General features: G+C 35.3%; 1 long non-coding RNA gene across 1 annotated transcript; it reads right to left on the bottom strand.

The window, feature by feature from the left end:
• Window positions 1–24836: 24836 nt before the first annotated feature.
• On the bottom strand, window positions 24837–43231 carry LOC144581506 (uncharacterized). Its single transcript, XR_013532397.1, has 2 exons — window positions 43169–43231; window positions 24837–28630 (listed from the first exon to the last, which is right to left on the bottom strand). It is a non-coding gene; the product is annotated as an uncharacterized LOC144581506 (long non-coding RNA).
• Between the last annotated feature and the right edge of the window lie 28858 nt (window positions 43232–72089).

Genomic DNA, 72089 nt, shown 5'->3' with positions numbered 1-72089 from the left:
TTTCCATAAATCCTTTCTCATTTATTAATTAAAATTCTACTGTAGGAAAGAGCTTTCCTTTCTCCCTCATTCATTGATTTATTTCAGTATAGACTAATAGACATTTTTCATCATTTGAGTGATAATACATCACTATAATAAGTTTTTCCTCAAATGGCTCCAGATTTAGTCTTGGGATCTTCTTCAATTTAGCTTCTGTGTCTTTTCAACCAGGTCATGTTATTTTTTGAATGCTTCTCTTTTTTCCTGACTGCAAAATATTCCAGGTGTGTCTTTACTTTCCTGCCCCAGTCTTAAAACCAGTCATTTTTCCGAGGGGTCCTGGTTTGTTTTGTTAGAGAATAATGTTTGGTACCAAGATCTAGAAGCTAGGGTGCTCATTGCCAATGCTGCATTATTGCTTCTAGGCCATTTCAGAGGAAAGCACTAAAAAATACACATATATCTTCATTTGTCTGTATAAACATTAAAAGCCACGAGTCATGATTCTAATCCAACAATACAGGGTTCAATCTAGACTTTCCCTTTCCCTAGTGGAAATTCCTTTCTTCAAGGGATTAAAAAAAACTTGACTGTATTCATTTTTTACTTACTATGAATTACAAAAAATAACTTGACTGTATTCATTTTTCCCAATTCTAGAATACACATAATTTCAAATTTGCTAATCCATCCTTGTGTGGAAAACAAATTTACTAACTAGAGTACAATATTTGTATAAAAATCATATGTTTTATTACATAGACTCAAAATACTGTTTTCCAGTTACTTGGATTATCCTTTTTGTTCCGTACCCCCTTCACTCTGGTTATTGTAATGCAGTTGGGTTCATTTGTTACTGTTTCTATTTTATTTTGGATTCCACCCTCACTGTGGTGAATTTTGTTTTTTGTTTTTTTGAGCATGTAGAAACAATATTATGGTTCAAAATGTCAAGTTTATGGAAAATTGTACTTAAGAGATGTATCAATCCTTCTCATCTCCTCAGCCATACTCCTTACTCTTTCTTTTTTTTACCATATTCCCACTTATATCCTCTATTTAACAAATCTGTTAATTTCTGGCTTACTCATCCTATATTTTCTTTTTACACAAATAAGAAAATACATATATATTTCCACATGGACCCTCGTTTTATTTTTCTTAGAGAAAAGGATGCATACTACAACAACTTTTGCATCTTACATTTTCTTTTTACGGAATAAAATCGTAGAAATTATTACATGTCAGTTAACAGAAATAGTTCTCATTCTTTTTTGTAGCTGTATCTTACTCAATGTATGATACCTTATTTAGTCACTCTTCAAAGTTTGGGCATTTAAGTTGTTTATAGTACTTTACAATTATAAATAATGCTGAAATGAATGACCTTGTGGATAGACATTTTTTATATTTCTTGAAGTGGACTCTTAAAATGAGATTGTTAGGTCAAAAGATAAGTGCATATATAGTTTTATTATTACCAGATTTCTCTCCAGAAGACTGGTACAAATTTTTGTTCCCACAAGGGATATATAAAAATGCATATTTTCTCAACACCTTGCTAATAAACATGTTATACTTTTCAATTTTTAGTATCCTTAGAGCTGGTAAGAGATACTTCAGTGTTGTTTTAATATGTACTATTTTATGTATGAGTGCAAATATTTTTTCAATTAACGACTATATACATAAAATATATATCTGTGAATTATCTGTTTGTTTTTCCTCCACTTTTCTATTACATTTTAGTCTTTTGCTCAATTTAAAAAGCAGTTTTTTTTTCTTAATGTATCAGGGGAATTACTCCTTTGTTTGTGGTACATGTTGTACGTATTTTCTCCAATGTATCTCTTTCGGCTTTATTTATGATACTTTTTCTGCCATGCAACAAACTTTTATTTTTATGAAGTCAAATTTATTAACCTTTCTTTTATTGCATCTGATTTGGAGTCAGAGTTTAAAAGTCTTTTCCTACTCCAAGGTTAAAGAGGAATTCACCCATGTTTTCTTCCAATAATTGTATGGCTTAATTTTTTTACATTAAAATCTCTAATTTATTTGAAATTTAGTCTTTGAATGGTTTGAAGTATGGGTCTAATCATATTTATTTTTTTCCAAATGCTACCCACTAGTCACAGCATTGTTTACATAAAGGTTCATTTTTGTCTCTGTGATTTGAGATGCTACTTAATCATGCACTAAATTTGCATATGTACTTGAGTATATTTCTGAGCTTCCCTATTATTTTTCTACTAATGTATCTGTCTGTTCATGTGATAGTACTATGCTATTTAAAGTAGAGACTTATAGTATGATTTTGTATCTGACAATGCTAATTTCTCCCTTGCAGTTTTTATTTATTTTTGTTTTTCCTGGCTATTTTTGCATGTTTGCTTTTCTTTATGGAATTTTAGCATAAACTTATCTAACTCCAGAATAAAGCTTTTGGCATTTTTATTGGATTTTGCACCGTTTATACATTAACCTAGACTAATCCACTTTAGGATATTGAATCATCACATCCAAAAACCAGAGTATCTTTCCATTTGTTCAAGTTTTTGTGTCTTTCAAGAGAAGTATAAAGTTTTACTCATGTATGCTTTGTAAATTTCTTACTGAGTTTATTTCTAGGCATTTGATCTTCTTTGTCATAAATGAGTTTTCCTCTACCATGATGTCTTCTAACTAGACAGAATTTCAAACATCTTTATCAGTCCTTTCATGTATTATCTCATTTAATACTCACAACAACCTTGTGAGATACATTTTAGTCCAAATACTCACAGCTAGTAGTAGTTGCCAAGGCAGGAGTTCGGAGGCAGGCAATCTGATTTCAATGTGCTATACTCCCTACTTTCCACTGTTACTTGTTTAGGAGTCTATCTAGAAATCATGGACAACAATCTACTATTATTGTAGTAGTGCAAAGGAACACCCAAAAGCAAGGGATCAAATTTGCAAGTTTTAAGTTTTAACATGAAAACTCTGACCAGGTCTGGCAACTTAACTCCAGAAGAGAAGAGGTAACCTAAGGGGTAATAGCATATGGCTCCTTCTTGCTTCTGCTTCTAGCTCTACCCTTGAAAAAAAGGAAGAAGCAGAATAAAGATCACAACTCTCTGGGCACAGGAGAACATAGCATAATTTTTTGGATTGGGAGATGTTTGGGCAATGGGGGTGGATCCTTCATGAGTGGATTGGTGCTGTCCTCATGGGAGTAAGTGAGCTCTCCCTCTATTAATTCCCATGAGTGCTGGTTGTTAAAAAGAGTCTGGCATCTCCCCCATCTCTTTTTCGCTTTCTCTCTCACCACATGAGCTCTGCACACACTGGCTCCCCTTCACCTTCTGCCACGAGTGGAAACAGCCCAAGACTTTCACCAGATGCCCAATTGTCTAGCCAGCAGAATGATGAGTCAAATAAATCTTTTTTCTTTATAAATTACTCAGCCTAAGGTATTCCTTTATAGCAAAACTAAATGGACTAAGACTTCCCTAATGCTAGGGAGTTAAGCTATTCAAGATGGTATTTATGCTGCTTATTTCACTGCATCAAGTTAAGCACAAAGACTGCTTATGATGCTTGTATCTGTTTTATGTTGTTGTTGGGTTTCTTTGCCTCAACAAAATTGCATTTCACTTTTTGGTAGTGAATTTCAGAAGATCGTTCCCAACTTTGAGGAACACTTTCAACAGAGTCTTTGGTGATAGATTAAGGCCCTTTGATATAATAGATTCACTATTTGGAAGACTATAAAAAACAGACAACTACAATTATGATTGTCAAGGCAGTCAACCTTTCAGTCACCCAAACGCCACTGCAATATCCTGGGAAAAAAACCTGTAAGAGTATTCATTATAAATGACAGCATAAAGTGAGCTAAGTTTTCCTGGAAGAAGTATAATATGCTTTTTATTTGTGCATTTATCCAAAAGGGGAAAATGATCTTATCCTAGGTATAAAAATACTGAACAATCAGCCCAGGCAATACCAGGAAAGTTGAAGGAAAGGTTGAAAGGAAAGAAGGTATAGAGAAGCAAAGTAAAAGGTCCTCCACTGTTGACATCTAAACTGTTTACTTAATTGCTGGTATTAACTACAGCCAAGGCTCCCAGTAATAGCAGGGTTAAAACAAGCCGGAAACAAAGAAAAGTAATTTGGAAGAATGGATAAGAAGTCAGAGTTCCTCATGTAGTACTTTATCTTAGAGAAAAAGCTTTTACCTATATTTAATAAGTTGGTGGGAGGCAAGAGTCAACATGGAACAAATTATATATTTTCATTTCATGTTTGTTTTTCAGTGGTTTGAGACTTCTGGGATTTCAGACTTTCATAGCAGTAACTCAGCTCAGTATTATAGCATGTATCACCTTGGAAAAGCAATTGCAAAATGCTTGTTTGTATTCTCTTTGTGCATTGAGTGGGCTGGAATCATTCTCTTCAAACATCATTTACAACTCAGTGTAATGAGCACACGTAGTCAGTAAGGCTTTTAAAACTTAATGAGAAATAGAAAACTTTAGGGGGTTATTTCTCAAAATGCTCAGTGTCTACAACTAGGTCTGTGGCTTAAAAAAGAGCACTCTGGCCTTAGTGTAGATTTTATTTTCAGGAGAATGAACTGAGAAGCAAAGACATCCATCTTGTCTGGGACCTAATTAAGAAGGAGAAAACAGTGGAGGAAGGCAAGAAAAGAGTCATGAAAGGAGGAAGACAAGAAAAGCATAACATGGTTTTTGTATGAGTGTTTTGCAAAATGGGGAAAACGATCTTATCCTAGGTATAAAAATACCTTGCAATCAGCCCAGGCGATAGAGGGAAGCTGGAGGGAAGATTGAGAGGGAAGGATGTACAGACAAGAAAAGTAGGCCTTTTTCCCTGGATTATTCTTGTTTGGACCTTCAAATGAGGTGAGGAGGAGCGGAGTGTTGTTTGAGATGATTAATTGGGAGGCCAGAATTAAACTCACTACACAGACCAGGTTCAAGGAGAGGTGGAAATCCTACCTTTACTAATTTATTAAAGGAATGAAAGCACAAAATATCAAAAAGGACAATAAATTGGAAACCTGTTGCTCTTCTTGGCTCCATTGTGCATGATCTCTATGGTCTTGACAATTTAATGAACCTCTCTGAGACTCTGTCTTATGACCTTTGAAAGAAAAGATTTGGGTGAGAGGCCACTTCCACTCCTAAAACTTAAATATTAAATTCAGTTTCCTTAGAGGTACTGAAAGTTGAAATTTTTAAAACAATGTGAAAGAGAAGACAAATATTTGTGAATGTTAGGTACTTTTTGTCTGATTATGCTTAGAAAACTCCTCAAGTTTTATAATAACCTCACTGCCTTTATTTTATTTTTTCAATTTTCTTAGTCCTTAAATATATCTATATTAATGAAGTAAGGAATCATTCTTTTAATCTTTCAATTTCTGTTATTTCAGAGACTTACATTATATTGGGAAGGATAGGGAATTGGAAAACAGGGCTAAATACACAGTGAAAATCTATGTACCAAATTAACTAGTAGTTTCTGTATATATTATAATCTAATTAATCACTTAGCTATTTTAATAATTTGTAAAACATTGTTTACTTATAATATTACTCTATAAGGAGTTTTCTCTTCCAGAATAATTCCAATATATGTTTGCTAGTAAGATACAGACTCATAAAATCCCATGATATATAGTTATGTCATTCCATTCCTTAGGCATCAGAAAGTATAGGGTATGTTTGGTTCTACCTTTTGGGTTTAAATCGGTAATCCAACTATGTCCAAGATTCTATAATTTACCCTCTTGTGATAAAGTTAAACTTCAGTGTAAGAGCCATGTTAAAAAAGTTATTGGCACACTGAAACAAAACTGAATGGAGAAAAGTATACATATTTGAGGAATTCCATGCTGAACCTTCAAAATTAATCTCTTGGTGATTTTTCAGAAGACAAAGACCCTGAGTAGCTTTAGAGTTAGTGGCTTTGTTGCAGTTTCCTGAGCTCCTTAAATCCAAACCACAAGCCTCATAAAATTCCAATAACACCTTCAAGTGAAAGTTCAACATTTAATGATTGAAACTGTCAAAACTTTTCATGCCACAGCTAGCAGTAGAGTTGAAGAGAGCTGTCTCGTAAGATACCAAATTTTAGAGCTTAAAGGAAATCATTTAGCTCAATATTCTGAGTATAGAGATGAGGAAACATGCCCATGTGGTTTTTTTCAAGGCCACAAAACTCATTAATGGCAGTGTTTTAGTTAGAAGCTGGGGTTTTGTTTTGTTTTGTTTTTCACTTTTATGTCTAAGAGTACATGTGCAAGTTTGCTGCATAGGTAAACTTACATCATGGGGCTTTGTCGCATGCATTATTTCATCACCCAGGTATTAGGCCTAGTACCCATTAGTTACTTTTCCTGATCCTTTCCCTCCTCCACTCTCCATCCTCCAATAGGCCCCAGTGTGTGTTGTTCCTCTCTATGTTTCCACGTGTTCTCATCATTTAGCTCCTATTTATAAGTGAGAACATGCAGTATTTGATTTTCTGTAGAAGCCAGGTTTTTAAACTTCTACTTTTAAACTTCTAGTCTACTTTTACTGTACTGTTATTTCCATTTGTGTAACATTGCGTGAGAAAAATCATAACTAAAGCAAGCTGTGTTCTTTGGGGTAAAATCCCTTGCCTTTTCCATATGTCTCCATGCAGAGGCATCTCATTTGAACAACACTCTTTGCCTTTTTCTGCTTCACTTTCTCATTCCCTGGGGAAGAGGAGGATTTAACTGATTGGTGAGTCTGGGAGCAAGAATAGCTTGTATTTCCCTCCCTTATGTCAGGAGCCAGTGTGTGCTCAGGCAAAGCAGGCTAGAGATGAAGGCTGCTCCCCTGCAGGTAAGGCCTGCTCTTTTCAGAGCTGCCTGTGACAAGATAGTCAAGTTTCTTTTAGGCCACTTGGTCAACTGACTTCTAGCCTTTATCATTAATAAAGGTAATAATTTGACATCTCTTGACATTTCTCTCTAGCTCTACTGTATTTCAACCTGCATGGGAAAAGGAAAGTTATCAAGTAACCTAAAATTCCAATTATTTTAACCTAGGATAGTCCAGGCTTTCTTTCAGCATGTAGTATTTACCTTAAAACAGTAATGAATAGAATCTTTTAAAAATTATTTTTAAAGACACTATTCTGTAAGCAATATGTGAGAACCAAATTTATGTAAAACTTGGCCTCCAAAATAAAATAATTTGCTCTTTAAAAGAGGAAAGAATCCATTTACCAGTCCTTCACCCCTTTCTGTTCTGGTGCTCTGACTGTCTAGCAGATCTGGGCGTTATCCTGGTAATGCTGATTACCAGCTATGTAACTGTGGCCAAATAATAACTTTTCTCTCAGCCTCAGTTCCCACATCTGTAAGAGGGGATAATAATTTCAGTTGAGATAATTTTATGGCACTAAAATCTATAGGGGACAAATAATTTTCTTTTCAACTTCCATAGACTCTTACTTAGAAGTTTTCCCTGGTAGAAGAGGGGTGAGAGACAGGATACATTTTGTCTTTATAATTCTATATCCTGTTTTGAGGCAAATGGAGGGAGGGCAGAGAGCTTTTCTGTGTCAGCTTAGTCTTAATTGCCTTTGGCTCAACAATCCTTCAGATTTTGGGGTGGTATATTGTGGTCTCTCACAGCATACTATGAGATATTATTATAATAATATTATTTTAATATTATTGTTTTCATTATATTCAATTGCTATTTCCTTAAACAGTCTTCAGCATTCCTTCCACTCTGCTTACACTGCACTTGATATATCATTTTTTTGCAGTAATTTTCACAGTATACTTTAACTGTTTACATATTTATGTTATCAATGGTCTGTGAGTTTCCCAGGAAGAGCAATTACTGCATCTTATGTCTCTATATCCCAACTCCAATTAGAGGTTGGCATGTAACATAAGCTCAGTAAATGTTTTATGAATAATTATGAGAAAATTTAATAAATGAATGATTTATAATTTAAGTAATTATGTGGAAAGGAATATATAAATGTTGTAAGTAAATGTTATATGGGAGGGCTTATTTTCATATGGGTGGGCCAGGGAAATTATTGTGGAGATAGGATGAGACATGTTTGAAATTTTACCGATAGTTTTTTTACTTAAAAAAAAAAAAAAGCATCAAGCCAGGAGTGGTGGCTCATACCTGTAATCCCAGCACTTTGGGAGGCCAACATGGGTGGATCAGGAGGTCAGGAGTTCGAGACCATCCGGGCTAACATGGTAAAACCCCATCTCTACTAAAAATACAACAAATAAGCCAAGCGTGGTGGCACATGCCTGTAGTTGCAGCTACTCAGAATGCTAAGGCAGGAGAATTGCTTAAACCCAGTAAGCAGAGGTTGCACTGAGCTGAGATCATGCCACTGTACTCAGCCTAGGCAACAGAGCCACACTCCATCTCAAAAAATAAAAAACAAAAAAAGGATCAAAGAAATATACTAGTCTAAAAGGAGGGTATGTACAAAGTCCAGAATAACAAGCATGTCTAATCAGAACATGGGGTGCAACCTAGAATTGCTGGATCTTAGATATAGTGTTGGAAAAATGTGGGAGATGAAGAGGTAAGTTAGAAACAAAAGAGGGATTTACACACTCAAACGAGAAAATTATGCTTTATTTGATAAAAATAGAGAAATCACTGACAGATTTGAACAGAAGAGCTGTGACATTGCATTATGATTCAAGAATATTACTCTGGTGATGTGTCAAATGAATTGGAGTGGCAGAATGTTGAATTCGTAATACAAATGTTGAAGACGTACAAGCCTTAACTACAGAAGTGAAAATGAAAAGGAGAAGATGGATGCAATATATAGGATGGAAGAAAGAATATAATCTTCCTCAAAACTCAACAAAAAGCAGATCTTGAAAATCTCTCATTCCAAGTAATTTGACAGAAGAGTAACATGCAACTACTTCTAAGGTCTTAGACAAAAACCTTTGATAAGAACTTGGTGAATATTAATAATCAGCCTTCCCTAAAATAAAGATATAATATTTTAGGTTATCCTTAGCTCTTAGAAATCTGTTTTTTTAATTAGATATTTTATTACATTGACATCTTTTTCATCTCTTATATTCACACATTTTCCCCCTCTAGATTCCTGGGCTTAAACATGTAACTGCAGTATATACCCTGCAAACAGTTCTGCTGGTGAGTCACTAGTGCCCTTGCTGAGTATGTGTATTCCTACTAAAGCCTTAAAGATCAGGACTTTTACCAAATATTCTTGAAGCCCTCTTATTTGATTCATGTCCCTGCCTTTTCCCCTTCAACTAGAATTAACCTAGTGAAAAATAAAATAATATCTGAAATGTATGTGACATGTTTTCCCAAGGAGCTCACAGGTCTTTTCCAGCTACATCCTGCTGAGAGGGGAAATGGATGAAAACATCATCTCCACTTTGCATTTATGAAAACAGAAGCAGAAAGGAAAAATTTGCTCCAAAGATTCATGGCAAACCTGATATATAACCAGAAAAACAAAACAAAACAGCTTCTTCACTGTTGGACCACAGCTTACAGATTTTAGTAAGATAATGAAGATGATAACTGGGTTGGCTTAAGGGATGAAAAAGTCTCATTGCATTGACTGGGAAGTTATATCCTTGGAAGAAAAGGATCATGGTCATAAAGATAGCAGGTATGAAAAATGAGCATCTCCTCTGGAAAATCTCTAAAGGTAGCTGCCACCTATCATCAAAGACTAAATTCCCAGAATCAGATTTTCTCCTTGGTTTACAAAACAAGAACAAATGACTGTGTGTGTAACTCTGAAGGGCAACAATAATCCCATTGCAGTCATTGTCTTTCTAAAATGATGTATACATAGAAGTGAATGCACTCATTTTTACACTAGAATTTTTATATCATCTTCATGGGCTAGAATACGGAAAAAAAAATTATACACTATCCTTTCCAACAGTACAGCATGATATCATGAATTTAGAAAATAACCTGGACAATTAATCATTAAAAATATTGTCCTTTCCTTCAATTATGTGTTCAACTCTAACAAAGAAAAAATATATATTTACATAATCTGAGTGATTACAATTTTATTGAACCTGTATATTTTTATTGTGCCATTGTGATATTTAATTCCCAGATAGACACAAAAATGTAGACCGTACTCTCTTGCATTCTACGGGTGCCCAAATCTTGCTGCAATATATTGCCTTCTAAGCTAAAGGGGTCTTAAAACTTAAGAAAATGAAGAAATTAATAGAGAATTTACAGACCGACCAATTGATATCTGTATAGTTTAGTATATAGTGAACTTGAACAAGTTATACCTGTGAACTATAGTTGAAAAATAGTGGAGTTCTGATTTTAACTTCCTATTGTTCTTCACAAGAACTGAGGAAACTTTTGTTGAATGTGCCTCAGTCCTGTCCTAGATTTCTCTCCATTCCTTATCTAGCTTCTCTTCATCTTCTGGGAATTATGTTCTCCTTTAATTCCATACTGGTTGGAAATGACTCTTCCTATGAAGGCCAGTGTTATTCATTGTAGCTATTATTTATTATCAATCTAAAAGGATTCAAGGTCCACTGTACTTACATGGTTTCATCTATTTCTGTTATTGTACTTACATGGTTTCATCTATTTCTGTTATTGAGTTTGTATGATGATTTTCTTTCATCTAGTATAGTACAATAATGCCTGTATTGTATGTGAGACTGTCAACATCTTGTGTTTGTCTGTAGAATTAGTCTGTAACAGCTTAACTCCAACAGACTTTGGGTCTGCCTTGTTGACTTTGAGAGACAAAAATGAGTTTTATCAGACTCTACCTTCTGTCAGAAAGAGTGAATTACTTTCTCCCAACCCGTAAAGAAACAGGCCACTTCCCACACCTTCCTCATAACACCATCAGACAAAACCCCAGGCTACAGAAGCCTGTGATTTAGTTAGCCTAAACCCATAAATAGTTGGCTCCATACATATGCTTTGGGTTTCGTTCAACCTCAAACATTTTCCTCTAAAATAATTTATAAAATTGTTTACTAGGAAGGTATCTTCCTCCACTGTATGATAACTATTATTTATACTAAACTTTTTTGAGAGAAACAATCAGGTGAACATGTGTGCAATTTGTTAAACGAAATCAAGAATGATAAACTTAGAAGAGATTGTGTGAGCCTGCACTTACTTTTTACCCTAAGGCTATTTTTCAACATTTTATATTTAAAAAAATCCTCTATTTTATGATCACACATGGCAGACCAAATTAGAGCATATCTTCCTAAACCTTTAGAGAAATTGTTTTTGTTTGTCTTGAATGGCTGTTTTATTAGATGATGTCTAAAACTTTATCTGCTTATTATGGACATTTATTTAAAAACTTGAATTATAGACTGTGCTTATGTGTTATAATGCAATACCTATTTCAGATCAAATCTAGTTGTCTAGAATTACTGCTGCAAACAAATTACTAAAAAATAATAAACATTTATTCGGTGTTTATGGGTCAAGAAAAAGTGGCTTAGCTAAGTGGTTCTGTCTCAGGGCCTCTCATGAGGTTGCAGTCAGACAGACTATCAGCTGGGGTCAACTACTTCTAAGATGGCTCACCCAAGTGGCTGGCAAGTTGGCACTGGCAGTTAACAGGAGGCCTCAGTTCCTCACCACATATACTTCTCCATAGGGACACTTGAGTGTTTTCATTTCATGGTGCCTATTCCAGAGCAAGTGATATAAGAGAACATGGCAGAAGTGTCAATGTTTTTAATTACCCAGTCTTGGAAGTTCATCACTTTTATTATATTGCTTTGTACATAGAATGTAGAAGGGGATTCTACAAAGGCATGTATTTTGGAGTCTGATAAATATATATTTGACCCTTGAAACAACATAGGTTTGAACTTTGCAGGTCTACTTATATGCAGATTTTTTTCACCAAAAGTTATTCCCAAGCATGCCTCCCCTTCCACTGCCTCTTGCCTATTCTGCCTCTGCCATCTCTGATAAAGCAAGAGCATCTCCTTCCCTTCTTCCTCTTCCTCAGTCTATTCAACATGAAGACAGTGACAATGAAAACCTATATGATAACCCACTTCCACTTAATGAATAGTAAACATATTTTCTCTTCCTTATAATTTTCTTAACATTTTCTCTAGCTTACCTTCTTGTAAGAATATAATACATAATATATATAGCATTAAAATATATATTAATTTACTATTTATTTTATTGATAAGACTTCAGTTAACAGTAGCCTATTGGTAGTTCAGTTGTGCGGCAGTCAAAAGTTATGTGGGAATTTTGAATTGCACAGGAGTTAGGGCTTCCTAACCGCTACATTGTTCAACAGTCAACTGTCTCTCTCTCTCTCTGTATATATACACATACACATATACACCTGTGCATGCACACACACACACAGAGTCAGTTCTTTGTTTCCATGGATGCCACATTCATAGATTCAACCAACCCCAGACCAAAAATACTAGAAAAATAATAGATGCTTATATCTGTACTGAAGAGGTATAAACTTTTTTCTTCTCATTATTTCCTAAATAATATAGTATAATGGCTACTTACATAGCATCTACATTGTATTAGGTATTATAAGTAATGGAGAGAGAATTTAAACTATAGAGGAGGATGTTGTAGGTCATATGCAAATACTATATCATTTTATATGCCAGTACTATACCAGGTCCCTTATGGGACTTGAGCATTTGAGAATTTGGGTATCTGTGGGCAGTCCTAGAACCCAAAGTTCCAAAAGTTCAAGTTTTCAAAAAAAATTGTTTAAAGTATTATCTTTTCAAAGTTTCTGCCCTGTATCACTTCACTTCTTTTGGCTAAATATAGCCATTATGTTTAAAATTGAGTCATTCTACTTGTATTCTTTTTGCACCGTGATACATGGTTAACTTTGCTAAAAGTATTTTAATTGTGTAGATTTGAGGCTGAAGTTTAATTCAAATGACCACATAATTTCAACCTGGAATATCATTTGTCACTTTAATTAATTCTTTCAGCCTAAATCTTCACTACATTAAATAAATGCGGTAAACTAAGTAATTAATTCATGTTCCAAAGGTGACTTATTGATTTGCAAGGAATAGCTTAGGAACCAGGAGACTTGGACTCAGTGAAGTATTTTCTTTGTGCTCTGTGCTAATATTTTTCATACCAATCACCTGCAAATATTGTTAAAATACAGATTCTGAGCCAGTAGATCTGGAGGAAGCCCTGAGATTCTGCATTTCTAACAAGATCCAAGATTAATTCCACTGTTCCTTGGACCACATGTTAAGTGGCAATGTTCCATGCAATGGAGGTTCCTTTGAGATAATTATTGATATAACAATGTTGGCTTATGAAACAGATTTCAGAATACCTAGAGTTTCCTATCTTAGGTTAGTATATGTAAATCTAATGAAAAAATATTGTATTTTATACCTTTCATAAGAAATGTCAACTACTCTCTCCTTTTAAAAATTCTTTCCAAATAAAATATCTTTTTTTTTTTTTAAAGAAAGTGATTTCTTATTTCTAACCTCATCTATTTTTAAGAGAGAAGACAGACAATTTTATAGTGGTATATATGTCTTAGATCTTTAGTAACTATTTTTTTAAACTATAATTCACATATTTGGATTTAGCCCTGTTTCTTCTTTCAGGCTGAAATATATTAGAATATAAACATTTCAACATTCCTCCCATTATTCTATATTCGTTCTTTGAACCTTGTGTCTTTCTGCCTCTTTCCATGCCATGCCATGAGTTCGATTATTGTTGAGGCCATTTAGATATTTTCTAAATGTCTGAAATACTTCTTACTTTACTAACATCCTTTAATTCTCTCTACCTCCAACTTGGTCTTTATAAGCATAATTCTGTTTAGGGTTATTACTAGCAAAATATGTTATCTTTTAGAGAATTTTATTACCTTTAAACACAACTATAAGTCATTTTTTGAAGACCTGGTAAGTCAAGATTCTTGATTGTAACAACAAAATCTGACTGCCTGCCTATTAAGTTTATTGGAAAGATTTGAATAAATTGGAGGATCTGAAAAAGAGAAACAATTTGGTCTTTATAAAGCTGACTGACCATTAATTATCCCCATAACAATATGTTACCCGTTGAATAATCAGAGCTCTCAATTGGCAGAACTTAACTCATGTATGTGTCCACACTGCATCATGGCAAAGATAAACGCTGCTCCCACCCATCAAAACTACCTCCAACGGGGAAATGCCCTTGTAATAGAGAAATCAAGATGCTAATAGGAGGAAGGGGATCCATTTGACGTTGGATCAAACAATATATATAAAATGTCCGCTGTATTCAGAGTATGTAGAGCCTAAAAATGGCAATTTAACCCTGCAGTTTGCTCTCAGGTTCTCTTAGGTTTCCTCTCCACACTGGGAAAAGAACTGATGTACAGCACTGACCTCAGATACCTTATTCCTCTCAGTGTGTTGCCTTTCTGGGTTACACTTTCCCTGAGGACACAAAGGGAAAGTGAGTAGCTCAGACTAGAAAAGAAAGATGCTACTATCTATTCTTCTCCCATAAGAATCTATGTTACCGAAGAAGGGAATAATCTTCAAATCAACATTTTTAATATACAAGTCATAGAATACATTACTATTTTTGGAGAAATAGAGCTGACTCAAGGTTTAATGAAAATAGCTATTTATAGGCAAGTGTTACTAATATATGAGAAAAATATGGGGAAGAATTATATGGTGATTTTGAGACACTACCTGAGTATCTATCAAAGTCTTAAACTAATTTGAATTATAGACATTTTGTCTCACATATTGCAATAAGCTTGTCAAAAGTGAGGTTAAGGGCATAGTCTTCTATGAGACTATCCCCACTTCAGTTACCAGCCACAGGTTTGGGAGTCCCTAAACCATGCTTATTTTTTGACAAGATAATTACAAATTTGGGAGTTCTCCCTACCCTCTCAGTTTCAATGATTGGCTAGGATAAATCACAGAATTCAGGAAAATGCTACACATGTAACTATAATTTTGTTATAGCAAAAAGATATAAATCAGAACCAGCCAAAGGGACTGGCCACATAGGGCAAATTCTGGGAGGGTTTCAAATGTGAAGCTTCTCTGTCCTCAGGAATCATTGCTCTCCTGGTACATCAATGAAGCTCATCTAAGCTTCAGTGTCCAGGGTTTTTACTGGAGTTTCATTATGTAGGCAAAACTGATTAAATCATGGGCCATATAGCTGAACTCAACCTTCAGTCTTTCCCTTTCCAGAGGTTGGGCTGCTATCACATGGTTCAAAGTCCCAACCCTCTGTGGCATATTTGGACTTTAGTCCCCCATTCTGAGTCACCCATCACTAACAGTTACCATGTTAGTATTCAACTGTGGAGGAACCTACAAGGAGTCACCTCATTAGCATAAACTGTCAGGTGTGATCCTAGGGTCCACCATGGTAACAAAGACACTTGGAAAATTTCAAGGGTTTACACATCACACCCTAGGAACCAGGAACAAAGGCCAGCTAAATTCTTTACTACACATGTCTGTGACTAGTTTAACACTGTCAATATTTCTATGATTTAAACCATAGCTTGAATGCTCTGGAAGAGGAAAGAACTCCAGCAGAATAGTAGAGCTGGTCTCTGGGACTCCTGCATGGAAGCTTTTATTAACTATTAAGCCACATATTTGACATCTCTTAATAATGAAGAAAAATTGCTAAGATTACCAAAAACATCACTCTGTATATATAATTGAACAAGATAATGTTCTTTTCAGTTTTCTTCAAAATAAATATATGGATGGAAAATGCTACTCTGGTTCTTTAATATTTAGATAATGAAGAGCTAACATAAATGGTGGTAATTTGACAAGGAAGAAAAATCAAGAAAACAGCAATAGCCAGCTTAGACAATGAAGACTAGTTAACAGGAAGCTTTTCTCTTGCATGATGAAAAGTATCTCATATTAAAAATCCTGTCATGCTATGATGAGAGAAATTGAGTATAAATTTCTGGTATAATAACAAATATTTTAACCCTTTAATCTTTTTTAAAATCTGGAAGCAAGTCTAAAAATGGTAATTTTTGTTGTCACGCAATATAAATGTTCAATTTTCAAATTAACATTTTAGATCTAGTGCAAAATTCTCAGAACTGAAGGTTGCTCTGAACTCTGAAAAAGTGTATTCATTTTGTTCTAAAGTCACACTGTCACCTAGTGGTTTCTCACACTTAAAATCTGATCAAAAAAGCAAATGGATTATTTATATATCTTATTCTCCCACTTATCCAAAACAGCTAATGAAAGGCCTCTTTTGTCTTTATATCATCTGAAAGATGCTTTATATCTTTAAATTATTTATATGAGTTAGGATACCATTATAACCAACCCATAAATCATTTTTATTGAAACACATGCTTTCTTCTTTCAGACACTTGCTGAGTAGGACAAAGAGTAAATAATGAAGAGTGGTTTCAGTTACGGTAGATTATCTGGTGAATTTACTGGATTTTTCTAAATTTTATCAGAGTGGTTGTATTAATCAATTTCAGTCATAGTGCCAAAGTATTCTATTTGCTTTAACAAAATACTCAATGTGTAACTAATAACTGCTAAGTTCTGTTTTCTCATTCTTTGCTTTCAGTCCTCTTTTCCTTGCTCCTTTCTCCAAAGGGAATGAAATTACTTTTAGTCCCTTCTACATAGTAGATTCATGATAGTTTCTCTGGTTATTAGTGCACAAGAATCACAGGAAGCTTAAAATATGTGCTAGAAAGATGTGACTCAATATCTGTGTGTTACAGTGGACTGGACATAGGCGAAGTTATGAGGTCAGTGAAGATTGATGTTGGTGTCTTTCAGTTTAGCTGCAACTCATGTGTGGTGTCCTCAAAGTTCCTTCTGCCACATGGCTGAAATTTTTTCCACTTCAGTGTCCCTTTATTTCCCCTCTACTCTCAAGCACATGGAAGAGGACCAACACTGCATTTAATTTTCTAAATGGAGAAAGTGCTTAACTAGTTAAAGAACTAAGCAAAATGGGAAATTACTAGAGAAATACTAGCAGAAACAATGCAGACTTAACTGGGGACTTTAGGGAGCATACCATAACCTACCAGTGGTAAATTGGCAGAACATGAGACTTCACTAAAACACAGTCACAGGAAGTCTTGGCTAGAGCAATAAGGCAAGAGAAAAAAATACAGGGCATCTAAATTTGAAAGGAAAAAGTTAAATTATCTTTGTTTGCAAACAACATGATATTTTATTTAGAAAAACCTTTAAATTCACCAAAAAACTATTAAAACTGATAAGTGAATTCAGTAAAGTTGCAGGATTCAAAATCAACACACAAAAATTAGTAGCATTTATGTACACCAACAGTGAACAAATTGAAAAATCAAGGAACAAATCTATTTACCATAGCTACAAAAAATATAAAATACTCGGGAATTAATTTAACCAAAGAACTGAAACATTTCTACAAGGAAAACAGAAACACACACAAAAAAATGCAAAGATATCCTATACCCATGAATTGAACAATATTATTAAAATGTCAATACTATCCAACGTGATCTACGGATTTAATGCAATCCCTGTTAAAATACCAATGACACTTCACAGAAATAGATAAAACAATCCTAAAATTCATGTGGAACCACCAAAGAGCCCAAGAGCCAAAGCAATCCTGAGCAAAAAAAATGAAACTGGAGGGACCATGTTTTCTGTCTTCAAAATATACTGGGAAATCATACTAATCAAAACAGCATAGTACTGAAAAAAAAGCAGGTACACAGACCAATGAAACCAAATAGAGAACCCAGAAATAAATCCACACATGTATGGCCAACTCATTATTGACAAAGATGTCAAGAACATACATTAGGGGAAATGACAATCTCTTCAGGAGGAAAACTGAATAACAATGTGCAGAAGAATAAAGCTAGACCCCTATCTCTCACCAAATATAAAAATCAAGTCTAAATGCAATAAGCCTTGCATCTAAGACCAGAAACTTTCAAAGTACTAGAAGAAAGTACTGGGAAAATGCTTCAATGTATTGGTCTAGGCAAAGTCTTGTTGGATAAGACATCATAAGCACAAGCAACAGAAGGAAAAATACACCAATGGGATTACATTAAGCTAAAAAGCTTCTGACAACACGGGAAACAACAGAGTGAAAAGACAAACTATAGAATGGGAGAAGATATTTACAACCTATGCTTCTGACAAGGGCCTATTAAACAGCATGTATAGTGAATCAATAGCAAAAAAACCCAAAAATCTAATCAAAAGATGGCAAAATGTCTAAATAGACATTTCTCAAAAGAAGGCACAGAATGGTCAACAGGCTTAAGAAAAATGCTTAACATCAGCAATCAGGGAAATGCAAGTCAAAACAAAAATCAGATGTTATCTTACCTCAGTTAAACTCTTTTTTATAAGAAAGAAAAATTAATAGATGCTGGTGAGAATGTGGAAAAAGGGGAACTCTCAAAAAATGTTAGTGAAAATGTAAATTGGTATTATGACAATGAAGAACACTATGGGTCAGGCACAGTGGCTCATGCCTGTAATCCCAGCACTTTGGCAGGCCAAGGCGGGTGGATCATTTGAGGTCAGAAGTTTGAGACCAGCCTGGCCAACATGGTCAAACCCTGTGTCTACTAAAAGTACAAAAATTAGCCAGGTGTAGTGGCAGGCACAGTAATTCCAGCTACCATAGGAGGCTGAGAAGGAAAATCACTTGAACCCAGGAGGCAGGGCTTGCAGTGAGCCAAGATCACACCACTGTACTCCAGGCTGGTTGACAGAGCAAGACTCTATCTCAAAAAAAGAAAAAAAAAAAGAACAGTATGGAGGTTCCTCAGAAACTTACAAATAGAACTGTGTGATCCAGCAGTTTCACTGCTGGGCATATATCCCCCAAAAAGGAAATTTACATATTAAGGAGATATTTTAACTGTATCTTCATTGCAGTTCTACTAAATATAATGATATATGTAAATATAAATGATATATGTAACTTCATTGTAGTTGTACTAAATATAAAATAAATATATTTTGAGATATATTTTGAGTAAAAACTGTTCAATATGAACATGAATTAACGTCCCATTTTTAGTGCAGAACAATTCACAAAAGCCAAAATGTGGAATCAACCCGTGTTTCATCAACAGATACATGAATAAAGAAACTATGAAACATATACACAATGGAATATTACTCAGCTGTAAAAAGAATAAAATCCTGTCATTTGCCGTGACGTCGTCGGAACAGGAGCACATCATGTTAAGTGAAATAATCCAGGCACAAAATGACAAATATCACATGTTCTCATCATATGAGAGAACTAAAAATTGAGTCTCATGCAGATAGGGAGTAGATTGGTGATTACCAGAGGCTGAAAAGAGTAGGTAGGATGGAGTGAATGAAGACACATTAGTTTACAGGTACAAAAATACAGTTGGATAGAAGAAATAAGATTTCGTGTTCAATCATACAGTAGGGTGATCATAGTTAATGTGTGGTTCAAAATAGCTAGAAGAGAAGAATTGGAATATTCCTAACATAAGAAACAAATGTTTGAGGTGATTAATATCCTAGTTACTCTAATTTGATCATTACCCATTTTATGTGTGTATCAAAATATCACATGTGCCTTCAAAATAAGTACAACTATTATGGATCAGGGAAGAAACACAACTGCAATTGTTTCATGGTTATTAGTCCTTGCATATAAAAATTGTCATTATTTCATTGTTATAATTTCATGATTTCTACTTCCTCCTCTATAAACTTCTATACAAAAAGTTAGTTTGGATTTACGGGATATAAAAAATAGCAAATTATAACAAAAAATCAAAAGAAGAGTTCTTTCAAGATTCTTATATATAATTATATTTTTTTAAAAAGTGATCCTTAGCTATGTACCACAGCCCTACACTCACACCTATATAATCTTCTCTAAATGCCAGGCACTGTTCTAAAGGTCTTGCAAATACGAATGACTTAAGACAACTTTACTCACTTAAATAATATACCACAAATAATTATTACAAAAAAAGATAGAGCCTCACTCTGTTGCCCAAGCTGGGGAGCAGTGGCACAATTACAACTCACTGCAGCCTTGAACTCCCAGGCTCAGCCTCTTGAGTGGCTGGGACTACAGGCATGTGCTACCCCCAGCAAGTTTTTGTAATTTTTGTAGAGGCAGCACTTCACCATGTTGCCTAGGCTTCGAAATTTTATTAAAAGAACGCTAGAGCTTTGCCCCTGAATATTACAAGTACAGGTTGGGTTATCAATGTCATCATTATGATTAATATTATGGAAATCTTAATGTAAATCATGACCTTTGTCAAGTACTTAATCTCTGGTTCAGTCAAGATCCAGTCAAAAACCACAAAAATTATTTTAACAAAAAAATAATCAATGTAAATAATTTTGAACTAACTTTTATAAACTGAAAGCCAGAGAGGAAAACAATAATGTACCATGAAAATAGAATCTGCAGGAAGCAGCTACCATCCTTAGGGAACAAAGAAAAGATGTAGGAATTATCAAACTTTGTTGTTTGGTGGAGAACTCTTGCAGAGCTCAGACCTCTGAGTGTTACCAGCCAGTGCTAGCATCTCTAAGGGATACCATCAGGCTGACCCTTTAATGTGTTAGAGAATGGAAGCCTGGAATTGCTGCTGCCAGGGTGAAGAAGTGTGGCTGTTGTGATGTTACCAAGAACTGGAAAAAATAAAAGAGCAAGACAGCATGAAAGTGGCAGGGAAAAGTCCCTCCTTTCTCCTCTAGGCTGCCAGGTTCCCTCTAGTGCCCTTTACACAGTTGTCCAGCAAATGGAAAGCAGTTTCCAAAATCACAGCCCCAGAACCCCAAAGCTGAGAAGAGTGGATCTGAGACTGAGAGACAATATCTTCATAACTGCTATAGTGTCTTTTAACATAAATGATCCTTCGCCCTAACTTAAGGGTAACTCCTTAAGTTACATTTACCTTAAGGGTAAATTTAAATCCATGTTCTCTAAATGATTTCTCTGAGAAGGGGCAAAATGTTGTCACTCTTATCCTTGGAAAAATTAAGGTATTGTTGACATCTTATTTGGTGCTCTCTGTATCACTTGCACAGCATATATTATGCTCTTAACAAATATTAGTTGAATGAATGTGTAAAAGTATATTCTCAGCATAACTCTGACTTCTTAATTCCCTTTAAACAATGTATTTTTCATCCCCTTTATCACTGGGCAATATAAATGTTTATACTGTAAAAACTATAGCACCACAGAAATATGACTTCACAATTTCAGAAGCTCTGTTATTCATGAAGACAGTTAGTATAGATTTTGCATGTTTCCCTCAACCTACAGAGGGAATGAGGAAAGAAAATAAAATCCCTTTGATTTTCTCTTAGATTGAATCTATCTTCCCCAAACCCCAATGATGCATCAGGCTACTCTTTGGATTCTTCATTTTGCATGAAAGATATAGGTGTGCCATTCAGCTTTTGTATAAAAGAAATAAGAGATGATCTTATCTTATTTTGGGCCTCAGTCACCTCAATTTATCCTCAGTCTCTCTTGGGTGCTGTAGTACCTTCCAGGCATAAAGTGTTCAACTGTATGCAGTAAGCAAATTATTTTAGAGATAGTCCTCTTAAAGTATCTTTAGAAAAATAAGATTTATATTTACAAATTCATTCACTTTACATAGTTACATGTTTAGTTTTGTTTATAGCAATTCAATATGTTGTCACTAATTTTTTTTCAAAATCAGCTAACATCAAAATGAAAAAAGAGGAGAGAATTGATTTATTGGAACAATGGCCTTCAAAAATCCTTTTTCTTTAAAAAAAAAAAGTCTTTGAAGAGGTGCGGTGTGATGTAAAACCTTTTTTTTCTTTATAGCAGCTTTCCAAGTCTTTCTCAAATGTATTTGAGGACTTTATTTTGTAGACACTTTAGAAGTTGAATAGTTTTGCAAGAAACATCTGTAAATATTAGAAAAACAATTCAGATCTTAAGAACAAAATGCATAAACAAGTTGTATAAACACATTTTAGTGCATCATGGGGTCAACCCAATATTTAATTATGGTTATCCATTATGTTTTATGAAACATATGTTACAGTGTTTTTCCTGAAATTAATTGCATCGTTAAGATATTATGGAGTGGTGTATTTATCATTTGTTTATGACTTTCTTTGTGGTTCATCAAAAGTCTGTTATTGCACCATAAAGAGCAATCTCTACTGAACAGGCTGTTTACAAGTATAAGAAGAAATGGAAGGTCAGGCTTTTGGTACTACAATTCATGGACAGTCTCTTGATTTTCCACATTAAATAGATCTACTTTATACAAGGTACTATGCCCTTAGAATTTTTTTTAAGTTTAGTTTTAAAATCTAAAGGTAATTCTAAGTAAACGCTGTCCTATGCACTGTAAGATTTAGTTACATCCCTGGCCTTTTCCTACTAGATGATAGTTGCACTCCACCAAATTAGGATACTAAAATTACCTCCTAAGGAGCAAAATTGCCCCCAGTTGAGAAACACTGTTTTGGAACTTAACTGTTTCCCTTCCATTCTTTCTGTTTTTCTTGTCTCTTCTTTTTGGACCCATTATAAAATATACCGACAAAATGCTCTTCTTTCTAAATTACTTACTGGATTGCTTATTCTGGAAGATTGACCTAGGGTTCACAAGGCAAGACCTAGTTTAGAATCAGGAGATGACCCTTACTAGAAATGATTACATGGTAATTTTAAATATATTAGCTTTTAATGTGTGGGTGATACTAAGGATGCACTGTACTACAAACATATGATACTGAAAGATGTTTATCTGAAAGTAATGATAGGGTGAACTAAATTATTCAGTAAGATCTGAATAATTCAAATTCAAATGTTGTAATTTGAACTAAAGCTGTAGGAGAGAATATTAGAAGAATCACTGGGCACATGAACTGAGTCATTTATAGAGAACATTTCCAATATTCTAGATCCTCCAAATTATATAACTAAGAAAACATCATATAAAAAGAGATAAACTCTTATGAATAGCAAGATAAAATTTACTGTTATAATTAGTACCATTATGTTAAAAAGATACACAATGTTTAATAACCATAAGCTCATTAATCTCATATTAATAGGTAATAATCACTCAGCACGACTGTTATCCACCCTTGAAAATGAAACTTATAGACCTTTTATTTTGTTAATGTATAAGATAAATTTAAACTCTAAAAGGCATTTATTTGTTGCAGTTAACAAAGACTTGAGGTTTCTACTGGAAAAGAAATGAAAACAGATTTTATGAAAGGGCTAAGTTTCATAAAATTGTTTTTCTTTTTTTTAATGTCTGTCTGCATGACCAAACATTTTTAATGAAACAGCTACAACTTTCAACCAATTAGTAATCTGAATTATAAATCAGGAAAAAGTGGCAGACAACATGTTAACTGAAATTCATCAACGAATAAGACAAGATAGCACATAATACATTCTCGGAGTATTTTAAAAAATATTAGTCATTTACACATGTATGCATGTCATTATACATTTGTCCAAACCTATAAAATGCACAACATCAAAAGTGAATCCTAATGTTAAACTGTGGCCTTTTCGTGATAATAATGCAGGTTCATCAATTGTACTATTCCAGTGGGAGATGGTGATATTGGGAGTATCTGTGTGAACCTAAATCTGTAATTTTTATTGTTAATTGTTGAAACTATTGTAACTAAAGATTCTGGCTATTTAAACTTGATAATAATTGTGAAACAATGATCAGATGTATGACAAAATACCATGTCTACATTTGTCCTATTTAACATTGTATATCAATAACTTAGATGAAGCAAATGCTTGGGACATGCTTTGTAAATGTGACAACAGTAAAAAACCAGAATGAACAGCAAATACAATGATGTTGAAATCTGAATCCAAAAGCATAGTAGAAAACATGAAACAAGGAAATCTAACAATATGAAATGTGACAGATTATTATGGGTCCTGCACTGCAATCCGAAAGCACAACTTAGATCAAAGCCAAATGGAGAAAAATTGGTTTAGAAGTAGCATGTATGAGAAAGAATTATAGGATTAAATACAAATTCGATATATGACTCAACAATGAAATTTGTTTGCCAAGGAACTAACGTGATCTAAAGGCATATTAACTTCTATCATTCCTGATATTTTAATATCTCGATATTGTAATATCTAGAATGACATTAGGATAATATTCCTTTATTTTGAATTTGTTAGATCTTACCAGAATGATTTTTGAAAGGTCTGAGAATGGTAAAGTGAACTTCACTTGATGTCATTTGAGTGATGGTTGAGGAAACCCATCATGCCTGGAGGAATATAATTGTGCCCCTCCGATATTTGAAGAGTTATTATATGGAAGAGATATTTTGATTTTTTTTTCTATATAAGTAACTCCCAAAGTTAGGCCTGCTAGTTACAAGTTATTTCACCTAGTTGTGATCTAATTTCCTGCTCAATAGACTACAGACCTAGACTTTTCAAGCAAGTGGAACTAACAGAAAATTGGTACGACTCTTTCACTTTTAGTCATCTTTAAAGTGTTGTTACCTTGTACAGAAAACCTTTGGGAATGTGCTAAAATAGTTTACAGCAGTTATTAAAATTATTTCTGCCTCTAACTCTGTGCATAGATTCTGTTATAGATCCAACTTCAAAGTAAAGTACCAGTTACTACTGCTGATACAGTAGGTGCACCTGAGAACTTTTGAGTCTCAGAATTGTTAAGGATGTACTATTGATGAATCAGATAACAGATTTTGGTGGAGATAAAGCTGAAGTTTATTCTTGCCTTTTGATATTCATCTTAACTTTAATTTCACATAACTTTGCAAGGAAGAGGTAGATTCCTTTTTCTCTTTATTAGATAATAGAAAAACACCATTCTCTGCAAAACATATGACATTTTTTCCTTAGGAAATGGTCCTAGAAAAAAAATTATATTGTTATTTTAATACAGACAGTGAGAAAAGCTATAGGTCAACTGTTCCACAATTAATGCCATCATTTTGGGTAGGCACATCTAAGCTTTTAACTGCTTTATAGCTGAATAATTCTATACAACAAATCTTCTTAACTTCACCTATATGTACATTTAGAAATCAGTGTATTTTTAATTGTGGTAAGGATATTTAGTATGAAATCTATCCTGTTAATAGATTTTAAGTATACAATATATTATTGTTGACTCCAAACAAATATTGTATGACAGATGTCTAGAGCTTATTCATCTTAACTGAAATGTTACGGCTATTGATTAATAACTCCTCATTTCTCTTTCCCCCTGTAGCTCCTGGTAACAACTATTCCAGTATTGAATGTTATTAATTTGACTATTTTGGAAGGAGTTGAAACTCTGTCATACCCCTCCCCTTTTCCTCCAATAGTAAGGCTTTCCCTGTTTTGTTTCTTTGTTTTTTGTTTGTTCTTAATTGGGAAGTGAGTACTTTCTTTTGTCCTGGTTTTTCATATTCTATGACATTCATTTATAAGACTAAATTACAAGTTCTACAAAAGAAAAGATGAATTAACTTTATCAATTCATCCTTGTCTCCTCTATGATGTTTTTCAAAAGATAACTATTCAAGATACATATTTACTGAGTAAAGATTTCTAATTTAAATAATTGGTAACAAGAAAAATGTTTAATCATAATTTTAGATGGGAGCTTGTTTTATTCCCCAAATAGAGGCTTGCTGTCATACAAAATTGATAAAATAAGACAAAACAAGAAATTCCTCAAATCCAAAAGACAGGCAAATATTTCATTTCTTGGAAAGAATGGGATCAAGAAATTGATCAGATGATCTGTCAATAGTTAACATTCTAGAGCACATTCACCTCCATCTTGGTCTACTTAAATTGTATTTTATGAATCATTTTAGGCTGATAACTGGACAGGAAAGTCCAAAATTACTTTTGTTAGCCAGACCCCATCAACACTGAGCAGATCTCCCTGATACAGCTATTACCAAATTGTTTATACATAGAACACTCAAAAGAGATTTATTTTTCATCTGGAGCTTAGAGAAATATGTAATAGAGCAACAAATGACAAATGCCATAATTGCTTAAGGGTAGTATCATTCCTAGTGTGACAGATCAAATCTGGAAGCTTAAAATAAACTAAGCATTCATTCACTTTGCTAAAGAGCATGAACCAAGTAATTGCTTACTTTTTTCAGAGTTCAGTGGAAAGTCAACTGTTAGAACAAAGTGATTTCAGCTTTGTCACTGAACAATAAATGTGCTCAATGAAGCTTGACTGGTTTTGTGTTATTCTATTTTATGCTACCCTGCATAAAACAGAGATCAACTTCAGAGCACAAGTGGGGTTTGGTGCTAAGTTGGCACTGTTGTGAGAGAAATCTTTTCTCTCTGCTTTGACAGAAAAAGTTTTTTTCATAACTGTTCTCTTCACTGGTGATTAATGCCCTTAAAGTCAAAAGGCGTGTGTTCTAAACATATGTTGACCACTTTCAGGTTATAGAACATTGAAAACAACACTTGTTCCTCTGTGTCACGCCTGTAGGAAAGTAGGAGAATGATATTTGTGTTGTCTGTCTCAAAGGATTTTTAGCTAGAACACATCCAGTCATATAAAGGAAACTGGTAAATCAGTAAATCATGATTGCACTTGTTAATAAGCAAATTATCTATAAATATGCTTATGGAAAGAGTCATAAAGAGAGAAGAGCCAATACACATTTGAATTCCTATTATATGTCAAAATCATCTTTGACTATCACTGAGGGAACCATTGCACAGCACTTTTCTACTTGCCCACATTTCTTTGTTGTTGCTATATAATTAAAGAATATTTATTGAGCACCTACTCTGAGCAAGGTATTGTGGTTTGGCTCTCTATGGAGCCAGTGCTATACAATGTTCATATTAAAAATTCCCTAAATTTCTGAAGGGAATGACACTCTTATTTTAAAATCAGATGACACTGAAAAATTAAAGTTACATTACCACCATATCTATGGTGGACATGGTAAAGCCTTTGCTGGTGGACTTCTTGCCAGCATGGCCAATGGAAAGTGCTAATGGAAGGAAGAAGACTCCACAGCAGGAATGATGTAACCACTGTCAGATGTTGTTATATAGTGGACAAGTGCAGACAGCCTAATGCAAGCATGCCTGGATGCAACTCTCGCCCTGCTCCTTATCAGCTCTGTGATATTACGCAACATACATACCCCGTGCTGATTCCTCAATTTTAAAAAATACTGCTTTTCTCACAGAGTAGTTATAAGAACTAAATGAAATGATTAAATGGCATTAGTAAGCACTTTAGGAAAGAAAGCAAATGAAGTATTTTTATTAGTGGAGTTGCGTGAAAATATAATTTCTTAAGAAATGTTACAGAATCTTCATTCAGAATAAAATAAGACAAAAATAAATATGGGATTCATCATGCCTGAAATTATAATAGTAAAATTTATCATTAAGATTCTACATAAAATTATTTGTACATATGGTTAGTATATCAATAAGTGGCTATTTTCTGGGAAGCTTCCAGTTATCTAGCAATCTGATTTCCTTTGTTTCAAAGAATGTAAATAAATCATTCTTTAAATTTCTACACACCTTTCTCTTAAAGTTCCTAAAAGTTTTTTAAACAAGCTCATTTATTCCCAACACATTGCTCACCAAATATAACTGTACCCACCAATCTCAAAATGGTAACAGTGTTTCTTCTAAATGTTATCTGTATTAATGTGATTTTACATTTCTCTTTCTAGGTAAAGTCATACAACAAACAGTACATAGAAACATGAGGTAACAACTTCTAGTTACTGCTTTTCACTATCAAGTGAGGCTGGAAATGCAATTAGGTTGGTGCAAATGTAATTGCGGTTTTTGCATTTAAAAGTATTTGCAAAAAAATGCAATTACTTTAACACCAACCTAATACAATACTCAAGAATGTGTTAGCAAAAGAAGTGCCCAGGATTTTACTAGAAACCTGGAAGAGACATTAGGTCCTTCAGGAAGCTCATCTTTGACATGATACCAGCAAAATATAAGTGACTCATATTTAAAGTAAAAATAAAAACATACTTCACAGAAAAACTCTACTAAAAGTGGATAAATTTTTAATTTGATATTCAGAGGACATTGGCATCTTTCAGTAGCAAGCTCCATAGGTGTGTATAACTATTGTCAAAAAAAAAATAAGCAAAGAGTACAGGGTCCTTGTATTGTTCACACACAAAGACTTGGGATGGAAGGGCGATTTTTCTCCTGTTCTCCTAATTGAAGTTATGGTTTGGCTTTCAGTGTTTATTGTGTACCTTCTTTGGAAACTGAGGTTTAAGATGAAATGTGAGAGATTAGGACTGTGAGATTAATAATCTCTGATGAGGAGACACCTAATGCAGATCTCTATATTATATCCTCTTGCTGTCTGTGAGCACTGACATTTTCTTGTTTTGGGTGTTCTTCATTTGTCATTTGGACTTTTTTTTCAATAGTCTTCGAAGCAATTTATTTGCCTCCAGTGATGTCCGATCTCAGTCTATCTTCTAATTTTCATTAAAATTATTCTGCAATGGAAAAGATATTAATATCTATGCTTTAGAAAGAACTTTTACAGATTAATTAAAAACTCTATAGGATAATATGTAAATAATATTAATAGGAAACTGACAGATGAGCAATCCAGATAACCAACGCATATATATACAAAATGATGTCCAATTCTAGTAGCGGTAAGGAAAAAAAAAGCAAATTAAAGAAATGTTAAGATCCATTTCTCCCTTATAAGATTCACAAAAATTAAAAAGAATGATATTTATAGGCTGGAATCATAACAGGAAAAGGTACTCTCTTACATTTCTAATACAATATGAATTACTACAACCTTTTCTAAAAGCAATTTGGCAATATCTATTCAAATTAAAAATGAACTTATAATTTAACACATCATTCCCTCTCTTAAGAATTTAGTCTATGAAATACCGCCAATTAATAAAGATATATTTGCAAGGAAGTTTGCTACACTAGTAACATAATTACTAGTTTCAAAAACTAAAAAAACATTGAATTCCCATCAACAGGGAAATGGTTGAATAATTTGTGGTACATTTATATTATAAGATATTATAGAACCATTAAAAACACTGAGTTGTCTTTATACTAGTTGAACTGGAGGAATTTTTACAATGTTGTTAAGTGGGAAAAGTTAAATAAAAAAAGAAGCATATGATGGATTTTTCTCAAATAGTGGCAAAAATTTCATATATACATGATTATTAATATGTAACCACATGTTAATATTATTTATATGGGACTGAAGAAAAGAATGAGTAAGTTAAAGTACGAAGAGAAAAAGTGTTTACACAGTAAAAATGGAATGAATTATATGACACAGTTTATTTACAATGTAATATGTGTGCATTGCACATCAATGAGTATACATAGTGTGATGCATGAAAAGATAGTCACCAAATTAATGGTGGCATCTCAAGTTGTTGGGATTTTAGGACACTTTAAAACTTTATACTTTCTATACCTTTGTTTTTATCATTTTTCTCTGTTTTAAATTTGACACAAAGAATATATACTATTTATATCATTTTGAAAAAAATAAATTCTGGTTTTGAATAAAAGTACAAATCTTATTACTTCTCTGCTTAAACCCAAATCATTCCCCATGATCTATAAAATTCAACCTGTAGAATGAAACAAGTTTTTTTGTGATCTGACCCTGATTTTTTTAAAGTTTATTTTGAATTATCCCTCAGTGATTTTGAATCATAGGCAATCTTCTGAATGTTCCATGGTGTTTCAGTCATCCTATCTTTGAACTCATTCTTTGCTTTCTCTACAGTGCATTTCATACTTAACCTACCTGCCTGTAAATGGCTTCTTATTTATACTGCAAATTTCAACTTAGGAGTTTACCCATCAAAGATGTCATCAGCAGCATCCCCTCCAATTTCCCACTGATTAGTCAGTGAATGTTAACTGAACACCTATGTACCTAGCATTATGTTATTATTTAAGAATGATAAGTAATACCAATATTTATTTTTAAAGGACATGTACAATCTCTTTGGGGATGAGAGCTTAGGTGACAATGAAAGCTTAGCTAAGTGTAGTAATTAAAGATGTATGACAGGGCCTGAGAGAGAAAAGGGGATTTACATTGGTGAAAGAAAGCTTCACACCATGGGTAAAATTTAAGTTGAATCTTGAAGAACCTTGATAAGTGGAATTTATCTCTTCCAAAAGTAAGTTCACTCATTCCTGGCAGAGAAACTGCTTGCATGAAGGCTGGGGTGTAAACAGCCATATGCCACCTATGGAGAATATTCATCAACAGATTGGCCCAGGTTTTTTGTCTTTCTCTACCAGACATAAACACCTTGAGAACAGTTAGCTTCTTATTCCTCACTGTGCACTCTCTCAGCAGAGGGCACTATGCCTAACAAAATGGGTGTTCTATAGTAGTGATGACCTGAACTGAACTGAATCCGGCCCATTCAGTTCTGCTAATAAAGATCCTCATTTAACCTTGTCATTTATAATACAGAGAATTTTCTTTTTTTTTTTTTAATTTTTTATTGGATTTTAGGTTTTGGGGTACATGAGCAGAGCATGCAAGACAGTTGCATAGGAACACACATGGCAGTGTGCTTTTCTTTCCTTCTCCCCTTCACCCACATTGGGCATTTCTCCCCAGGCTATCCCTCCCCACCTCCCCCTCCCACTGGCCCTCCCCTTTTCCCCCCAATAGACCCCAGTGTTTAGTACTCCCTTTTCTGTGTCCATGTGTTCTCATTTTTCATCACCCGCCTATGAGCGAGAATATGCGGTGTTTCATTTTCTGTTCTTGTGTCAGAATTTTCTAACTACTTTTATTCATTTCACTTCAAACCAATGTGTTGAATCCTTTGTGGAATTTTGTTGATTTGAAGTGAAGCATATTTATTTCAGTACTTCATCTATATTCCATTTAATGTGCAATTTTAATTTCATTATTACCTTACTTGTCTTTTATCTTTTATTCAAAAGAGACAAGCACAGAGCCTGCATACATCAGTGGATCCCAGGAACAATTAAAATGTTTTTCTGAAACAAGGGAGATCAGAAGCTTTTATCCTGTCCTCCCAGTTATGGGAGCAGAAGCACCTTGCAATTTCACAAGAGAATATTCCTATCCTGGCTTTTGTTTGTAACCTTTTATCTCATTCAATTAATTTCATGCTTAGCAAAGAAATGCATGTGTATGGATTTTGAATTATTTTAACGGTATGAAGACTGAAAATGAGTGAATTTCCTTGCACTCACTCCATTACACATCACCCCATCCCACAATTTACAGGGGTAAACACTTTCAACTCTTTTGGATCTTTTTTGGTGCTTTCACTTAACTTTCCAAATGATATGCTTGTATTCTAGTTCTTATATTGATTTAGACATTCATCTATTGGCTGTTACTATGCTATCTATAGCACTTCATTTCAGCATAGAATGAGATATGTGTGTATTGGGTTAGTTACATAATGTGTGTGATCAGTTACTGTAATCACACCTTCAGTTACTGTAATCACACCTTAAACACAGTCAGCTAATCAGGAAATCCACTCTCCAGAAGCTATCACTGCAAATGCTTCTGTTTTGGTTATTTCTTACATCACAGGAGTTGATAATTACCATAATCAATATAAGAATATGGCTCTCCATTGGTGAATTAATGGCTTTTAATTGAAATTTGCATGAGCTGATTATTGGTAAAATTCAAGTTATGTGGACTAGCTGAAATATTTTAAAGATTTCTCTATTTTTTCATCATATGTGAATATAATCTAAAGAAGCCTGTAGCTTACAGCCTTAGAGTTAATCATAGGCTTAATCCCTAGAGGGTCTGATGAACAGACTAATTTGGAGGAATTCTGATAGGCAATTGCCTATTTTTAAGGTTAACTGAATCTTGCCTCAAAAACATTTCTTGTTTGTCTCTGATCAAATTTTCATGTGGGTTGTAGTCCGAACATCTAAAAGAATCAGATAAGTCCTGTTGAATCATAGGATTCTTTATGTGCCTGCTTGTTGATGAATGTTTATGTAATAGGAGAAATTATGTGTGACAATTTTTCTGACTTGCCTTCTTAATTGTAGATTTGTTTGAGGATATTGAATAGTAGCTAAACACCACTGAATTCAGTCTTCTTTGGAGGCTTTTATATTAACTAAAAAGAATCTAAGGGTTTATATAGAACTAAGTTGGCTAAGTAGGTTTGCAACAAATATTTAGTATAGTAAATGATGAAGCTTCCTTATGCATTTTCTATCTTACCCAGTATTTCCTATAAATTATATAATGATTTTTGGTTAAATTATTATTTAGTGTTCTTATGATGATTATAAAAATATTGCTCATCCTAAGGCAACTATATGATTGTTCCTATTACTGATCAATTTTTATTTTTGTTTGTCATAGATGCCTCATTTTTTCATTCATTTCATTTGCTCCCTTCTTACAGTACCCTTTAACTATCTGCTAATAAAAATGTTTACACAACTAAACGTATCATATAAGTTATCATTTGCAATTTTTCCTCTGGAAACTATGCTTCTCTTCCAGTCTTGACTGGTTGCTCTTTGCAGGTCTGATGCTTTCCTTGAGACCCCTTTTACTCCAAAACCTCTTTGAGAGGGAGACTCCTTTTACTCCAAAGCCTCTTTCAGGGGTGTGACTCCTGTGTCCAGAACCATTCTCTTTGTATTTCTTGGTTTATGTTATAAATATACTGAAGAGCATACCTTGGTAATTTCCTGAGAAATGATGTATGTGATGCAAACATGTGAAGCCTTTGCTATCTGAAACAGGAGAGGAATGGCTGAGTCATATTATAGATGTATATTTGACTTTTCAAGCAACTGAAACTGTTTTCTAAAGTTATTGCATCATTTTACATCTCCACCAGCAGTATAAATGAGTTCCAGTTGCCCTATATCCTCACCAATACTTGGTATGGTCAGTTTTCTTAATTTTGGCATTTCTAACAGGTTTGTAGTGGTATCTCATTGAAGTTTTAATTTGTATTTCTCTAATGACTAATGATATTGAGCATCTTTTTAAAATGCTTATTTGCCATCCATATATCTTCTTCAGAAAAGTCTTCAAATTTTTTAGCCTCTTTTTAAAAGTTGTTTTCTTATTAATGAGTTTTGAATTTCCTTATAGATTATGACTCAAATCCTTTAACATATATGTGACTTCCAAATATTTCCTCTCACTCTGTGGCTTGTACTTCTGTTATTTCAATAGTGTCTTTCAAAAAGCCAAAGTTCTGAATTTTGATAAATTCCGTTTTTTTTCTATTATGGACTATGCTTGTGGTGCTTTGCCTGATTCAAGATCACAGATATTTTCTCCTTTGTTTTCATTTAGAAGTCTTATAATTTTGGGCTTTTACATTTAGGTCTGTGATTCATTGTGAGCTAACTTTTGTTTATGGTACAAAGTATGAATCCAAGTTTATTTTTTTACATATGAATACCTAAATTTTCAAGCATCAACAACTTTGAAAAGACTTTTTATTTAAAACTGATTGGCTTTGCACCTTTGTTGAAAGTCATTTGACTATGTACATGTGGATTTATTTCTGAACTCTTTATTCCACTGATGTACTGTATTGTATACCTTTCTGCCCAATATTGCCATGTCTTAATTGTAGTTCTATAATAATTCCTGAAATCAGGTACTGATCCAACTTTGTTATTCTTATTCAACATTGTTTTGGTTATTCTATATCTTTTGCATTTTCATATGAATTTCAGAATCAGCTTGTAAATTTCTACAAAATGTCCTCTGGGATTCTGACAGAAATTACATGAAATCTATAAATTAAATTGGGGAGAATTACAATATTGGATTCTTCTAACCCATAAACATGATGTGTCTCTTTACATCTTCTTTAATTATTTTGACAGAGTTTTACAGTTTTTAAGAAAACTACAGAATTTATGCAGACTTATCACTAAGTAATAATTTTGAGACTGCTATAAGTATTTTGCATTTAAGTTTCTAATTGCTTATTGCTAAATATAGAACATATACTGATCTTGTATTCTTCAACTTTGCTAACTTATTAGTTCTAGTTGCATTGTTGTAGACTCTATTGGAATTTATCTTGTATGATCATGTTATCTGAATAAAGACAGTGGTACCTCTTTTATTTCAAAATGAGTAACGTTTGTTTTAATCTTGTCTTACAGCACTGGCTAGAACTATCGGTACATTCCTGAATAGAAGTAGTGACAGAAGCCATCCTTGCCCTGTACTTTATATTAGGGGGAGAAATTGAGTTTTTTTCACCATTAAGTATGCTGCTAATTGTAGCTTTTTTTTAAAAAAGGCTTTTTTTCAGGTTTTGTAGATCCCCTTCTTTTGCTAGTTTACTGAGAGTTTTTATGAAATGAGATACTGGATTTTAAGTATAGTATCATCATATATTGAGATAATCACATGTGGGTTTTTTTCCCTTTGTAGTCTGTTAAAATGGTAAACTACCTTGACAGATTTTCAAATGGTAAACAAACCTTGCATTCCTAGTATATCTCCTTGGTCACAATATATTATTATTTTTATGTTTGATGAATTGTTAACATTTTGTTTGATATATTTGCATCTATGTATCTGATAGATATGGACCTGTAATTTTTTTCATATGTTTTCATCTGGTTTTGCTATCACAGAAATGCTGGCCTTTTAGAGAGAATTGGAAAGAATGCCTTTGTCTTTAGTTTTTGGGAAGTCTTTATGTATAATTGGCATTGCTTCCTCCTTAAATGTTTGGTAGAACTTACCTGTAAAGCCATCTAGACCTAAAGTTTTCTTATAAGAATATTTTTAACTACAAATTTAATTATTTGATAATACAAAGTTATTCTAGTTCTGTCTTTTTTTCTTTAAGCTGAGCTTTAAACAGTTGTTTCTTTCAAGAAATTTACCTACTTTGTTAAATTTTAAATTTTATTGACATAAAGTTGTTCACCATGGTCTCTTTTTTAAAAAGTTTATTAACACATAGTATTTGTACCTATTTATGGAGTACCTGTGATACTCTGTTACATGCATAGAATCTGTAATGATCAAATCAAAATGTTTAGGGTATCCATCACCTCAAATATTTTTCAGTTCTATGTGTGGAGAACATTTTAAGTCCTGTCTACCAGGTATTTTGAAATATACAATGCATTATTGTTAACTTTGGTCACCTTAGGAAAACAGATTCATTCTATCAAACTGTGTGTTTGGACCCATGAACCCACCTCTCCTCTCCTCCTCCTCACCCACCTATACACTATTCCCAGCCTCTGTTATCTACTATTGTACCCTCTTCTTCCATGAGATCAACTTTTAGCTCCCAAATATAAGTGTGAACCTGAGATATTTCACCATGTCTCTTAGTACTCCTTTATTATGTCTAGAATCCTTAATGGTATCAATTATCTCACTCCTAATATTGATAATTTGTGTCATTTCTATTTTTCCTAATCAGCCTGGAAAGAAGTTTATCAATTTCATTTTTATTTTGTTTTGTATATTTGATTCTTTTTAGTATCTAAGAGTTATTGGATTATTTCTGAAATAGGTTATTTGCATTGAATAAATATTTCTTTTATCTCTTTGAAGATTTTGTTGGTAATATTTTCTTTTACTTTCATTTTAATTTTCTGTATCAGTCTATCTTTCATGATGATGACTTTCCTCAAATGTCTGGGGAGTTATCAAAAGAGAGGCAGAAAAAGCATTTCTTTAAGAGGATTGACAAATATCAAAAATCTTGTTTCCTGTTTTGGTGGTGGTGGTTGGGGTTTGGTAGTTGGTGGATAGCCTGGCTATTATTGTTCAACAAGTAAATCTGAAACAGAAATTGAGGATGCTGTTTTCAACTATACAGATTTTCACATAATTTCCCAGTTTAAAGTTTTGTGCTTCGTCATATCTTCTGCTATTCCTATTGTCCCTGAATTCAGGATCTCTTGCTTTTATTTCCTGAATCTCTTGTGAATGAAGAAAGGCAATTACTTTGTTGTTCATTGTATGTAAACAGACCTAATGGGGAAGGAAGGGCTGTCTAAGAGTTTTCTACATACAGGCATACTGTGGAGAGAATGCAGGTTGAGTTCCAGACAATTACAACAAAATGAATATTACAATAAAGTGAATCATAAGAATTGTTTAGTTTTCTAGTGCATGTAAAAGTTATTTTTAGCTTGGCCAACATAGTGAGCCCCTGCATCTACAAAAAATAAAAATAAAAAATTATCTAGGCATGGTGGTACATGTGTGTGGTCCCACCTACTCTGGAGGCTGAGGTAGAAGGATTGCTTGAGGCTGGGAAGTCAAGGCTGCAGTGAGCCCTGATTGCACCACTGCACACCAGTCCAATAGCACAGCAAGACCCTGTCTCAAAAAATGTTACCTTCTAAGCATACTATAGTATGTTAAGTGTGTAATAGTATTATGTCTAAAAAAATGTATATATCTTAATCATAAAATACTGTACTGCTAAAAAATGCAAACAATCATCTGAACCTTCAGCAAGTCATAATATTCTTCTGTTGGGAATATTTCTTCCATGTTGATGGCAGTTGATTGCTAAGGGTGATGGTTGCCAAAGGTTGGGATAGCTGTGGCAATTTCTTTAATTTTTATTTATTTTATTGTTTATTGATTGTACTTTAAGTTCTGGAGACATGTGCAGAACATGTGGGTTTGTTACATAGGTATACACATGCTATGGTGGTTGGCTGTATTCATCACTTCATCAACTACATTAGATATTTCTCCTAATGCTATCCCTCCCCAGCCCCCCACCCATCACCCCCCAACAGGTCCTGGTGTGTGATGTTCCCCTCCCTGTGTCCATGTGTTCTCATTGTTCACCTCTCACGTATGAGTGAGAACATGCAGTGTTTGGTTTTCTGTTCTTGTGTTAGTTTGCTGAGAATGATGATTTCTAGCTTCAGCCATGTCCCTGAAAAGGACATGAGCTCATCCTGTTATATGGCTGCATAATATTCCATGGTGTGTATGTGTCACATTTTCTTTAGCCAGTCTATCATTGATGGGTATTTGGGTTGGTTCCAAGTTTTTGCTATTTTGAACAGTGCTGCAATAAATATACATGTGCATGTGTCTTATACTAGAATGATTTATAATTCTTTGGGTATATATCAAATAATGGGATTGCTGGGTCAAATGGTATTTCTAGTTTTAGATCCTTGAGGAAACTCCACACTGTCTTCCAAAATGATTGAACTAATTTACACTCCCACTAACAGTGTAAAAAGCATTCCTATTTTTCCACATCTTCTCCAGCATCTGTAGTCTGCTGACTTTTTAATGATTGCCATTCTAACTGGTATGAGATGGTATCACAATGTGGTTTTGATTTGCATTTCTCTAATGGACCAGTGATGATGAGCTTTTTTCCATATGTTTGTTGGCTACATAAATGTCTTCTTTGAGAAGTGTCTGTTCATATCCTTTGCCCACTTTTTGATTGAGTCATTTTTTTTTCTTGTAAATTTGTTCAAGTTTTCCATATATCCTGGATATTAGCACTTTGTCAGATGGGTAGACTGCAAAAATTTCTCCCATTCTGTAGGTTGCCTGTTCACTCTGATGATAGTTTCTTTTGCTGTGCAGAAGCTCTTTAGTTTAATTAGATCCCATCTGTCAATTTTGGCTTTTGTTGCCATTGCTTTTGGTGTTTTAGTCATGAAGTCATTGCCCATGCCTATGTCCTAAATGGTATCGCCTAGGTTTTCTTCTAGGGTGTTAGGTCTCATATTTAAATCTTTAATCCATCTGGAATTAATTTTTGCATAAGGTATAAGGATGGGATCCAGTTTCAGCCTTATGCATATGGCTAGCCAGTTTTCCCAACACCATTTATTTAGTAGGAAATCCTTTCCCCATTGCTTGTTTTTGTCAGGTTTGTCAAATATCAGATTGTTGTAGGTGTGTGGCATGACTCCCGAGGCCTCTGTTTTGTTCCATTGGTCTATATATCTGTTTTGGTGCCAGTACTATGCTGTTTTGATTACTGTAGTCTTGTAATATAGTTTGAAGTCAGGTAGCATGATACCTCCAGCATTGTTTTTTGTTTTGGCTTAGAATTGTCCTGGCTATGCAGGCTCTCTTTTGGTTCCATATGAAATTTAAGGTGGTTTTTTCCAATTCTGTGAAGATTGTCAATGGTAGCTTCATGGGGATAGCATTGAATCTATAGATTACTTTGGGGCTTATGGCCATTTCCATGATATTGATTCTTCCTAACCATGAGCATGAAATATCTTTCCATTTGTTTGTGTCCTCTCTTATTTCCTTGAGCAGTGGTTTGTAGTTCTCCTTGAAGAGATACTTCACATCCCTTGTAAGTCATATTCCTAGGTATTTAATTCTCTTTTTAGCAATTGTGAATGGGAGTTCGCTCATGACTTGGCTCTCTGTTTCTTTGTTATTGTTATAGAGGAATGCTTGTGATTTTTGCATATTGATTTTGTATCCTGAGACTTTGCTGAAGTTACTTATCGGCTTAAGGAGATTTTCAGCTGAGACAATGGGGTCTTCTAAATATACAGTCCTGTCATCTGAAAATAGAGACAGTTTGACTTCTTCTTTATTTGAATACCCTTTATTTCTTTCTCTTGCCTAATTTCCCTGGCCAGAACTTTCAATACTATGTTGAACAGGAGTGGTGAGAGAAGGCATACATGTCTTGTGCCAGTTCTCAAATGGAATGCTTTTAGTATGCACATTCAGCATGATATTGACTGTGGGTATGTCAAAAATAGCTCTTATTATTTTGAGATATGTTTCATCAATACCTAGTTTATTGAGAGCTTTTAGCATGAAGTGTTGTTGAATTCTATGCATCTATTGAGATGATCATGTCGTTTTTTCTTTGGTTCTGTTTATGTGATAGATTACACTTATTGATTTGCATATGTTGAACCAGCCTTGCATCCCTGGGATGAAGCTGACTTGATTGTGATGGGTAAGCTTCTTGATGTGCTGTTGGATTCGTTTTGCCAGCATTTTATTGAGGATTTTCACACTGATGTTCATCAGGAATATTGGCCTGAAATTTTCTTTTTAAGTATGTCTCTGCCAGGTTTTGGTATCAGGATAATGTTGGCCTCATAAAATGAGTTAGGGAGGATTCCCTCTTTTTGTATTGTTTGGAATAGATTCAGAAGGAGTGGTACCAGCTCTCTTTGTACCTCTGGTAGAATTCGGTTATGAAACCACCTGGTCCTGGACTCTTGTCAGTTGGTAGGCTATTAATTTTTGCCTCAATTTCAGACCTTGTTATGGTCTATCCAGGGATTTCACTTCTTCCTGGTTTAGTCTTGCGAGGGTGTAAGTGTTCAGGAATTTATTCATTTCTTCTAGATTTTCTAGTTTGTTTGCATAGAAGTGTTTATAGTATTCTCTGATGGTAGATTGTATTGTTATGAGATTGGTGGTAATATTGCCTTTATCATTTTTTACTGCATCTATTTATTCTTCTCTATTTTCTTTTTTATTAGTCTGGCTAGTGTTCTATCTATTTTGTTGATCTTTACAAAAAAACTGGATTCACTGATTTTTTTTTGAAGGGTTTTTCGTGTCTCTATCTCTTTCAGTTCTGCTCTAGTCTTAGTTATTTCTTGTCTTCTGCTGACTTTTGAATTTGTTTGTTCTTGCTTCCCTACTTCTTTTAATTGTGACATCAGGGTATCAATTTTAGATCTTTGCTGTTGGGCATTTAGCACTATAAATGTCCCTCTACAAGCCACTTTAAATGTGTCCCAGAAATTCTGGTCCATTTTATCTTTGTTCTCATTGCTTTCAAAGAACATCTTGATTTCTACCTTCATTTTCATTATTTATCCAGTAGTCATTTAGGAGCAGGTTGTTCAGGTTCCAGGTAGTTGTGTGGTTTTGAGTGAGTTTCTTAATCCTGAGTTCCAATTTGATTTACTGTCATCTGAGAGACTTGTTATAATTTTCATTATTTTGCATTTGCTGAGGAATGTTTTACTTCCCATTATGTGGTCAGTTTTAGAGTAGATGTGATATGATGCTGAGAAGAATGTATATTCTGTTGATTTGGGGTGGAGAGTTCTGTAGATGTCTATTAGGTTCACTTGGTCCAGCTCTGAGTTCAAGTCCTTGTTAATTTTCTGTTTTGTTGATCTGTCTAATATTGACTGTGAGGTGTTAAAGTCTCCCACTATTATTATGTGGGAGTCTAAGTCTCTTTATAGGTTGTTAAGAACTTGCTTTATATATCTAAGTGTTCCTGCATTGCTTGCATTTATATTTAGGATTGTTAGTTCTTCTTGTTGCATTGATCCTATTACCATCATGTAATGCCCTTTTTTGTCTCTTTTGATCTTTGATGGCTTAAAGTCTGTTTTATCAGAGACTAGGATTGCAACCTCTGCTTTTTTTACTTTCCATTTCCTTGGTAAATATTCCTCCATCCCTTTATCTTGAGCCTACTGTGTCTTTGCATGTGAGATGGGTCTCCTGAATACATCACACTGATGGCTTTTTTTTAATTGTCCTTCAGATTTTATGGAATATGTGCAGATCATACAGAATTGTTGCATAGGTACACACATGGTAATGTGGTTTGCTTCCTCCATCCCCCTATCACCAACATCTGGCATTTCTCCCCATGATGGCTCTTGACTCTATCCAAATTGCCAGTCTGTGTCTTTTAATTGGGGCATTTAGCCCATCTGCATTTAAGGTTAATATTGTTATGTGTGAATTTGATCCTGCCATTATGATGCTAGCTGGTTATTTTGCCCATTAGTTGATGCAGTTTCTTCATTGTGTCAATGGTCTTTACAATTTGGTAATTTTTTGCAGTGGCTAGCACTGGTTGTTCCTTTTCATGTTTAGTGCTTCCTTCAGGAACTCTTGTAAGGCAGGCCTGGTGGTGATGATATCTCTCAGCATTTGCTTGTCTGTAAAAAATTTTATTTCCCCTTCGCTTATGAAGCTTAGTTTGACTGGATGTAAAATTCTGGGGTGAAAATTCTTTTCTTTAAGAATGCTGAATGTTTACTCCCACTCTCTTCAGGCTTGTAGGGTTTCTGCAGAGATCCACTGTTAGTCTGATGGGCTTCCCTTTGTGAGTCCCCCAACCTTTCTCTCTGGCTGCCCTTAGTATTTTTTCCTTCATTTCAACCTTGGTGAATCTGATGATTTCGTATCTTGGGGCTGCTCTTCTCGAGAAGTATCTTTGTGGTGTTCTCTGTATTTCCTGAATTTGAATATTGGCCTGCCTTGCTAGATTGGGGAAGTTCTCCTGGATAGTATTCTGAAGAGTGTTTTCCAACTTGGTTTCATTTTCCCTGTTATTTTCAGGTACACCAATCAAACGTAGATTTGGTATTGTCATGTAATCCCATATTTCTTGGAGGCTTTGTTTATTTCTTTTCACTCCTTTTTCTCTAATCTTACCTTCTCACTTTATTTCATTGAGTTGATCTTCAATCTCTGATATCCTTTCTTCCGTTTGATCAATTTGGCTATTAAGACTTACGTATGCTTCACAAAGTTCTCATGCTGTGTTTTTCAGTTTCATCAGGTCATTTATGTTCTTCTCTAAGCTGTTTATTCTAGTTAGCATTTCATCTAACCTTTTCTCAAGGTTCTTAGCTTTCTTGCAGTGGCTTAGAATATGCTCCTTTAGCTTTGAGTTTTTTATGATTCACCTTCTGAAGCCTGCTTCTGTCAAACTGTCAAATTCATTTTCCATCCAGTTGTGTTCCCTTGCTGGCGAGGAGCTGTGATGCCTTAAAGAAGAAAAGGTGTTATGGTTTTTGGAGTTTTCAGCCTTTTTGCATTGGTTTCTTCCCATCTTCATGGATTTATCTACCTTTGGTCTTTGAAGTCGGTGACCTTTGGATGGTGTCTCTGAGTTGGTGTCATTTTTGTTGATGTTGAAACTATATCTTTCTGTTTGTTAGTTTTCCTTCTGACAGTCAGGCCTCTCTGCTGCAGGTCTATTGGAATTTGCTGGAGATCCATTCCAGACCCTGCTTGCCTGGGAATCACCAGCGGAGGCAGCAGAACAGCAAAGATTGCTTCCTATTCTTTCCTATTCTTACCCAGTGGGGTACCTTCCACATGCCAGCCAGAGCCCTACTGTATGAAATGTCTGTCAGCCCCTACTGGGAGGTATCTCCCAGTCAGGATATACAGGGGCCAGGGAGCCCATTGAGGAGGCAGTCTGTCCCTAATCAAAGCTTGAAAACTGTGTTGGGAAATCCACTCCTCTTCAGAGCTGCCTGGCAGGGGCGTTTAGGTTCACTGAAGCTGTACCCACAACTGCCCGTTTTCCCAGGTGCTCTGTTCCAGGAAGGTGGAGCCTTTATATATAAGTCCCTGATAGGCTGCTGCTTTTTCTTTCACATGCCCTGTGCAGTGAGGTTATCTAGTGAGATAGACTGCCTGCACTGCTGAGCTGTGTTGGGCTTTGCCCAGTTTGAACTTCCAGGCAGCTTTGCTAACACTGTTGGGTCGAAACTGCCTACTCAGGCTTCAGCAATGGCAGACATCCCTCCCCCACTGAGCTTGATGACCCAGGTCAAGCTCAGACTGCTGTGCTGTCTACAAGAATTTCAAGCCAATGGATCTTAGCTTGCTGGTCCCCGTGGGGGGTGGTACCTGCCAAGCCAGACCACTTGGCTCCCTGGCTTCAGCTCCCTTTCCAGGGGAGTGAACAGTTCTGTTTTGCTGGCCATCCAGGTGCCTCTGGGGTATTAAAAAAATAACTGTTGCCGCTAGCTTGGTTTCTGCCCAAGCAGCTGCCCAGTTTTGTGCTGGAACCCAGGGCCCTAAGTAAAGTATGTAGGCTAGAGTGCAAGGAACAGTCCCTAATGGCTTCCCTTTGCTAGGAGAGGAAGTTCCCTGGTCCCTTGCACCTCTCCAGAGAGGCTATGCCCCACCCTGCTTTGGCTCACCCTCCTTGGGCTACACGCTACACCCACTGTCCCACCAGTCTCAGTGAGATGAACCAGGTATCTCAGTTGGAAATGTGGAAATCACCCACCTTCTGTGTCGATCTTGCTGGGAGGTGCACACTGGAGCTGTTCCTATTCGACCATCTTGTCTGGGGAAAAATGGCAATTTCTTAAAATAAAACAACATTGAAGTTGCTGCATTCATTGACTCTTCCTTTCCAAAAGATTTTTTCATAACATGTGATACTGTTTGATAGCATTTGACCCACAGTAGAACTTTTTTCATAATTTGAGTTAAAAATAATAGACTAAAACCTCTCCAACCCTACCACTGATTTATCAATTAAGTTGTTATTCTATTGTAGGTCATTTATTGTCATTTCAACAATGTTCCCAGCATCTTTACCAGAGGTAGATCCCATCTCAAGAAACCACTTTCTTTGTTCATTGATAAGAAACAACTCCTCATCTATTCAAGTTTTTTTTTATTAGATTGCAGCAATTCAGTTACATCTTAGGTTCTACTTCTAATTCTAGTTCCTCTGCTCTTTCTGTCAAATCTGCAGTGACTGCCTCCACTGAACCCTTGAACCCCTCAAAGTCACCCCTTAAAGGTTGGAATAAATTTTCTCCAAAGTCCTGTTAATGTTGACATGTTGATCTTCTCCCATAAATCATGAATGTTGTTAATGGCATCTAGAAATCTGAATTATTTTTAGGTTTTCAATTGATGTCTGGATCAATCAGAGGAGTCACTGTCTCTGGCAGCTACAGCCTTATGAAATGTATTTTATAAATAATAAGACTTTAAAATTTAAATTTCTCCTTGGTCCATGGATTGCAAATGGATGCTCTGTTAGCAGGCATGAAAATGATAATCTCTTTATACATCTACATCAGAGTCCTTGAGTGACCAGATGCACTGTCAATGAACAGTAACATTTTAAAAGGAAACTTTTCTTAGCAGTGGGTCTCAACAGTAGGCTTAAAATACTCAATAAACTATGCCATACACAGAGGCTGTCATCCAGGTTTTGTTATTCCATTTGGAAGAGCACAGAAAGAGTAGATTTAGAATACTTAAGGGCCTTAGGATTTTCAGAATGGTAGGTTAGTACTGACTTAGTGACAAGTTGCACTAACTCCCTGAGAAGAGAATCAGCCTGTCCTTTAAAGCTTTGAAGCCAGGCATTGACTTCTCTCTAGCTATTAAAGTCCTAGATAGTATCTTCTTTCAATATAAGCCTGTTTTATCTACATTAAAAATCTGTTCTTTAGTGTAGCCACCATCATCAATGATCTTAGCTAGAGCTTCTGGATAACTTGACAGCTTCTATATCAGCATTTGCTACTTCCCCTTATACTTTTATGTTATGAAGACAACTTATTTCCTTAAGTCTCATGAACCAACCTCTGCTAGACTTCATAGAATTGAAGAGTGAGGGCCTTGCTCTGGATAAGGCTTCAGCTTAGAATCATTGGGACTGATTTTGTCCTCTATCCAGTCCATTCAATATCACCAATAAAGCTTTTTTGCTTTCTTATCATTCATGTGTTCACTGAAAGCACTTTTAATGTCCTTCAACAACTTTTCCTTTGCTTTCACAACTTTGCTATTGGTACAGTAGGCTTAGCTTTTCACTATCTTGGCTTTTGGCATGTCTTTCTCACTAAGCTTTTTTATTTCTTTGATTTAAAGTGAGAGATGTACAACTCTTCTTTACTTGAACATCTAGAGGCCACTGTAGGGTTTTTAATATTTTTGTGTCTTAGAAAGTAGGCCTGAAACGTGAGAGAGAAATAAAAGAAGAGTTGGTTGATGGAGCAGTCAAAACATACACATTTATCAATTAAGATTGCTATTTTATATGGGCACAGTTTATGGTACCCCAAAACAATTACAATAGTAGTGGCATGAAAGATCACTGCTCACAGATCACCATAACAGATATGAAAATAATGAAAAACTTAAAAAAATATTAAGAGGATTATGAAAATGTGATACAGAGACACAAACCTACCACATGCTGTTGCAAAAATCATGCCAATAGTCTTGCTTGATGCAGGTCTGCAACAAACCTTCAATTCATTAAAAACACACACACACACACACACACACACACACATGCACACACACAATATCTGTGAAGTGCAATAAAACAAGGCATGACTCTATATACTTTCAAACAAATGCTTGTGTTTATATCAGCCCAACTCATCCCTTCCTCCCATGGTAACTTGTGCCTCCAACCATTCTAGGCACTTCATCCACTTGGCAAAATCAGTTACTCTTCCTTCATTTGCTCTTCATTTTTAAGTTGGTTGACTTCTTTCATCTGCTACTTTTTTCCCCATTATTAAAAAATATATATTTACTGTCATTATTCCTGAGGTTTTAGAAAGGGGATTCAGTAAACATACATTTTAAATTTTCCATGATTAACTGAAAATTATATGATGGAATTTTTGTCCAGCTATGAAAGATTAATGACCTTAAATGGTTGTTTTTCTCAAAACAGCAGGCAGGCAGACTGAAAGTTGTTTTCCATTGAGAAAAATAACGAGCTTCATGGGGACTCAAGAAATTTGCTAGAAGTGTTTCTATCTTTTCCTAGTCCGTTAAATTCAGAAGACTCATTAACAAAAATATATATGATTTTCAGGGAGCATTGCCTCTTCCTATCTACTAAGTCATCTGAAAGGGCCCTATTAGGGGATACAACCTAAGTAGATGAGAAGCTTATTTAGCATATCCCCATTATTACAAGCCTTTTAGTTTTTCACTGATTAAGTACATGGCTCTGATTATTTCTGTCATATTACTTTTTAATTTTATAGATTGCTGATAATTACTAAAATATTTTCTTTAATATGATCACTTTTCTAAGAAGATTTAAGGTATCATTCTTATACTGGCTTGACTTTATAATAAATTGGATCAAAGTGATTTACTTTTTTTCAAGATACATCTTCATTCATTGAATAAATACTCAAATTCTGTGCTTCAAAAGGATTCTTGTGGCATACAGTTGTTCAGCTTATATTAAAAATATAGTTCTATTGAAAGTCATTGAATTGAGTGACTTGAGCATAAGCATTAGCAAATTTTTCATTCTGGCTGTTTCATCTGGTTGCAGTGTTACTCAAATCTAACATTCTGTAGAATCCTTACCAAGGTTATCTTATGGTACAGAAAATTGAATGATAATACCTGCCTATAAAATTTGCCTGAGCAAAATTATCTATTTAAGTCTTATGAAGCATGCTCCATAAGCATCTGTTGTGCCTAACCATTTAAAAAAATTAAAAGTTCCATTTAGAAAAAGTTGGCCTTACTTTCTTGCCCACCTATATTTCACATGCAGAAGATGGTTGGCCTATCTTTAAAGTTAAAATGCAAATCAGTCTTTTAAACTTTTAGAACAGATTGAAGACTTTGCTAATTTATTTTTATGCATGAAACTTTTCAATGTCATTCTGATTATTGCTTTAGAAATTCTTCATTCTTTATAAAGCTCAATTTTAAATTCACTGTTACCTGGCTACTGTCAAAATATCATCAATACTAATACTTGTTGAGAAAAATACTTTGATTCTTTAGATGGCCATATCCTTGCATCAATTTATTTCATCAGTAACTTACTAGAGCTACATATAGGAATGTTTTCACTGAGTTACTATTTAATGGTAAGTCTTAAGCCTCAATTTCCATTATAATTTGTTTCAAAAAATAGATATATAAATACTATTTGGCCAGGTACAATGGCTTAAATCTGTAAACCAAACACTTTGGGAAGCCAAGGCAAGAGTATTGCTTGAGCCTAGGAGTTCAAAACAAGCCTGGAAGACATAGTGAGAACCTATCTCTACAAGAAATAAGAATAGGTTTTTGCAGCCATCGCCAAAGGCGGAGTGGAAGTTCAATCCCTTTTGTGACTGCCGACCAAAGCAAGAATCATAAGGGGCATTTCAATGCACCTTCCCATGTTCGCAGGAAGATTACATCTTCTCCTCTTTCCAAAGAGCTGAGACAGAAGTACAATGTGTGATCCATGCTCACCCGAAAGGATAATGCAGTTCAAGTTGTATGAGGACAATATAAAGATCAACAAATTGGCAAAGAAGTCAAGGTTTATGGAAAGAAATATGTTATCTACATTGAACAGCAGCGGGAAAAGGCTAATGCCATAACTGTCCATGTAGGCATTACCCCAGCAAAGTGGTTATCACTAGGCTGAAACTGGACAAAGCCTGCAGAAAGATCCTTGAATGGAAAGCTAAATCTCACCAAGTAGGAAAGGAAAAGGGTAAATACAAGGAAGAAACAATTGAGAAGATGCAGGAATAAAGTAACTTTATATACAAGCTTTGATTAAAATTTGAAACAAAAAAATAATAAAATTAGCCTAGCATGGTGTTATATACCTATAATCCCATCTACTTGGAAGGCTGAGCCAAGAGGGTCCTACATTAGCCTCTTGAGTCAAAGATGTTGAAGCTGTGGTGAGCCATTATTACAACACTGCACTGCAGCCTGAGTGACAAAGCAAGATCTTTTCTTATAAAGAAAATGACAAATACTCCTTCTTCAAAATTGGCCTTGTAGATAATATCGCTTAAATGATAGCACTCCGTAAGGATTCGAGTGGCAAATTTTGCTTGAATTTCAATGTCAACTTAAGGAATGTAATGTTTGCCTCTACAGACAGTATTAGATATGTTTTGTTGTTGTTACTATTGCTGTTTTTTTCTTTCTTTTTTTTTTTTTAAGATAGGTGTCTTGCTGTGTTGCTCAGGGTAGAGTGCAATGGCTATTCACAGGTACAACCACAGTGCATCACACCTCAAATTCCCGGGCTCAAGCAATCTTCCTGCCTCACCCTCTCAAGGAGCTGGAACTAAAGGCATGTGCCTCTGCTTCCAGGTTTTTTATGTTTTTATTAAGAATAATTACATATTATATTATGCTTCCTTTTTGCCATAGCTTGAAAGAAGCTCAGAATCAAATTGTATACTCAAAATATTCTTGCCGACTGCTTTGCCATATCACTTCCTTTCTTCTAACTGATGTCATGCAGCTCCTTTACTAGTCTTTATCTTCTTGTATATATGCTTTTATTGCAACTTTGCCTCAATTCTTTTAAGAAATAGAGTATAAACAGAGCAAATATTTTAAAAACAATTCTCATTGAGATCCATTTATATTGCATTAGTATTTCTATAATATTTTTGTCATGAATCAACATTGTTTCTCCAAACTTTTAACTATGGAGGCAATTTAAGTTATGTTCAGCTGACAGGGAAAAAGGAGATCTCTGCATAAACTGATTTTCAATTTGCATTTTCAAAGAAAGAAAGGTTTGAATTATGTAACTATGTGCTTGTGTAACTAACTAAACATTTTTGTGTTGACATCAAAGAATCTGAGGTCAATCATGATGCTTTCTAACTCTTTCGTAGCTTCCGGAAATCTAGAACAATTTTATAAAAATTAAAAAATTATCAATAGCTTTTGTTTCATTTAACCAATTTACCATGCTCCTACTTTATGTCAGGCTTTGTTCTTGGTTGTTGAGTTATACCAGTGAACAACACAGTTGAGAATTTAAGATCCCACAGAGCTTATATCCTAGTGGGCGGCTGGGGGGAGACAATAGATAGTAAAATTAATAAATGAATAGATTTAATTGATTTTTAAGTAACTTACAAAAATTTAAAAATACTTTTACATATACTGATAGAAAGTGATGGGCTGTGAGCAAAATGGACCAGAACAGGAGTACTGGGCAGGGGAATGGGGTAGAGAAAGGAGTATTTAAAATAGGGTGACCGGGGTAGTCCTCATTGTGAATGGATTAGTATTATGATATGTATAATCACTGTTTAAAGCAATTCGTCTTATAATTTTATAATCTCTGTCATTTCTTTGTCAGTTGATATTGGTTTATTTCCCTCCTGGTTGAGAACTATTTTTCTGCTTCTTTGTAACCCTGGGTTTTTTTAAACTGGTTGCTAGATGTGAATTTTCCATTTTTGAGTGCAAATACTATGGTATTCTTTTAAAGAATGTTGGATTTTGCTTTGGCACACATTGAGTTTCTGGGGATCGTGTTGATCCTTTGAAGGTTTTCTTTTAAGTTTTGAGAATCAAGATTCAGAGCAGCCTTTACTCTAGGAATATTTTAGCCCCACTAAGGCAAATAATAGTCTTCTGAAAACTCTACGCAATGTCCTATGTATATTGAGATCTTTTCCCCTCCAGCATTTGGGAATGCAGAGTATCCTCTGCCTTGTGTGATTTGGGGGATGTTTGACCTCCTGCTTTCTGATGGTTCATTCCTCTGCCTTGAGGAGTTCCACCCTGCCTATGTGTAGTGTCAATCTCCACCCAAGACTGGAATCTTCTCTGCAGAGCTCCAGAGCTTCCTCTCTTCACAGCTCTCTCCTCTCCGTATTCAGCTACGTACATTCTAGACCCCTCCATCTCCCTGTTCTTTAACATTCTGACTCTTTAACTCAGCAAGTCCTCCAGGCTCTGTTGGGATTCTCTCTCCCTGCCTATGCCCTGAAAGCTGCCATCACTCAGTGACCTGCGAAGTCATAAGGCTCAATTTCTCTTTTAGAAATCACCCACCTACGTTGTCTAAGAATATTTCTTTGAAAACCATTATTTTATGCATTTTTTTCTGTATTTGTAATTGCTTGGAGTACAAGGATAATCCTCATAGAAGTTAATCCTTTATGAGGACAGAAATTCTTTAGAATTTTTAAGGTAGTATAAATAGTTTAAAGTTATCGCCCTTATAAGATTTTTAAATTATTTCTTAAACTACCGAAGATTGAAATTATCCTTTTTTTTCTATTTTGTGACTTTGTCTTGATTTCTTTATGAGTTCTCAAGACCTGAGCATGTGGAATACTAGTGTTGGAATGAATTTTATTTTTATTTTCACTGAAATTGCGTGAGAAAAATATGGATATAAATGCTATTATGTAATTTTAATGTATTATGTATTTCTTAATTTATGTTCAAACATTATCAAAATAAGCTCAAATGGAAAGCATTATATCCCAAGCAAAAGAAATAAAAAATATAATGTTTTTTAACTATAAAAAGTACCATAAGAAATAAATGATATTTTATATAGCAGACTTTCATTTCCCTAAATTCAAGGACACTCAACTCCTACTACAAGAAACACAGGCTTTTTCCACCTGTAAATAAGACAATCAGGCATCAGAAATTTAGTCTGTGTCTTAACTCAGTAATTATGTCCATATTTTAGTAGCTACTTTAGTAGATAGATGCAAATCATATAACTAAGGACATATTGTTGTTTTCCTAAAAGCTTGCACTGAAAAATCCTTTTTAGGTTTTAGTTCTTTTTTGTTTAAGGAGCTCCACAGGTAACAAGCAAATCTTTGCAACCCCTTCTGACCTTTAGAATAGTGAAGAGAATATGACACTATATAAGGCAGAACATGAATTTTATCACAATGCTACTCTTTTAGAACTAAAAGAAATTGATTCTGCAGTTTGTTTTTCCAAGAAAATCTTTTCAATGACATCATTCCATTCTGACAGTGACCATAGACCGCATTTTAAATGTGCAGAGTTTCATGGCAAATTTGTTTTAGTGTTCTCTATTGCTCTAACCAATGAGCAATAACATATCATGGGTGTGTGTTGACTTTTATCATGGTCACTCATCAGAATAGTTCTGTTTCCATATCCATTAAATATTTCCTTTTTGTAATAATTATGAAAATCAAACTTTTAGGAAGTAGAAAAGATGAGGCTTTGGGATTTATATACCAATGAAGAAAATTTTGTGTTTGTGTGTGTGTGTATAATAGAAACCGCATTGTGTTCAAAAAGATGCATAAGACATACAAAAAGGCAGAGAAATTTATAATAATTTAAAGTGCTATTATTAATTTCCCAGGGCTACCGAAACAAAGTACCAAGATCTGAGTGACCTACAACAGAAATTTATGGTCTCAGTTTTGAAGTCTGAAATCAAGGTGTCACCAGAGCCATGCTCTGTCGGAAACCTGCAAGAGAATTCTTCCTCAGCTCTCTTGATCTTCTGGTGGCTTGCCAGCACTCCTTAACATTCTTTGGTTTATAGGTGCGTCACTCCAAACCTCTGGCTTCACAGTCACATGTCTTCTTATGTGTCCATATATACCGTTCCCCTTCCCCAACCCCTTTTTGAGACAAGGTCTCCTTCTGTCACCCAAGCTGGAGTGCAGTAGTGTAATCATGGCTCACTGTACCCTCAACCTCCTGGGCTCAAGTGATCCTCTCACCTCAGCGTCCCAAATAGCTGGGACCACAGGCTTGTGCCACCACACCTGCCTAATTTTTTAATTACATTTTTATAGAGATGAGGTCTCACTATGTTGTCCAGGCTAGTCTGAAACCCCTAGGCTGAAACAATTCTCCTGCTTTGGCTTCCCAAAGTGTTGGAATTATAGGTATGAGCCACCGGGCCTAATATTACCCCTTTGTGTAGTGTTCAGTTCTACAGCCTTAGGGCCCACCCAAATGACCTCGTTTTAATTCAATAACCTCTGTAACAATCTGTGTTCAAGTAAAGTCACACTCTGAGGAATTGGGGGTTAGAATTTCAGCATATCTTTTGGGGGAGACAAAATTCAACACATAATGACTATGAAGTCATTTTTAAATATGAAGCAAAAAATCCACATGAAGTTATGGATTTGTTAAATGATTATACTATTTTACAACTTTAATTTTAGATACAGGAGTGCATATGCAGATCTGTTACATGGGAATATTGCATGATGCTGAGGTTTGGAATACATATCCTGTCACCCTGGTAGTGAGCACAGTGCCCAATTAGTTTTTTAATGAAGCGTCTCCTCCATCCTTTCATGGTCCACAATGACTGTTGTTCTTATATTTATGTCCATGTGTACTCAATGCCTAGCCCTACCATTTATGGAAGCATTATTAATAAAACTGGAAGTCAAATTAAGATACCATTATGGAAGTGCTATTAGTAAAACTGGAAGTCAAATTAAGGTACCATTTATGGTACGGGTAGGCATTGAGTACACATGGACATAAATATAAGAACACACAGTATTTGGTTTTTAGTTCCTATGTTAATTTGCTTAAGAATATGGCCTCCAGCTCCATCCACATTGCTGCAGAGGACAAAATTTCAAAATTGCTGCAGAGGATAAAATGTTTTTATGGCTGCATAGTATTCTATGGCATATGAAGTCACTTAAACATACACATATACTTGCAAAACCTTTATTGACATTTTTACAATAAGAATTAAACAGTGACTATGATTAGTAGAAGAGGCAGAAGGAGTAATAACATGTTTATTGAATACTTATTCCATTGAGAATATAGTATCTCCCTTAGTTCTATGAGAGTCACTGTATAGTGTCCATTTTACCTCAGTTGAGGAAACTGAGGCATAGAGAAATTAAATAATTTGCTCAGTTTTACAGCTTTTAAGTGATAAAACTGGAGGTCAAATTAAGGTCCTTCTGAATCAAGAGCCAAAACTTGTAACCACTGGCATTCTTAAACATTTTTTACACTATGAATCCCATTGGCAGTTTGAGAAGCCTGTGGAACTCTTTTCAGAAAAATTATTTTAATGCATAAAAGACAATATATAATTCAAAATAGCTATTGAAATACAGTTATCAAAATGTTCTAATAAATATGATAATAATATTGGCTGAATCATACAAAACTTGTTTTCTTGGATTAAAAAAATGGTACAAATATTGGGAATTTCATATTGTTTGTTCTAATAGTAATATATCATTTTATTAATGATTAAGTCACATCAAGTGATACATTTAATAACTGCCATAATTTCAAAGTAGTGAAGTATAACATTTTAATATATTTGCTATAATGTATATGATATGAAAACATATGTGATTTCTGTTGGTGACAAAATTGCAAATACTGCTAATGCTACAGTAGTTTCTTTTGATTGAAGGTAATGATAAATTTCAATTAGAGATTAATAAAAGCTGTACACATTTCCCATCAAAGTTCACAGACTCCATGGTGAGCCAGGGGAGTTCACAGACCTCAGGCTAAGAACTGAAGTCTGGTGCCACTTTTAGCACACTTCATTAATTTTTTTCATTAGATAGAAATGCTTGAAAATTAATTATTAGGTCTTAAACTTATGTTTAATATTTCAATGATAAAACTTTTCTATCTGGATAGGTCCTATGAACCATTTTGCTGTATGACTCTGCATGTGCTACATGAAGACAGTGTTATGTTTAACTAAAGTTATGCATATAACTTTTTTGTAACTTTTTATTTGTAAGATATAATGTAAATAAAAGGCAGTATAAGTTAATTTTCAAATCCTCAGAATCATTCTTATATTTTCATTTGTAAGTTTCTCTAAGTTCTTCACTTAGTAATATACATGCTCACATAGCAACTCTTTGGCTAATGTTAATATTCCTTAATTTGTTAATAAAATGACAGACAACAGAGAAGCAAGAAAAAGGATTATTAATAGCATGAAATTACATGACAATAAGGCATCAAATACATGGTTGTTCATAAAAAGGAAAAGATTTTTCTTAGGGGTTCTCAGCTAACTTTTCCATGACCCTTCCTAATATTCTCTCAACCTCCTTTGAGTCCTGACCCTACCTTTAGAGAAACCACCCTGCAAAGTATTACCAAGGTTAGCCAGGGAGAAATGAGTGTCTCTTTAAAACACAATTGTAGTTCCTTTTATTAAATACATTAGGATAAAGAACAAAATTAACCTAATAACATTGATACATTTGCAAGAAAAACCAACTGTAAAAGAAAGTGATAAAACAAGCAGTTTGTACATTTTCTTTTTACAGCACTCTTGTTAAACTAATTTAAGTGTCCTGCCTCCAGGAGCAGCTTAGAGAGGATACTCTTTAAGTGATTGTTCCTAAATAGGTTATTATTTTAAATGAACTCCTTAGGAGCCACATGTGTGGCATCTGGTTAATCCATTACATTTGCAATTACAAACCAGTGCTTTTTATGGCAGGAAAATTATTTTATATGCTCCACAGCTGCACTTAGGACAGAAGCCTCAGCCCATGACATTCCTCTTGATAAACATTAAAAGGAGCACTATGCTGTACCCAAGGGTGATTAAGCTTCTTAAATCACTTCTGATGTGCTACAGAAAGTCTATTCTAATCCTATTCCTCTGAAAGAACAAACTTTGTATTCCATATGGGCTTTCAGGACTGAAATTCTTTTTGCTCCTGGTTTTAAACCCATGGGTCTATTTTAATGACCACTGCAGAGCAGATGAGCAATCAACCTATGAACTCTATTATACAAGTAACTTACACAGCATTGAAAGGATGTACCTTGAGCTATGTTCACATTATACATCTCATACTCAGATTTGGTCTACTAACTGACAATTGTCAAACTTCAAGTTCTGTTTTGTTTTAAAGCAGGGTGCTTAAGACTGATTTGATTCCAGTCTATTAGCTGTGATACTTTGAATAAATTATATAACCTCCCTAAGCTTTGGTTTCCTCATGGGTAAAATGGGGATAATAATTCCCTCTTTTATAGGATTATGTGAGAAGTGAATGGGATCAGATGCTTTATGTAAAGTGCTTACCCAGATTCCAGCCCAGAGTAAAAACATTCAATAAATATTATTGTTATTAAAATATGTATATAAGCCCAGTCACCGCCAACCTAAAAGAGGATTTGAATGAATCTGTTCAGGGTCCCAGTCAAGTCCTCATGCACCAGAGCTAGTGTGAAAGAATTTCCACAAGATGCCAAGAACAGAAAGAGCTTGGAATCCATGTTAGTCTTTAGAGAGTCTAATAAAATTTAAGCTGAGGAAATCAAGATTGGTTAGCAAGGCAAGGGAGGAAATGCATAACTGAAAGCTAAGGACAAAGTTGTAAGTTTAAAAGGTCAAGTTATAAGATTGATGGGATTCAAATATACATTGAAGTGAGTTTAAGAGATGGTTGGTGACTGGTAAGAAGATAAGCCATAACTTGCTTCCATTGGCCATTAGAGCCTGGCATGTGGCTAGCTCAAATGTATATGGTGATGATGGACAAAGTGATGTAGTATTCCTAATCATCTATTTACTCACTTTTAAGTGCCTATGGGCTGCCAGGCATTGAATTTCATTCTAGAACTAACTAGATACCAAAACATGGATTTTGCCACCAAGGATCTTAGAAGAGGGATGACATCTGAACTATAAAGAAGGAGCAATTCTCAACTTTCTCATTTAGGTAACAGAATACTTAGTGATAAGTAAGTCACGGGCAGAGGTGCAGGTTTGAAGGGAGAAACAATAGAATCTGTCGGTATATGCTGAGTATGAGCTCCCTGCTAGTCATCTAAGACTTGAAAACACACAGCTAAATACATAGCTGGAACTTAGGCAAGAGGCCTGAGTGAGTTGCCCACCAGCATAGGTATGGGACTTACAGACATGGAATGGTGTATTAGTTGCTCACACTACCACAACAGACCACAGTCTGGGTTTTTTAGAAAGTAGAAATCTATTTTCTCACAGTTCTGGAGGCTGAAAGATTCAAGATCAAAGTGCTAGAAAATTCACTTTAGGATGAGGGCTCTCTTCTGGCTTGCAGACTGCCACATTCTCGCTATGTCCACGTATGGCCCTTCCTTGGTGCATTCAGGCAGAGAAAGAAAGCAAGGTCTTTCATGTTTCTTCCAATGGGAACATTAATCTTATTGGATGAGGACCCTATGACCTTGTTTAACCTTAATTACTTCCGTAGAGGCCCCATTTCCTAATACAGACACACTGGGGATTTGATTTTCAACAGATGAATTTTAGAAGACACAAAAGCATTTATTCTGTAACAGATGGAATAAGAGTGCTAAGGATGTGGTAGAGAATGAGAACTAAAGCTGTTCAAGGACAAAAGTGTAGAAATCTTGCATTAAAGAGTGGGTGATAAAAGAAACTCATTAATGAACTGTGAAAGAGTAGTCAGAGGGAGAGGAGAAAACTGGAAAAGAGGTTATAAAATTGATGTAAAAAATCAAGAGGAGAGAATTTCAGGTAATGAACAATTGACAGTATCAATCTGAGAGAAAGATCAAGTAATAATAATAATTTTAAAAAATTAGATGCTGGGCACAGTGGCTCATACCTGTAATCACAGCACTTTGAAAGGTCAAAGTGGGAATATCACTTGAGGCCAGGAGTTGAAGACCAGCCTGCTCTCACAATATAGCAAGTGTCCATCTCTACAAATTTTTTTTTTTTAAATAGCCAGGCATGTGGTGCATATCTGTAGTCCCAGCTACTCAGGAGGTCAAGGCAGGAAGATCCCTTGAGCCCAAGAGGTTGAGGCTGTAGTGAGCTATAATCTTGTGACTGTACTTTAGCCTGTGTGACAAAGCAAGACTGTCACTCTAAAAATGAAAAAAGAGTAAAAAAAAAAAAAAATGGGAGATACTTGGATGTCCTATAATCTACTTGATAGTGAGTAAAAAACCCTTATGAAAAATAAAGTTTATCTATAAGGCATATTTAAAAATTTTTAATACAAATAACTTTGTCAAGTCCTATGCCTAGAAGGGGTTAGAGGTAGATATGTTATTCTTAAATTTAGAGTACCAGCTCCATTGAATAGAAGAATATCAATAAGAAATTTGGCACTTTTAGTTATTAAAATATATCTGAGAATATTTGAAAAGGTTAACATAGGAACATATTTCTACTTTTTCATCTCTTAGGCTTATAATTCATTTTAGATTATAGATACATTTATTATCTCATTTTGTTCTCAAAACATTCTGCAATGGAGGTATTCCTCCCAGCCCCAGTTAGAGAGCTAACACTCAAGTACATGAAGCAATTTTCCCAGCATCATACAGTGTTTCAAGATTAAGCAAAGACAAAATTTAGCTCATGCCACTCTTGCAGTTTTTACAGAATGCCTATTGTGCACCAAGTACCAGTTGCCAGAGAAAGAGATGGTTAAAATGAAGCTTCACTATATCGTGCCAGCTACTCCCCCATGTCCTTCCTTTACTTAGGCCTCCATCTCTCTTGTATACAATCTCCCCTCTGCTCAATTGTAAAAGGGCTGAGAAAGCTGTGATACCTGCAGTATCACAGTAGCAATCAACAGTAGCAATTTCCCTGAAGAGCCATGTGTGTAGGGGAAGGTGGGAGATGAAAGGGCCTACACCAAAGGCAGTCCCTACTGGCAATCACGTATCTATTTCTGTGACCAAGGATGAACAATTTTAGTTCAGTTCTTCGTGTTACTCACAAAACTCCCTAGTCCAAGGCCCAGTGCTTCCACTCTATGTGAAGTGCTTTTGAAATTAGGTAATTAATATGGTGAACCTAGTTGAGACCTAGTCATGGCTTGTGGTTCATAGTTTCTTCACCACCTGTACTGGGGCACAGGGATGAATTAAGTGACTTTTAGGTATTATATACAGTAGTAGTAGTAGTAGTAGTAGCAGCAGCAGCAGCAGCAGCAGCAGCAGTAGTAGTAGTAATAGTAGTAGAGTAATAGCAGCAGCAGCAGTAGTCATTCTCAAAGTGGGGTTATTGACAAGCAGCATCAGCAACCGAATCAAAATCTCTGAGAGTGGGATGTAGCAACTGTCGTTTTGCCAATCCCTCAAGAGAGGCTAAAATGTATGGATCACAGGTATACAGCTGTAGAAGTCTTTTCTTCTACTATTTAAACAGAAAAAGTATTATGAATGTTCCTAGCAAAAATAGAATCCATTCATCAATGTAAAAGTTAATTCAAGCACATGTTTTACTTGAATCATTACCACTAGATCTTTATTTATTATTACCTTTATCCACAGCAAGCTTTAAAATATCTAAGTTCAATGTCCATGCAAGCTCTTAGTACTGGTTAGTGCCATGTGAGTAAATATATACTCCATATTAATGACATCAAAAGTTGAACTACATGACATTTTATTTCTCTTAATTCACCCTCATCTCATTGCTGTTTCTAAAAGTATTATGTGTATTGATATTGTCTCTTCATGTTATAGTATGAAAAAGAATGCCAAAATGTTTGTATTTATTATATAAGTAATAAAGTAATGAAGATTTTTTATTTGTAAACTTTTATTTTAGTCTCACGGTATACGTGAGGGTTTGTTACATAGGTATGTTACATATAAGGTAAGTTGTATGGATCATTTCATCACCCAGGTATTAAGCCCAGTGCCTAATAGTTAGTTACCTTTCTGCTCCTCTCCCTCCTCCAACCCTCCACACTGAGGTAGACCCCAGTATCTGTTGTTCCCTTTTTTGTGTTCACGAGTTCTCATAATTTAGCTTCCACTTATAAGTGAAAACATGAAATACTTAGTTTTCTTTTCCTGCATTTTTAGTTTGCTAACATAATAGCTTGCTCCATGTTCCTGCAAGAGACATAACCTCATTCTTTTTTATGGCTGCATAGTATTCCATAGTGGATATGTACCACATTTTATTTATCCAATCTGTCATTGATAGGCATTTAGGTTGATTCCATGTCTTTGCTATTGTGAATACTGCTCCAATGAGCATTCACATGCATGTGTCTTTATGGCAGAATGGTTTATATTCCTCTGTTTATATACCCAGTAATGGAATTGCTGGGCCAAATGGTAATTCTGCTTTTAGCTCTTTGAAGAATCACCATACTGCTTTCCACAATGGTTGAACTAATGTGCACTCCCACCAACAGTGTAGAAGTGCTCCTTTTTCTCCAAAATTTGTTATTTTTGACTTTTTAACAGTATCATTTCCTACCAATCAGAATGGCTATCTCATTATGATTTTGATTTGCATTTATCTGATGATCAGTGATCTTGAGCTTTTTTTCACATGCTGGTTGGCCGCATGTATGTCTTCTTTTGAAAAATTTATGTTTATGTCCTTGGCCCACTTTTTAATGGGGTTATTTTTCTCTTGTAAATTTAGATTCCTTATAAATGCTGGATATTACACATTTGTAAGGTGTGTAGTTTGTAAAAATTTTCTCCCATTTCGTTGGTTGTATGTTCACACTGTTGATCGTTTCTTTTGCTCTGCAGAAGCTCTTAAGTTTAATTAGATCCCATTTGATCAATTTTTTCTTTTGTTGCAGTTGTTTCAGTGTCTTCATCATGAAATATTTGCCAAGTCCTATGTCCAGATGGTACTGCCTAAGTTGTCTTTGACAGTAGTTATGGTCTGAGGTTTCACATTTAAGTGTTTAATTGATCTTGAGTGGATTTTTATATATGGCATAAGGAAGGGGTCCAGCTTCAATCTTCTGCATATGCCTAGTGGTTATCCCAGCACCATATATTGATTAGGAATTCTTTTTTCCATTGCTTGTTTTTGGCAGCTTTGTTAAAGATCAAATGGTTGTAGGTGTGTGGCTTTGTTTCTGGTTATTTTGATACATTGGTCTGTGTACCTGTTTGTGTGCCAGTACCATGCAATTTTGGTTACTATATCCCTGTAGTACAATTTGAAGTCAGGTCACATGACGCCTCTATCATTGTTCTTTTTGCTTAGAATGACTTTGCCTATTCAGGCTCTTTTTTTGGTTCCACATGAATTTTAAAACATATTTTTCTAGTTCTGTGAAGAATATCATTGGTAGTTTGATAAGAATAGAATTGATTCTGTAAATTGGTTTGGGGATATGGCCATTTTAATGGTACTGATTCTTCCTATCTATAAGCAAGGAATGTTTTACCATTTGCTTTTGTCTTCCCTGATTTCCTTGAGGAGTATTTTGTAATTCTCATTTGCAGAGACCTTTCACCAACCTAGTGAGCTATATATATATTTGGCAATTGTGAATGATGCTGACCTCTTAGAATGAGTTGGGGAGAAATCTCTACTCCTCAATTTTTTGGAATAGTCTTATTAGGAATGGCACCAGCTCTTCTTTGTACATCTGGTAGATTTTGGCTATGACTCCATCAGGTGCTGGGATTTTTTTGGTTGGTAGACTATACTGATTCAATTGTAGAGCTCATTAGTAGTATGTTCAGGCAATCCATATATTTGGGTTTCAGTCTTGGGAGGATCTACATGTCCTATCTCTTCCAGTTTTTCTAGTTTGTGTGCATAGATAGGTTTGTAGTAGTTTCTGATGATTATTTTTATTTCTGTGGGATCAGTGGTAACATTCCCTTGTTATTTCTAATTATATTTATTTGAATCTTCTCTGTTCTTTATTACTCTAGCTAAAAGCCTGTCTATCTTATTGTTTTTTTAAAAAAAACACACACACAACTCCTGGATTCGTTGATCTTTTGAATGGTTTTTGTGTCTCAATTTCCTTCAGTTCAACTTTAGTTTTGGATATTTCTTGTATTCTGCTAGCTTTGGGGTTGATTTGTTCTTCTCTAATTCTTCCAGTTGCAATGTCAAGTTGTTAATTTGAGATCATTCTAACTTTTTGATGTGGTCATTGAGTGCTATGAATTTCCTTCTTAACACTCCCTTGGCTGTGTCCCAGAGATCTGGTATATTGTATCTTTGTTCTTATTTGTTTCAAAGAGTTTCTTGAATTCTGCTTAATTTTATTATTTACCCACAATTCATTTAGGTGCATGTTGCTTAATTTCCATGTAATTGCATGGTTTTGAGTGATTTTCTTACTCTTGAGTTTTATTCTTATTGTGTTATGGTCTGAGAGTGTGTTTGGTTTGATTTTGGTTCTTCTGTATTTGTGGAGGATTGTTTTATGTCCAATTATGTAGTCAATTTTAGAGTACATACCATGTTGCAATGAGACAGATGTATGTTCTGTTGCTCTGGGTGGAGAGTTCCATAGACTTCTGTCAGATCCATTTGGTCCAAAGTTTAGTTCAGGTCCTGAATATTTTTAATTTTCTCTCTTGGTGATCTGTCTAATACTATCACTGGTGTGTTGAAGTCTCCCACTATTATTGTGTAGGAGTCTATGTCTCTTTGTAAGTCTCTAAGGATTTGCTTTATGAATCGGGGTGCTCCTGTGTTGAGTGCATATATATTTAGAATAGTTAGGTCATCTTGTGGAATTGAACCCTTTACCATTATGTAATGCCCTTCTTTATTTTTTTTTAATCTTTGTTGGTTTAAAGTCTATTTTGTCTGAAATTAGAATTGCAACCCCTTCTTTTTTCTGTTTTGCATTTGCTTGATATATTTTCCTCCATCCCTTTATTTTGAGCCTATAGGTGTCATTACATGTGAGATGGGTCTCTTGAAGATAGCATATCATTGGATCTTGCTTTTTATCCAGCTTGCTACTCTCTGCCTTTTAAGTGGAGCATTTAGCCTATTTACATTTAAGGATAATATTGATACATATAGATTTCACCCTGTCATTATGTTGTTAGGTGGTTATTATGCTGGCCTGTGTGCATGGTTGCTTTATAGTGTCACTGGTCTGTGTATTTTTGTATTAGCTGGTAGTGGTCTTTTCTTTCTATAAACAATACTCCTTTCAAGATCTCTTATAAAGTGAGTATGATAGTAATGAAGTCTCTCAACGTTTGTTTATATGAAAAGGATCTTATTTCTCCTTCACTTAGAAAGTTAGTTTGGCTGCATATTAAATTCTTGGTTAAGGTTCCTTTCTTTAAGAATGTTTATATAAAACCCCAGTCTCTTCTTGCTTGTAGGGTTTCAGCTAAGAGATCTGATGTTAGCCTGATGGGGTTCCCTTTGTATGTGACCTGCCCCTTCTTTCTAGCTGCCTTTAACATTCTTTCTTTAATTTCAACCCTGGAAAATCTGACAATTATGTGTCTTGGGGATGATTTTGTGTGGAGTCTTGCAGCAGTTCTGTATTTTCTGAATTTGACTGTTGGCCTTTCTAGCAAGGTTAGGGAAATTTTTATGGCCCATATTCTGAAATATGTTTTCCAAGTTGTGTGCTTTCTTCCCCCAACTTTAAATGATGCCAGTGATTCATAGATTTGGCCTCTTTACATAATCTCATACTTCTTGGAAGTTTTGTTCATTTGTTTTTATTCTGTTTTCTTCATTTTTGTCTGACTATCTTATTTCAGAGAACCAGCCTTCAAGTTCTGAGATTCTTTCCCCAGCTTTGTTTATTCTGCTGTTAATACTTGTGATTGCATTGTGACATTCTTGTATTTGTGTTATTCAGCTCTGTCAGATTTACTGGGTTCTTTTGTTTGTTTGTCTGTTTGTTTGTTTGTTTGTTTGTTTGGAGATGGAGTTTCGCTCTTGTTGCCCAGGCTGGAGTGCAGTGGCACAATCTCAGCTCACTGCAACTTCCACCTCCCTGGTTCAAGCAATTCTCCTGCCTCAGCCTCCCAATAGCTGGAATTACAGGCACATGCCAACATGCCCAGCTAATTTTTGTATTTTAGTAGAGATAGGGTTTCACCTTGTTGGCCAAGATGGCTTTGATCTCTTGACCTCGTGATCCACCCACCTCAGCCTCCCAAAGTGCTGGGATTACAGATGTGAGCCACTGTACCCAGCCACTAGGTTCTTTTTATACAAGCTATTTCATCCATCAGCTCCTGTACCATCTTATTGCGATTATTAATTTCCTTCAATTAAATTTTGCTGTTCTCCTGAATCTTGATAATCTTAGTTCCTATTCATATTCTGAATTCTATTTCTGTCATTTCAATCAGTTCAGCCTGGTTAAGAACTCTATTTGGAGAACTGGTATGGTCATCTGTAGGACTACAACACTCTACCCATTTGAGTTACTGGAGTTCTTACATTGGTTCTTTCTCATCTCTGTCTGTGGGTGTTTCTTTAACTTCAATGTAGATTAGGTACAGTCAATAGACTTCTATTCTGGATGTTTTCACAGAGCCGAGGTTTTGTGCAGCGTTTTTATTTGAAGATAACTTTTTGTCTTTGGTTTAGACTGGGGTATGTTAGTGAGATATTTTTGGTGTCAAAGCTTTGGGGTGTGATCCAGTAAGTGGCATTTATGTATATTGGTTCAGTTGGTAGACTCTTGCTTGCTTATGTGCCCCCCTATATTTCCTCACAGTTGCAGCCATGTTCCCTGTCAATGCTCTGAAATTGTGGGGCTCTCTCCTCCTTGAGTGCTGGCTGTAGATAGTGGCTTGGCATTCATGGGCTGCCCATTCCCACTCTGGGACAATCTCAGTGTTTATGTTTCTTCCCCAACTTGGAGGTGGCAGAGAAAGGGACATTAGTAGTGGTTGTGATCAGGGGTCTTTTGCTTATCTTCTGGGGGGCCCCAGCCCAGAGAGATGCAGGTCAGCCCAGGATGAAGGATCTGTGCCATGGGCCCAAGCCAGGGGTTTCCTGTCTGGTGATGAGTAGTGGTGGGAGGGTGGGACCCATGGGAGACAGTCTGGCCTCTGCTCCTTAGGTTGACTGAAGCTTGTTGGAGACATGAATAAGGCCCTTAGGGCCTTTGCTGCTTCATTATTCCAAGGTTAACAAGGGCAGTTCCACTGCAGAGGCAGTGGCAGACAGGCTTTCGGTTGCCCCAGGGGGCTATGTCCATGGAGTTGCAAAGCCGCTACTGGCTCAATAGCTCTGGGGGTGGTGGTGCAGGGTAGGGGGACTGAAGGCCCAGGCCTAGAGGACCTACCCAGTGAGGAGATAAGGAAACAGGCACCCACAACCAGTCTGGCCACTTTTCAATAGGGCTGCTGTGGTATGCTGGGCCTGCTCCAGTTCCTAGTCACCTCAGATTTTCTAGTACCTAGAGATATCAACAGTGAAGGCTCCAAAACAACAAAGATAGTGGCCTCCCCCTCCCTCTAGGAGCTCCATTTCAGAGAGGTTCAGACCAGTTGCCAGCCTAAACACACCAGTTGGAGGTGGCCGGAGACCCCAGCTGGGAGGTCCTCCCAAGTGAGGAGGAATGGGATTGGAATTCCCTTTAAAAAAGTCTGGCCATGTTTTCATAGAGCAGCTGTGCTGTGCTGGTGGTCCACTTCAGTCCCTAGTCGCTTCAGACACTCCAAAGCCAAAAGACTGGAACAGCTAAGTCACCCAAACAGCAAAGATGGAGACGTGCCTTTCCTTCTGGGAGCTCTGTTCCAGGAAGGTTTGAATAGGTTATACATCTTAACAGACTACCATGTCCACAGAAAACTCTGAACTCACTGATGATAGCTGCTTTCAACTTCACCTCCATTACTCCTATGCTTTCTCTTCAAAATAAACTATAAACCTTTTGTGAAAAATAATCATGTATAAGACTCAATTCAGCTGATAATCATCTGAAGTCATAATGAAAGTCTTGAACCTGTGGTTGACAGTGGTGGCTCTGACAGGGTCCAATGAATATTTTTTTGTGCTATTTCAAAATTGTATCATTGTTTACATTTCAAGGAGAATTTTTCATTATTTACATTTTAAGGATAAATTTGTAGTGTTTAATATCTCTTACTGCATCCTATTTTTTGCTAACAGCAGAAATAAATTGTTGGTGTTGTATAGAAAGTCTTTGTCAGTGATATTCTTATATTGTTTCTAAGTAGTTATTTTAAAAATTAGTAGGTAAATACCAGAAAGTACTGTCTAACTATATTTCTAAAATACATGTTTAAAATAATTAGAGAAAAATTTAGTAAGATTTTCAGCTTCTATTACAAATGATATTTGAGGAATATTCAGCAAATATTACAAATGATGTCTCAGTGGCCCAGTCTTGTTTGTCTTCACAAACAGTAGCTTGTCAAAGAAATGTCATTTTCTCCCACTCATAACTCTTCATCCCTATACAAATATTTACATGTATTCACAGGTTGAGTTCTAATTTTGTAGTTTTTTTGTGTCTGGAAGACAGATGTGATGTTTTCTTTGATGAGGTTGACTCATGTCAACCTCATGTAGTCTCTCTGTTTGTAGAAATTTATTCCCTTCTGGTGACACCTCACTTCATAGACCACAAACCAAAGTTGCATTTCTAAGGGTATGCCGGGGTATTTAAAATGAAAAACTTGAGTTAGATATAAAACTGGATGATATATGCGAAGAAAGTTTTGTAGCAGGACTCTGTCAATAAGGGCCTTATTGGAGCTTTTAGGAATCTACAGAAGGAGATAGAACCACCTCCAAGGGAATCCATACTTAGTTGAGTAAACATGGTAAACCAAAGGCCTCAAAAACTTTCTTGAACAGCTGAAATATTAATTAATTTCAGCCTGCTGAACAGTATTCGGTACTACAAGGGAAAGGTTGAGAAGTTGGAACTGCCACAAAATGGACATTAAAAATGGTGAGTTATAAGAGGAACAATGTGAGTACAAATAGTTATAGACTCATGGGAGCTTTAGGAGAAAGATTATAGATCATCTGGTCTGACTCCCTCATTTCACAAATGAGGAATCTCAGTGAAAGACTTAAAGTGACTGCTCAAGGTCTCTTGCCTGTGACAGAGTTTGCACCAGCAGCCCTGAGTAACCACATCCTCAAATGTTTCCACTATTGCACTGAGATGATAGAGTGGTAAAGGATGCATGATAAAGAGACATAAAGTAGATTATAAAGGACATAAAGAAAATTTGAAAGGTTGAATTAGGAAAACCAAATCCAGAATGGAAATTAGGATGGGACTTGCAGTGGCATGGAGAGAATTGGGGTAAAAACTAGTTCAGGAGTTTCTGAAGGTGGCAGTAAACAAAAATCAAAGTTGAGTAGTGCAAATACTTATTTTGGGGTTATTTAAAGATCCCTGTTCCTTACAGAGTGTAGGGCATAGCTGGAGATGGTTGTAACGGAGTTAGAGACTCAAAACTTGTGAAAGCTATGGCCATAAGCTGTAGTGCAGAGCAACTCTACTAGAGGACTGAGTTTAGCACATTATGACTTGGGGTACAGGAGCCTGGATGGTTGCAAAGAAGCCAGTCCCATTCCTAACAGCCAGCTTTGATGAGGAGGTAGAGGACAGATGTCTAAAAAGAGGAGCAAAGCAGACATTGTTAAGTATATACTGCTTCTTTGGTCATCTGCAGCCTGCCTGCCCTGAGTATACCCAGCTCTAGCCCTTTAGCCAAGCACATTCTCTGATTGTCCATGATGTACAGCACCCTTTTGGAATATGTAGGGCATCAAGGTCCTCTTCACCCCAGGCAGTATTTTTCATCTAAATCCCCTGCCCCACAATGAATAAACATTTCAGCTGGTTATCTGGTACACATACCAATAATATTTATTGAAACGAAATGATCTCACAATATATTATCATGTACAACTTGTAATCTAAAATATCCAAGAATTTCATATGAAAAGCAGATAAAATAAATCAATTAACCATCAAATAAATAAATTTCATAATTCCAAAGATAAATCAGCTTTCAACTCTAAATGTTACCCTAACCAGTTTGTCTTAGCCAAAATATGGGATAGAAAATCTGAATTGTTAACAAAAACCTCACAAGTCACCCTAGTTGGTAGACTTTGTCTTTCCACAGATAATTACCATTGGTTATCATCTAGCAAACAAGTTTAAGTATTTGCACTCTTAGTAAATTATTCTAGCAGCAGCCTATCTCAAAGAGACATTAAGACATTCTGGGCAAAGCAGGCTGGTATGCAGTTCAGAATTAAAGACTGTTTTTCAACTACTATTATTACATAATTAGTTTATGAATGACTTAAGTTTACTGGCACTCTGCTAGGTATCATCCAGAATGTATTCTTCTGTAGGAGCCCACATGTTCAGAAGAAAATAATTTGGATAATTTGAGTTCTAAAAGTCCTCTTGAAATTTTCTATAGTCCAAGAGAATCAGTAGCAGGATTATTTGTTCAGATGAATCAGTAACAGATTTTGAGGAGAGAGCTCTGTCTGATCAATGGAACCATCTGCCCTAGTCTTATCTCTGGAATAAGCAAAGGGCTTTGATGAATGCTCAGCACAAAATATAACAGCCGAGGTTGCCATTACAAAATACCAGTGATTGGGTGGCTTAAACACCACTTATTTCTCATAGTTCTAAAAGTTAAACTGTCCAGAATCGAGGTGTTGGTAGATTCCATTTTTGGTGAAGTCTTTTTTCTTGGCTTATAGGCAGCTGCTTTCTCACTGTATATTCACAGGTGGAGAAAGAATGTGAGAGAGCAAGCTCTCTGGTCTGTCCCTATAAAAGCATTAATCCCATCATGAGAACCCCACCCTCATGGCTTCCTCTAAACCTAGATGCCCACCAAAGGCTTTTCCTCCTAATGCCATTGCTTTGGGGGTTAGGGCTTCAACATATGTATCTGGGGGACATAAAAATTCAATCCATAATGATATGCCACTTCAGCACCTTTTCCACTGAACAAGGCATTTTTATTTTCCTTCTAATATGTATTTTGGTGAATACAGACATTGATAATAATATCTGTAAACTAATTCTTAATATTCTTAAGAAAAATCATGATTTAATTTTAAAATCTTGAGAGTGTTTCTTCTCCAATTAAATGTATTTTCACTGTTGGATGGCTTAGTCTACAGCATCCATGCTGCCGTGAGCAGCAAGAGTCACCCAAGTTAGAGGAATGATTTATTGAACCTCGGCTGGGCTCAATCTAGCATTCTAGCCCACAAAAACGCTTTCTGTTTTACAAACCTTTGGAAATTTCTACTTTCAGTTTTTTGGTTTTTTTGTTTTTGTTTTTGTTTTTGAGATGGAGTTTCGCTCTTGTTACCCAGGCTGGAGTACAATGGCGCGATCTCGGATCTCGGCTCACCGCAACCTCCGCCTCCTGAGTTCAGGCAATTCTCCTGCCTCAGCCTCCTGAGTAGCTGGGATTATAGGCACATGCCACCGTGCCCAGCTAATTTTTTGTATCTTTAGTAGAGACGGGGTTTCACCATGTTGACCAGGATGGTCTCTATCTCTTGACCTCGTGATCCACCCGCCTCGGCCTCCCAAAGTGCTGGGACTACAGGCGTGAGCCACCGCGCCCAGCCTCAGTATTTTCATATTAACTACACAGAGGCTAAGATTCAAAGAATGGAACTTGTAGTTAGTACTTTCCCTCCAAATATATTATGTGCAGGTGAAAAAAAGCAAGAGGAACCAACTCTTCCTTAGCAATGAATTAATCCTTTGCTGCTGCTGCCTCTGCCTCCTCCTCCTCCTCTTCTTTCGTTTCCTCCTCTTTTCCCTTCCTCCCCCCTTTCCTTTTGTAAAAATTAAACAAAACCACTTTTGGTTACTTATGCACTTCAATAAGAAGTAAAGCAATAAATCTTCCTTGTGTAACTAGCTTTAAATAATCTGAATGGCATTTTTATTAAAATTTTACCAAAGGCAGGGAGAGAGAAAAGCAGGGCCTTGCTCTGTCACCCAGACTAGAGTATAGTGGCAAGACTATAGCTAACTACACCTCAGCTTCCAAGGCTCAAGTGATTCTCTCACCTTAGCCTCCCAAGCAGCTGGGACTGCAGGTGCACACCACAATGCCCAGCTAATTTTTGTATTTTTTGTAGAGACAGGATTCCGTTATGCTGCCCAGCATAGTCTCAAACACCTGGGCCCAAGCAATCCTCTAGCCTCAGCTTCCCAAAGTGCTGAGATTATAGGCATAAGCCACCACAACTGGCTCAAAGTAATACTCTTAAATGGGGTATGGATAAGGAAATCTCTTGCTCATTTGGCTCTAAACTAATGCTAGACAACCAAACTCCTATCAGAAGTATTATTCTCATTGAAAACTAATAAGATTTCAGACTAATCCACATAGTAAAAAAAGCTGAAAGAAAATGTAGAGAGATAGCAAGATTTCATTTAGCAGAAAAATGGCATTACTCCATAGCAGTGACAAACAGAAATCTTGACAATTATTAATTAGTAATTTTTGATGGTGAAATGAGTTGCTAACCTTTAAGCCCTTGAGTTAAAGTTAATTGGAAGCCAAAATATATACAACTGAGTCCTCAATTATCTATTGATGCAGACAGATGGACAAAGCTTTCCTGATGCTGGGATTTTTTCATCATTTTAAGGCCATTTTATCCAGGATGTTAAAGGGTATGAAATAGTTTCTATATTTTATATAGGTCTTTTAAAAAGGTTTTCTCATATTTCTGGGTATAGTTTTCTAAATGTGCTCTATGAGAATTTCCCCAGCAAAGAACTATATCCAGACTTAAACTTTGATGTTAAACATATGCCTCTCCTTCTGGCTCCCGCACATTCTTTCACAAATGTGTAAGTCATAGAAGCAACTTCAAGAGGTTCGTGTCTAGACTGTAGGTGGATGTGGCTTTCATAGTTAGAACAGGAAGACAGAACCAGGAAAAATAGGGCAAGACTAAAAATAAATGTCAGACACCAAGTAAGAAGCATACCCAGAGAGTGACTGAAAGGACAGGGCTCCACAGTCCGGAGGGAGTGCAGAGTTAGGGTAACACCAGAGATGAAGAAAACACTAAGTGAGTGATACAGTTTGGAATTGTGTCCCTGCCCAAATCTCACATCAAATTGTAATCCCCAATGTTGAAAAAGGGGCCTTGTGGGAGGTGATTGAATCATGGTGGTGGATTTCCCCCTTGCTGTTCTCATGATACTGAGTTCTTATGAGATCTGGTTGTTTAAAAATATGTAGCACCTCCCCTTCTCTTTTCCTCCTGCTTCTGCCATGTAAAACATAATTCCTTCCCCTTCACCTTCTGCCATGACTGTAAGTTTCCTGAGGCCTCACCAGCCATGCTTCCTGTGCAGCCTGCAGAACCATGAGCCAATTAAACCTCTTTTCTTCATAAATTACCCAGGTTTGAGTATTTCTTTATAGCACTGTAAGAATGGGCTGATACAGTGAGAAACTGACAGGGTTTAGCTGCTTCTATACTTCTACACCTTTGCTTTCCTCAGCTGTCTTCCATAACTGATTATAAGCCACTTGAGATCAAGGACTTTGACTTGTTTCAATTACTTCTAGAATTATACTTTATATTACTGGGCAAAATAGGAACTCAATAAATAATGAATGAATGATTGAGTGTGGTTGGAGCCAACCACAGATATGGCCTGTGGTTTGACAAAACCATAGAAACAAACAAGTATACTAAACAAGTATATGTCTGCTTATTCTAAAAGGTGGTCTAAAGGGTAGACTCCATAATGTCTGCATTTCAACAATGAAGAGTGAGGAGTTCAGACTTCTTTTACTTCACAACCTATCAAAGTTCAGAAATGCAGGGCTAAAAATGGAGATGATCTTTTCTCAATAGTTTTAATCCATGGTAGAATAAGAGGATCCTTCCTAGCTACATGAATCTCAGTGAAGTAGTAATGAAAACCTCCATTGGATTCTAAGCTTCTTAAAAGCACAACTATAGTTTATAATGAATTTTGCACAATAAACCCTTGTTAATGTTGCTACTGATGACTGTTCAAAAGCTTTCTGATTTAAAGAGCTGTTAATTTTGGCAGGAGACATGCCTAAAAGCCTGCATTTAAGCTTATGGATAATGGAAAGGAGACCAGAAATGTTCAGTTGTTTTAGAGATTCCTTCCCTAGTCTTAGTGTTTATTAAAATTTCAAAACCAAGTTTTACTAAAACAACTATATTACTCCCATAGTAGCACAGTGCTAATGAAGGAACAGGAACATAGGGCTGAAAGAGCTGGTTTCAGATTCCTACCCCTCAAATGTTAAAATGCAAGTATGAAGTCAATGGATTACTTTCAAAGTTTCCTGAAAACAAAGATGACTCTATCTGGGGCAAAAATGAGAAAAAAGAACTAGTCTGGATATTGAGGTAATTGGTATTAATTTCATCAAATATTTACACCATTAAAAAAGAGAGTTGGTTTCAAATACTGACCTAAAAATAGATAATACTTATGAAACAAATTTGAAGGTGTTTTCAATGAATACAAATTTTAAATATATAAGTTTGACTTTTAAAAACAATTATATAAAATTTAAAAATTTATAGAATGTATATTAAATATAGTGTTTGACATTTAAAAATATATGTTAAATATACATTTTAAAATATAAGTTCAGTAATTTTTGCATTAGTAAAATACAAACATTCTTCTTTGTATTTAGATTACTTCACCCAAAAAGTTTTAAGTTCAAATAAGATAGAAGAGTAATCATGTAGAAAAGTGTTAATAGAAACTATTGGGTGATACCAATGATTTATTGTTAATCTTATTAAGTATGAAAATAGAAATGTAGTTACACGAAAATTTTTCCATAATTTTAATAATGTACACTGAAGTGTGTGGAGGTAAAACGACATGTAAAATTTGTTTTAGAACACTTCAGGAAAAATGGCGTGTGAGTGAACAAATAGGGCAAAATCATGGAAACTGTTGAGTCTGATGATTTATACAGATTTATTTGTCTTTCTATATTTGTATGTTTAAATTTATTGTTTAATAATAAAGGGCTGTTTTTTTTTCCTAAGTTTTTGTGTAAGCCAGTAGATTCATGTGGCTGTTATATAACTTTCATTTCCAAAGTGAAATCCATTATAGAGTCTGGGACACATAGGTGTTATATCAATGTGCATGAATTGAATGAACGAATGAAAGGCAGATTGATTCAAAGCATAACAAACACTATACAAACTCGTTCATTACTCAATTATATTAAACTCTTAAAATATTTTTGAATGTTAGCTTAGTAAATATATATTATTTATATATTATTCATTTCTCATTTATTTTTAAAAAACATATTTTTAACAAAAATCCTTGCTGTTTAATTCATTGAAGTATTAAAACTCCTAGCTAATTTGGGCTAACACTCTGCATAAGTATGAAAAATATAAAATTTATAGAAGTTAGGTAAAGTTCTAATCAGAAGGCAGAATTAGGCCTTCATTATGTTGCTTCACTCTGAAGTGATATGAATTCCTAAAACAAAAAATATATTAAAATTCAAACATAAATGCAAACATATTTCAGACGAGATCGGGCACGTTCAGGGTGGTATGGCTGTCGACAAATGCAAACATATTTCAAATATGATATTTCAAATGATCCTCCCCTTTGTCCTTCTAAACTAGCATGGTACAAATGTTTTCTGGA

Source organism: Callithrix jacchus, chromosome 2 (genome assembly GCF_049354715.1).
Source record: "Callithrix jacchus isolate 240 chromosome 2, calJac240_pri, whole genome shotgun sequence".
NCBI classification, from domain to species: Eukaryota; Metazoa; Chordata; class Mammalia; order Primates; family Cebidae; genus Callithrix; species Callithrix jacchus.
This window is presented reverse-complemented; position numbering and strand designations above follow the sequence as displayed.